Source organism: Bidens hawaiensis, unplaced genomic scaffold (assembly GCF_021521415.1).
Source record: "Bidens hawaiensis isolate Kalapana, Puna unplaced genomic scaffold, B.hawaiensis_p1.1 tig00005935_1, whole genome shotgun sequence".
NCBI lineage: Eukaryota > Viridiplantae > Streptophyta > Magnoliopsida > Asterales > Asteraceae > Bidens > Bidens hawaiensis.
Genome location: NW_027491390.1, coordinates 97,899 through 162,704, shown reverse-complemented (window position 1 = coordinate 162,704; position 64,806 = coordinate 97,899). Strand labels below are relative to the sequence as shown.

At 38.3% G+C, this 64,806-nt stretch overlaps 3 protein-coding genes and 2 pseudogenes across 6 annotated transcripts; 3 read left to right on the top strand and 2 right to left on the bottom strand.

Moving 5' to 3' along the window:
* Positions 1-18,231: 18,231 nt before the first annotated feature.
* Positions 18,232-22,771, bottom strand: LOC143631063 (uncharacterized). 3 transcript variants are annotated; one of them, XM_077099919.1, is made up of 10 exons: positions 22,557-22,771; positions 21,898-21,973; positions 21,555-21,793; positions 21,131-21,248; positions 20,952-21,035; positions 20,738-20,864; positions 20,190-20,635; positions 19,592-19,731; positions 18,527-18,619; positions 18,232-18,414 (listed from the first exon to the last, which is right to left on the bottom strand). In XM_077099919.1, the coding sequence occupies exons 2-10, from the start codon at positions 21,922-21,924 to the stop codon at positions 18,306-18,308; spliced, it is 1,383 nt and encodes a 460-aa protein (XP_076956034.1). In that variant the 5' UTR covers positions 21,925-21,973; positions 22,557-22,771; the 3' UTR covers positions 18,232-18,305. The 3 variants fall into 3 exon arrangements, with proteins under 3 accessions (XP_076956034.1, XP_076956036.1, XP_076956035.1); XM_077099921.1 differs by having other exon boundaries at positions 20,190-20,632; XM_077099920.1 differs by having other exon boundaries at positions 21,134-21,248.
* A 4,341-nt stretch (positions 22,772-27,112) lies between these two features.
* On the top strand, positions 27,113-31,038 carry LOC143631062 (RNA demethylase ALKBH10B-like). The gene is made up of 8 exons (XM_077099918.1): positions 27,113-27,792; positions 28,361-28,481; positions 28,592-28,664; positions 28,728-28,845; positions 28,921-29,040; positions 29,114-29,226; positions 29,314-29,468; positions 30,332-31,038. Exons 1-8 carry the CDS (start codon positions 27,156-27,158, stop codon positions 30,831-30,833), a joined length of 1,839 nt encoding a protein of 612 aa, XP_076956033.1. The 5' UTR covers positions 27,113-27,155; the 3' UTR covers positions 30,834-31,038.
* Positions 31,039-32,482: 1,444 nt separating this feature from the next.
* On the top strand, positions 32,483-33,463 carry LOC143631044 (putative clathrin assembly protein At1g25240 pseudogene; annotated as a pseudogene).
* An 856-nt stretch (positions 33,464-34,319) lies between these two features.
* Positions 34,320-35,951, bottom strand: LOC143631061 (protein BASIC PENTACYSTEINE2 pseudogene; annotated as a pseudogene). Its single transcript, XR_013153281.1, has 2 exons — positions 35,864-35,951; positions 34,320-35,425 (listed from the first exon to the last, which is right to left on the bottom strand). The product of XR_013153281.1 is annotated as a protein BASIC PENTACYSTEINE2 pseudogene (transcript).
* Positions 35,952-55,965: 20,014 nt separating this feature from the next.
* Positions 55,966-57,901, top strand: LOC143631013 (zinc finger protein SHOOT GRAVITROPISM 5-like). Its single transcript, XM_077099880.1, has 2 exons — positions 55,966-56,327; positions 57,126-57,901. Exons 1-2 carry the CDS (start codon positions 56,035-56,037, stop codon positions 57,772-57,774), a joined length of 942 nt encoding a protein of 313 aa, XP_076955995.1. The 5' UTR covers positions 55,966-56,034; the 3' UTR covers positions 57,775-57,901.
* Positions 57,902-64,806: the final 6,905 nt, after the last annotated feature.

Below are 64,806 nucleotides of genomic sequence, written 5' to 3'. Positions count from 1 at the left end.
AGTTCTTTCCGCGACGCGTTAAGGTTGGTTCTGTCTGCCTTCGCGCTCGCGCTCTCTTGACCTTCTGTGTCTGCCTTCGCTCTCGCGCGTGCGCTCGAGCTTTCTCGCGCTGAACCCTTTGAGTTTTCTTCTGCTTAATCTAGCCGTTGCTTTTGTGTTGTCTTATCTTTTGAGCTGTTGACCTAATCTGCTTTATGTCTGAAAAGTTACTTTCGGCGCAGCATGCGCACCAACCCCATTGGTTGGCAGAAAAAGTGACTGACATTATCTTTTGAGATCTGCTTTTTCCATGCCTGACCAGTACCTTTATCTGACCCGCCCATGCCTTTTTACTGTTCCCTGTCAGCTTTTCTCTCTTTCCCTGCTGCCATATCTTTTGATATCTTTTGCTTTTGGAATCTTTTACTTTTTGGAGATCTTTTCCCCTTTTCTAGGGATTGGGTTCCCTAGGGTTTCTCTATAAATAATAATGATATTTTTCCTAACACTACACACACAAAGCACTTAATCTCTCCTGTTCTCTTTGCTCTCTCTGCCGCCTCCCTCTCTGCCTCCGTCTTCCTCCCTGTTCTGCCCTGCTTTTCCGGTAATATATATTATATATAATTTACTTATTAATTATGCTAACTTATAATCAAGACTTAAAACAAATCATTAAAACAATAATCTTTAATTATAGGTTAACTTGTGCTTGTTTAAAGTTGGTTCTTGCTTTATCTTACACCGCATCGTTTATCAAGTGAGTAATCTCGTACCTAATCCCTTTTTGCTTTTAATGTTTTGGGATGTTCATGTGTTCATACAAACTTAGAGTCTTAAACTTGTTTATGAGCTTTAGTCGCGCAGTATCCCATGTGTTGAGGACGTTTACTTGGCTGTTTATTTGTATGTGTGTATCATTAACCGCTTTGTTCGGCCTATTCCGCAGTTTTCATGGATCCATTAGATGAACACGGGAGACCTATCGTTTACGGTTTTCTTTGTTTACACTTGCACAGATGTTTTCTCGTTTTTGTGCTCAATTGGGAGCACGGATTGAACTATGAACTATGAGCTATGATCTATCTAGGCTTGATCACAATCTGATTGCACCCTTGTTAAACACCAGACATACACGTGTTGCGCGCAGATTTATTGTTATCTATGTATTGTATTAAACTTGATTTCTCACCAACACGCAAGTGTTTGACGTTTTATTTTAACACATGTTCAGGTTTGCAGTAGCTGTTTTGGAGCTTGTGGACACGTAGGAAGTTTTCTTTATTTTTGACCTAGATTAAAATGTATCAAGACAAGTTATTGCTGTTCGAATATTATGATTTATAATATATTGATTTATATTGATTTATGTTATCTTGTGTTTACCTTGCGCGTGCGCGAATGAATGTATTTATTAAATATTGACACCCAATAGTGTCACGAGTAATGAAACAATATGTGGCGCCCCGATGTATAATCCGCCTTTGGTCGGGGTGTTACAGATTGGTATCAGAGCTCGTTGACTTTAGGATAGGTGGTTAGACGTAACGGCCTAGAATACCTAAGAGTCCCTTCTCGCGCATGAGAGAAATCTCATGTTTGCGCGCTTATTGTTAATTACTCGTTGTTTATACATATGCTCGCGCTTGCGCAGTATATGATTTATGTTTTATTTCGCGATATTTCGATTTTTGTTGAATTTCGATTTTTATTGATTTTACTTACATATTCGTTTGTTGGATTTGAAAATCCGAAAAGTCATGGTGATACATGAATAGTTGATTTTCAATTTCCATTTACGATTATGTTCTGAGGTTGGAGACTTGAAAAGTCATGGTGATACATGAATTGTCAACCTCCAATACTCATTTTCTTGTATATTTTATATTGAAGATTGAAAAGTCATGGTGATACATGAATCGTCAATCTCCAATACTCGTTTGCTCGTATATTTTAAATTGGGAATTCGGAAAGTCATGGTGATACATGAATTGTCGATTCTTGATTCGAATTTGTTACCTTTATTAAGTCTGCTTTTAGGGTCATTTATTTTACTTTAACTTTTGACAGTAACTGACTCCGCGAAACCAAGCTTTTCGAGGTTATACTTTGCGATAAAACTAAGATATTAACTAAAATTAAAATTTTTATAGAATGCCTCCGCTATCTCGCCGATTTCAGAGAAGAGAAGCCTCGCGCATGCGTAGACAGCAACGTTCCCAGGAAATGGCCGCCGCGATAGCCCAAGCCTTGAGCCAAAATAATACCTCCAGTTATAACATTAAGTCCTTTAACGCGGGTAACCCTCCAAAGTTCACAGGTCTTGAAGGAGCCACCGTGATGCTCCAATGGCTCGAAAAGATTGAAAACACTTTCCTCCATACCCAATGCCCTCATGACAGACGAACCCTGTATGCTTCCAGTGTCCTGGAATCTAGAGCGCTTACATGGTGGAATGGAGTAGCTCATGCGCGTGGCGCAGAAGCTGCTTCCAGCATGCTTTGGGAGGAATTTAAGGAAATTCTGACGCGAGAATTCTGCCCTCCCAACGAAGTTAAGCGCTTGGAGGAAGAATTCTGGAACTTGAAGCAATACAGTGGCGAAGCGCGCGAGTACGCGACGCGCTTCCACGAGCTAAGCTTACTGGTCCCTCACCTTGTTACCCCTTCACGCCGAGCAATCGAGAAATTCCTTGGGGGTCTCCCCATGGAAATTCAAGATTCTGTATGGGCCAGAAACCCAGTAACCCTCTCTGACGCCATCGAGTTGGCCGCTGTGCTCAGCGACAACCATGTCAGAGCAGGAACCCTGTTCCTGCGGGGAGCTGAGAAGACCAAACCCACCAAAACTGCCCCTGAACCAACAGAAACCAAACCAGAACCCTCAAACCGTAACCACCTCAAGCGCAGGCGCAAGGCCTATGCGCTTACCAACCCGCCCATTGCCCAGCAACCCATTTATCAACCTCCAGTTTACGCGCCTAACCCACTGACAGCCTACCCAACCCCTCCTGTAGTCCATAACTATGCCTTAACCAATCCCGCACTCCCTGCCCCGCCACCTAAGAAACCTTACACAGGAAATCAACCCTTTTGCCCAACCTGTAGACTTCACCACCCAACCCAAACCCCGTGTCGACAATGTAACCAATGTGGCCGTGTTGGTCACTCTGCTGAGTTCTGTAGAGTCCTTCCCGCCAATCCGATTGCGCCAACACCACCAGCCTACCCGCAGAACCCACAACCAACATACCAAAACCCACGACCCAGGTCGTGCTATAACTGCGGTGATCCCAGTCATTTCCGGAACGCGTGCCCGAGACTACAAGTGCAAATCACACAAGCGAATCCGGTGAACCAGATTTCAAACCAAGTGACGCGTGGACGAGCTTTTAACATAACCGCGCACCAAGCGCAAGCGAATAATGACGTAGTTAATGGTACATTTTTGCTTAACGGATTTTATGCTTCTGTACTTTTTGATACTGGCGCCGATCGAAGTTTTATCTCTCGCGCCTTCGAGCAGAAGCTTGCGCGACCGCGCAGCGATTTAAAAGAAGATTTTTCAGTTGAATTGGCTAATGGCGAAACTGTTTTAATTAACTCAGTGATTAAAGATTGCACGCTTAACCTTAACGAAAACGATTTTCTGATCGACCTCGTCCTCATGCCTCTTGGAAGCTTTGATGTTATCATTGGTATGGACTGGCTTACGCATAATCGCGCCGAAGTTATTTGCGCCAAGAAGATGATTCGCATCCCTCGAGAAAATGGTGATCTTCATATCTACGGCGAAAAACCCTCCCGCGGTCTTAAGCTTATGTCTTGCGCCGAAGCCCGAAGACTCATGCGAAAAAGGTGTATTGCATTCTTAGCTCATGTGGTTAAACCTGCTGAAGAGAAGAAGCTTCGCGATATCCCCGTTGTGCGTGACTTCCCTGAAGTTTTTCCTGATGATCTTCCTGGTATCCCTCCCGCTCGTGAAGTTGAGTTTCGTATTGATCTTGTCCCTGGTGCTTCCCCCGTAGCTAAATCTCCTTACCGTCTTGCGCCCGCTGAGATGCAAGAATTGGCAAGCCAACTTCAAGAGTTGACTGCTAAAGGATTCATTCGCCCTAGCTCTTCGCCCTGGGGTGCTCCGGTGTTGTTCGTTAAAAAGAAAGATGGATCGTTTCGCATGTGTATCGATTACCGCGAGTTGAACAAACTCACCATTAAAAACCGGTATCCCTTACCGCGTATTGACGACCTCTTTGATCAACTCCAAGGTGCCTCTTGTTTCTCCAAGATTGATCTCCGCTCTGGTTATCACCAGTTGCGCATCCGCGATGAAGATGTTCCGAAGACTGCTTTTCGAACTCGTTATGGCCATTTTGAATTCTTGGTCATGTCCTTCGGTCTAACCAACGCACCCGCCGTTTTCATGGATCTAATGAATCGGGTGTGTAGGCCTTTCTTGGATAAATTCGTGATTGTGTTTATCGATGATGTTCTGGTGTATTCTAAGACCAAGGCCGAGCATGAGCAACATCTTCGGTTGGTGTTGCAAAAGCTTAGAGCTGAGCAACTCTATGCTAAGCTTTCCAAGTGTGAATTCTGGTCTGATGAAGTACAGTTTCTTGGCCATGTTGTAAACAAGATGGGTATTCATGTCGACCCATCCAAGATTGAAGCAATCAAGAACTGGATTACGCCATCCTCTCCTTCCGAGATCCGTTCCTTTCTGGGCTTAGCTGGTTATTACCGGCGCTTTATTTCGAACTTCTCAAAGATCGCTTTGCCTTTAACAGCTCTAACGCACAAAGGTAAACCGTATATTTGGGGCTCGAAGCAAGAAGAAGCCTTTCTATCGCTCAAGCGTTTGTTGTGTGAAGCTCCTGTTCTTGCGCTACCTGAGGGTAATGATGATTTTGTCGTGTACTGCGATGCCTCCAACCAAGGTCTCGGTTGTGTTCTTATGCAACGAGGCAAGGTTATCGCTTACGCATCAAGGCAACTCAAGGTTCATGAAAAGAATTATACAACTCACGATCTCGAACTTGGTGCAGTTGTTTTTGCCTTGAAGATCTGGAGACACTACCTTTATGGTACTAAGTGTATCCTCTACACTGACCATAAAAGCCTTCAGCATATCTTTGATCAGAAGGAACTTAACATGAGGCAACGCCGATGGAACGAACTCATCAGCGATTACGATTGTGAGATCCGGTATCATCCTGGTAAGGCTAATGTGGTAGCCGATGCGCTCAGCCGAAAACCCTGCCAGCTTAACTGTATCTTGCCGCGCACCCAGCTTCACTTCGCGCCGATCCAAAGCAACCTTGAATCGCGCATTCGTGACGCGCAGCGCGCATCCATCAGTAATGGTAACCTTCGCGCCGAGTTAGCGTGTGGCGCGGAAGCGCTTTTTGTCCCTAATCTGAGTGGAATTCTCTGCTATCTTAATCGCATCTGGATTCCCTTTGATGAGAATCTTCGCGCTGATATCCTGTGTGAAGCACACAAATCTCGATATTCCGTTCATCCTGGCGCTGATAAGATGTACAAGGATTTGCGCATTACTTATTGGTGGCCCGGTATGAAAAAGGATATTGCTGTGTTCGTAGCTAAATGCCTGACTTGTTCTAAAGTAAAAGCTGAACACCAACGCCCATCTGGTTTGCTCGAACAACCAGAAATTCCTACGTGGAAATGGGAATGTGTAGCGATGGACTTTATTACCAAGTTACCTTTGACAGCAAGCAAACATGATAGCATTTGGGTAATAGTGGATCGTTTGACTAAGTCTGCTCACTTTCTGCCCATTCGTGAAAACTACCGTGTTGAGCAACTCGCGCAGCTTTATGTCAAGGAAATTGTCTGCCGCCATGGTACTCCTTTGAGCATCATATCCGATCGCGATGGCCGTTTTATATCTCGCTTTTGGAAATCTCTCCAATCTGCGTTAGGAACTCGCTTGGACATGAGTACGGCATATCATCCCCAGACTGACGGTCAGTCTGAGCGAACTATTCAAACTCTTGAGGATATGCTCCGATCTTGTGTTCTTGATTTTGGAGGTAATTGGGATTCGCACCTGCCTTTGATCGAGTTCTCTTATAATAACAGCTATCATTCCAGTATCGGTATGGCCCCATTTGAAGCACTTTACGGTCGTAAGTGCCGCTCCCCGATCTGTTGGAGCGAAGTGGGTGAAACTCAAATCACAGGACCCGAACTTGTTCAAGAGACAACCGATAAAATCGCCAAGATCCGTGATCATCTGCTGACTGCCAGAAGCCGACAGAAGAGTTACGCAGATCGTAGGCGGAAACCTCTCGAATCTCAAGTTGGTGATCTTGTTCTCCTCAAAGTGTCGCCTTGGAAAGGTGTTGTCCGCTTTGGGAAGAAAGGTAAGCTTGCTCCTCGTTATGTTGGTCCATTTAAGATTCTCGCGAGTGTAGGAAAAGTTGCCTACAGACTTGACCTGCCGCCCGCGCTTAGTAATGTGCATCCAACGTTCCATGTATCCAATCTCAAGAGGTGTTTAGCTGACGAGAACCTTCACATTCCACTTGATGAAGTTCAAGTTGATGAAACTATGCATTTCGTTGAGAAGCCTGTTGAGATTATGGATCGCGAGGTAAAGCAAACCAAGCGCAGTCGTATCCCTATCGTGAAAGTTCGCTGGGAGTCCAAGCGCGGAGCCGAGTTTACATGGGAAAGGGAAGATCAGATGGAGATCAAGTACCCGTACCTGTTCTCTGCGCAACCTACTTCGAGATAAATTTCGGGACGAAATTTCTTAAAGTAGGGGAGACTGTGACATCTGCCCCGATCCGACCCGACCCAGGTACCCGTTTCTCTGACCGATCTCTTCTTTTTGTGATTTAATATTTATTTATACTTATATTTTACTTTTAATAATAATATATATTTTCCTTCCCGCCTCTTTCTCTCTCTTTCTTTCCGCCGTCCCGTCCCTCTCCTTCTCTCTTTCCGCCTTCTTTTCCCTCTTGTCGCCGTCCCGCCCTTAAGCCTTGTTTCCCTCTTTCTTCTAACTCTTTCCTTGTCCTTTGTTTCTTCCCGCCTAAGGTTGTCTGCGCAGCTCCACGCGCCAGACCCCTTACAAGGAATCCGGCGTGAAGACCACCTGTTACAGCGATACGCGAGACGAACTCTTCTCGCAACGCGCTAAGAATTGTAAATCTTCTCGCAGCGCGCTAAGAACGGTAGTTCTTCCCGCGACGCGCTAAGGATTTGTAGTTCTTCTCGCAGCGCGCTAAGAATCGTAGTTCATCCCTCGACGCACGAAGAATTATAGTTCTTCCCGCGGCGCGCTAGGAATTTTAGTTCCTCCCGCGGCGCGCTAAGAAATGTGATTCTTCCCGCGGCGCGCTTAGAAATGTAGTTCTTTACGCGACGCGTTAAGGTTGGTTCTGTCTGCCTTCGCGCTCGCGCTCTCTTGACCTTCTGTGTCTGCCTTCGCTCTCGCGCGTGCGCTCGAGCTTTCTCGCGCTGAACCCTTTGAGTTTTCTTCTGCTTAATCTAGCCGTTGCTTTTGTGTTGTCTTATCTTTTGAGCTGTTGACCTAATCTGCTTTATGTCTGAAAAGTTACTTTCGGCGCAGCATGCGCACCAACCCCATTGGTTGGCAGAAAAAGTGACTGACATTATCTTTTGAGATCTGCTTTTTCCATGCCTGACCAGTACCTTTATCTGACCCGCCCATGCCTTTTTACTGTTCCCTGTCAGCTTTTCTCTTTTTCCCTGCTGCCATATCTTTTGATATCTTTTGCTTTTGGAATCTTTTACTTTTTGGAGATCTTTTCCCCTTTTCTAGGGATTGGGTTCCCTAGGGTTTCTCTATAAATAATAATGATATTTTTCCTAACACTACACACACAAAGCACTTAATCTCTCCTGTTCTCTTTGCTCTCTCTGCCGCCTCCCTCTCTGCCTCCGTCTTCCTCCCTGTTCTGCCCTGCTTTTCCGGTAATATATATTATATATAATTTACTTATTAATTATGCTAACTTATAATCAAGACTTAAAACAAATCATTAAAACAATAATCTTTAATTATAGGTTAACTTGTGCTTGTTTAAAGTTGGTTCTTGCTTTATCTTACACCGCATCGTTTATCAAGTGAGTAATCTCGTACCTAATCCCTTTTTGCTTTTAATGTTTTGGGATGTTCATGTGTTCATACAAACTTAGAGTCTTAAACTTGTTTATGAGCTTTAGTCGCGCAGTATCCCATGTGTTGAGGACGTTTACTTGGCTGTTTATTTGTATGTGTGTATCATTAACCGCTTTGTTCGGCCTATTCCGCAGTTTTCATGGATCCATTAGATGAACACGGGAGACCTATCGTTTACGGTTTTCTTTGTTTACACTTGCACAGATGTTTTCTCGTTTTTGTGCTCAATTGGGAGCACGGATTGAACTATGAACTATGAGCTATGATCTATCTAGGCTTGATCACAATCTGATTGCACCCTTGTTAAACACCAGACATACACGTGTTGCGCGCAGATTTATTGTTATCTATGTATTGTATTAAACTTGATTTCTCACCAACACGCAAGTGTTTGACGTTTTATTTTAACACATGTTCAGGTTTGCAGTAGCTGTTTTGGAGCTTGTGGACACGTAGGAAGTTTTCTTTATTTTTGACCTAGATTAAAATGTATCAAGACAAGTTATTGCTGTTCGAATATTATGATTTATAATATATTGATTTATATTGATTTATGTTATCTTGTGTTTACCTTGCGCGTGCGCGAATGAATGTATTTATTAAATATTGACACCCAATAGTGTCACGAGTAATGAAACAATATGTGGCGCCCCGATGTATAATCCGCCTTTGGTCGGGGTGTTACAGGTACCGAGCCCTAATAATACTCGAGGAATGTAGGGCGTAATGCTCTTTATAACATAAGATATGAAAGTAAGTTAATACAAAAGAAAGTAAGAAAGTATGAAAGTAAGAAAGTATGAATGTAAGAAAGTATGAAAGTATGAAAGTATAAAAGTATGAATGAAAGAATATAATGTTATGTGAATGGTATGATTATGTGATTATCTAGAACTCATTCAGCGTAGCTGACTTTTAGTATGCACGCAGGTGAGTAGGATGAGGAAGCTCGCTTGAGGAGACACATGGCACTGAACAAGAGTCTGGCATCTGAAGACTTATAATGTTTTAATTTAATGCTTTAATGTTGAAAGACAAAGGATGTTTTGAGACAAGTTATGAATTATGTAAAGTTTTATGAAAGTTTTATATTCCGCGTAAATGTTTTAATTAACTATGATATTTAGAACTGTGTTTATGAGTAAATCCAACACGAAAGTAGGGCTACCGGTAACGGGGCCTTACATTAGCGCCATCAAAACTCTCCGTCATCATCATCGGCGTCGACGACGAACTCGTCGAAAAAACGTAAAGCGTCGCTCCCTTTTGTTACAAGTTTATTTAGCTTTTGATAAGAATTGAAATTGATGAGCCTAATTGATCAATTAACCTTGAAATTTATCCCATTAATCATCAATTTGAAGCTTCAGTCGATCAATTTTGAGTTTTGAGTGATGAGTTTTGGGATTTGTAATCGATGAGTTTGAGCACAAACTGGTTTTGAGGTTATTTACGAAACTATCACCGCGTGTTTTGTAATCTAACCCTCTGGAAAGTCACGTATTATATATAAAATGCATCATTAGAAAGAAAATAAAAAATGTCTAAATCTATGTGTGGAGTCGTGGACTATGAAGTAAGATAAAAGGAGCGGGAGTCTTATTTTCCAAGTCTCCATGTGGACCATATATACGACAAGACAACCCAATTTTTCAACCCTTTTGACCACCGAACTCTTGTTTGACTGGCAAGACAACATCATTGTCTTCCACCAAAATTATTATTATTATTATTATGGTTGTAAAAATCCGGACTAAGCGTCAAGTACTCGCCGAGTAATTGTTACAAGCTATGGTGTAGAGGCTACTTTCTTTAACTCCGCATAGTTACTCGGAATCGATCAAAAGTGGTTAATCTCCGCCACAATTGGATCTAGTCGGTCAACTCGAACCGATTTTATATATATTATAAGACTGTTGCGACTGTTGTGATAGTTGAACAACAATGTGTTTATAAGGACAACATGAAAGTTGTTCAAAGAGGAAAATCTGGTGTATTTTTTGTCTATGGCCGGGTATGAAATATAAAACATTTTTGTGAAAAACTTTAGCTACATCTTTCACATCGAAAGTCCTCATCGTTTTAAATGTTGCTTCCAGTGACATTGTTTCATTATTGTATACCAATGGTAGAACAACTCATTCTCGATTTAAAAGTCAAATATATTTGATGATATAAAACAACTATACTTGTAATACATTTTTTACATAATATAAAGAGACTTAATTATCTTATTTTATTTGTATTAAATTATTCATTTTAATTTATACAATAATTTATCCCGTGTAATACACGGGTTTATATATATATATACATACATATATATATATATATATATATATATATATATATATATATAAATTGATTTTAAAATATATTTACATAATTACATTGAACTTATACATGTTATATAATCTTGGTATAATTTATTATCTTAGGATTATTTTCATAATATACCCGCATAGCTTGGAACTTGATTATTTAATAAAATTTAAACCCCGGAGATTCGTTATTTGAACGAAACTAACATAAAATAAACAAATAATAATTTTAAATAACCGTATATGATATTAAATGAAGAATGACAAATACGAATGCATTGAAACGACAAAACGATTCGATTTAACGAACACAAATACAAATAAAATTGACAAATGTCACAACTAATATTCACCAAATTCGTGTTGACTCTTCGCTACCACGCCCGGGTTTTACCAACCGATTTTGCCACACATCGTGCGGGTAACTTACTAGTTAGAACCAATTAACTACCTAATTTAACGGTATATTTATATATGGGAACATCTTAGCAAAATAATTATTTTGCTCCTTATTTTTGGCTTGCCAGTTATATTATTAATTAGGATTGATTTTTTTTGAGAACCACTTTGAGTATTAAGAACTCGAAAGAACTCAACGTAACAATTTTCTTTTTTGAATTTTTTTACAGATGTGTAATATGTAAGTGTAAGTAACGTAAACAAATCACAGTATTTTTTTTACATACCAGATCGACTTTTTACACATATATAACTGACATTTAAACTTGTGTAATCATCAAAAAACTTTATTTTCTCTCCAGATTAATTTTTTAACTAAATCTAATCTTAGCCACATATTCCTTACTCATTTAATTAAATGTGTGATTCATATTAAGTTCTTAAAGTTTTTTACAACTTATCAAGTTCTCAAATATATCTCTCCCCTTATTAATTATATATTTTGTGGTAAGTCAAGAACTCAAGATTAGTGATATCAATTGCCACTTGGTACATAGTAACAGTTAAGAATGTGAAATGATTTAATTAGATTTAACCATTAAAATATACTAAATATGAGATATTATAATGGAAAAAAGTTGGTTTAACAAAGTATTATCACGTGCTAGCATTTTTCTTAGGTTTTACCATTCATAAAGTTTGACAATATGTGTAAAAAAAACTGAAACACAATAAATATTCCAACATATAAAGTATAAATTAAAAATATTATTTATTTTATTTAACTCTGCTTAAAAATTGGGACATCCTATTCCTATGGAGCAACACACACAAATAGTACCACGACAAAATTTATTTTTCACGGATTGAATTCGCGGAACAATCTTAAAGCAATCATTTTTACAACGCTCTAGATCACAAGGTGTTGGTGCATAATTAAGAGCATAACCACAAAAATCTTCATCTGCTTGTCAACAAAAATAGTTTAAAAAATGTTATAATAAATAAAATAACATTGTTATTTGAAAAAAACAAGATGTTAACAAGAAAGTACCTATTGTCTTGCACTCTGCTTCTGGAAAGGAAGCAATACATGTCATAAGATTTGAACATAATCATCAAAGACATAATGTTTTTCTCCATTTCAAACTAGTGAGTATGACATGACAATAAATGAGGACATGTTTTTATAACTTTTTTTCATCACAATTGTTATATAAAATGACACATTGTAATTATATTTTGTAAATTCGAGCATTAAATAATATGATATTCTCTATATATGTTACATATTACATATATATATATATGTATGTATGTGTGTGTATATATATATATATTAAATTACAACTTCTTAACGCATTGACTATTGTACTGTATGATTAGTATGTTGTACATGTTTTCTTTGGCTTACATCGTACAATTTGTGAAGCTAGATGATTTTGTATACACTTGATATGACTCCATGTGTTATAGTTGCTTTAGACGTGTCCCTGATGTACAAATCAAGATTTTTAAGTTGTAGTTTTCATGACCGATTGCGATTTTAGTTCATTTAGAAGACAAATAAGTGAACAACTGTTAATTTATACTATGATACTTGCGGTTAAGAATAAAGAGAATAAATCTACATAAAACTAGATGTCTATGGCGTTGGTATTTGCCGGTGTCATTCTAGCTGTCTATGGCGGCGGAGGTGGCTGCTGCCTCATGTTAATGCCTAATTTTCTTTACCATTTACCAAATGCATTGACGTGGTTGGGTTATATGTGGCATGTGGTGTTCCGAGTAGTATTCGGAAAACCTTGGGAGGCGGTCGTTTGGCGATGACGATGCTTGGTATCTTGGTAATCTATGATGTTTTTGGTTTGTTGCTTAAGTTTTGGTTTAGGTTGTGATGAATCCATTTGCAAGTATGGTAGTAAACAATATAGATAACAAATCCAATGGCACCCGTTTCTTTAGTAGAGGCAAATAAAAAGATATATGTAGTAGCAAATGGGTTGGTATATGCATTCAAGTGCAGGTCTATCTTTTTTTTTTATTATTTTAGAACCTAAATACATTTGGTAAAGAAAAATAGACTGATATATGTAGATGCAAATGGGTTAATATATGTACTTAAGTGCAGGTCTACTTTATGTTTAAGTGTTCAACTATGAATACATGTATGATGTATCTCGGGATATCAATGTATGATGTATCTAATTCCATCATAGTTTGATTCTACCATTCGGTCATTTGATTAGTGTGTTTAGTTTTTCTTATATGATTGTCGGATGTTCACGGGTTATACGATTCTCAGATGTTCGTGGTTAGTTTTCCTTAACTCACAAAATTTGCTCCACGCGCTTTTTTGATAGAAGTAGTGAGGTAACATGTTCAGTCGTTTACGATTTTTTTCTTTCCTTCCGTCACATGCCCGGAAACATTTACGCTCTGAGCCTCAAGCTTCGGCTATGGTTTCACACCCCCCCGCAACACGGGTGGTCTTAACATTAGTTGAGCATTAAATAGCAATTAATATATCCAAAACTTATCATTAAATAAGCATATTTAATGTTAAGGTTTAGAGAAATTAATTTCATGTTTATCATTTATTATTTGGGTCCACATCTTCAACTTGTCATACTCCATCTCATAGACTTTTAATTTATTTAACAATTTTAATTGACATATTACTTCATTCTAACATTTTTTAATTTTGTAGTACAAAATTTGTAAAGTTTATTACATAAATTCACTATTTATTTGTTTTTTATTTATTAACAAACATTAAGAAATTTGCTTTAAAATGTGGTGTAGTGGTAGAGAGCATGAGTTTCTCAATGGAGACTCAAGTTCAAACCCCATTTACAACGCTTTGGGGAGGGGGGGATGAGTGGCTCAATGAAGGAAGATTGTGATATTTGAGATCTCCAATTTAATTCCGATGGCTGCCGGGTTTTACCACTACTGGGCCTTCGGGCGGTGGATTTTCCCTGAAACTGAATATAACTTGGAGGCGCTTAAAGGTTATGTACGCCTGGGTTAGGCCAGCTGGCGGTGGTCTTTTGCCATTGGGTCACTCCGTACGGAATATCTAAACATTCTATGTTTGTTGGCTGTTAAAAAAATCTCCAAAAACTAATAACAACACTCTTTAAACAATGAAAACAATTAGAGAAAAAAATGTATTTTTAAATTATAAAAATGTTTATTATAATTAATAAAAAATGTTTTTGTTATTTAAAAAAATAAAAAATTGTTTTAAATATAAAAAATACTAAAAATTATTCTTAAAAATGTGTTTGAAGACAATAATAATAAAAGATAATAAAATGACAAAAAAGGAAATCAAAAAAGTTTGAACTGTCTAAATGTGAAACTTGAAAGTAGAGGTATTTTTAGTAAAAATGGGATGAAGAGAGTATGATTAATAGCACTCTTATTATATATATGGTAAAACTTGAGCATTAAATAAAAATTAATTTCTTCATACCTTAGCATTAAATAAGTAGGTGTTGCTAAAAATATCTCTAGCGATGAGTGATGGTTGGATATTATGTACATATATTAGCACGTAATTGCTTAGTTTTTAATTGTTTATCATTTGAACTTCGGTCTTCGTACATGTTTATTATGTTACACAGTTACAGGTCACATGTGATTAATGCAGCTAATTTGGGACTGAAAGAGCATGGAATGAAGACCCATGATGACTAGCATGCGAAACGAGACAAGAAAACAAGTTGGCTGGTGAAAGGAGTCCGTTGCGCTACGCGACACGGATGGTAGGGGTGAGCAGAAAACCGAATTAGCCGAACCTAAACTGAATAACCGAAAACACCGAACCAAAGCATTAACCGGCGGTTAATTTTTAGCTTTTTAAAAAGACGATTTTTAGGTTTATGTTCGGTTATCCATTTTAAAAAACCGAACCGAACCGATTAATTAAACCTATGTTTTCTACGCGTTTTTTAAGATGTTATGATCGGAAACAAAACACTAAAAAAATCTACCATTGACGGTGATAAAGACTATGAAGATTGGGTCTAAACTTTGAATATGAATAAGATAATGAATGAAGATTCAGGTCAAACTTTTAGTGTTTTTTGATTAAAAACTTTGTTGAATTTTAAACTCTACTACTCAAACAACTTTGTATTTGTTTGGTTCCACGTAACACGTGTATATTTTTGTATTTTGAATTCAATATATATGAGGTACTCTATTATTTTGAATTTTTTTTGTAATGTCTACTCATAATAAAAAAACCGAAAACCGAATAACCAAAAACCGATCGGTTGGTATTCTAAATTAACCGATAGCTTCTGTTTCGGTTTGGGTTTCACCCAATAACCGAACCGAACCGTGCTCACCCCTAAAGGATGGAGCATGTCCATCGCGCTACGTGTTGGAACATTTTAATGGAACATTGACTTTTTGATCAATCGTGATACGCGATGAGTTGGAAAATAGGGAAAGTTAGGGTTTTTGATATAACATCACTATGACGACCCAAAAATAGTTATCACAACTCAGAGCAGTTTCCAGGAGAAACAAGACGATTTCCAATCATTCTTATCATCTCAAGATCAATCCAGATGGGTGTGTTCATAGTAGTTGAAGCTCAGTTCACTAAGATGAACGGCTGGTCTTCTCGAGTCATACTCGACATGTAGAGTATTGTATTTTTTACAGTTTTCTCATGTTTTTAAGAACGAATTAAATGTACTTGTTTATCATCGATCTATGAACATTGATGTTTAGTATTATTGTGCAATTAATGGTTTAGTTTATTTCAATCAGACGATTAGTTTGTCAGTTTTCTATGATACGTGTTCATAGGGTTGCATTGATTAGTTTTAATGTGATAAAACATATTATTGCCCTTAGTTGAGTCACATTAGGATAGACCATTTGATAACCAGTTGTAAGGCCCCGAACCCGGTAGCCCTACTTTAGCGTCGGATTTACTCATAAACACAGTTCTTACAAATCAGAGTTCATTAAAACTTTCGCGGAATATAAAAACTTTCATAAAACATTTCATAACAAAACACGTCTTGTCTTAAAACATCATTTTGTCTTTCAAAATTAACGAAATATTAAACTTAAACGTCTTGAGTCTTCCGATGCCAGCCTCTTATTCGGTGCCATGTGTCTCCTCAAGCGAGCTGCCTCATCCTACTCACCTGCGTGCATACTAAAAGTCAGCTACGCTGAGTGAGTTCTAGTTAATCACATAATCATACAATACCTTCTTACATTTCATACTTAACCTCTTAACTTTCTTTCATACACAGATAATTGCATATACTTTCATTCTTACCTTCATACTTTCTTTACATACATAATCATACGTTTTAAAGAGCCTTTCGCCCTATAACCTCACAGATATTATAAGGGTCTGGTCCCTAACATCACAGATATTATAAGGGTCTGGTCCCTAACATCACAGATATTATAAGGGTCTGGTCCCTCTTCGTTACCATACAACCATACATCATACCTCGAGTATTATTAGGGCTCGGTACCCTTTTCGTAACCATACAACCATACAACCATCATTTCCTTCTTTTATTAACTTTATCACGTTCATACATATAAGCATACATATCATACTTACCTTATACATAGCGTTACAACCTGACAGTACGTGCAATATTCGAAGATCGTTCACGTACTAACAAGCAATCATTCATACATTTCACATCATTCATATAAGGCATACACTTATCACTTAGGATAAGTGTATTAACAAACATATAGAGTATGCACACAGCCCCGAAAACATAACACAGAAGTGGGGCTAGAAACTCACCTGAACACGGTTACGTTCACCGTTAATCGTAATCCCTTTCCTCAGTTGTGTACGGCTGACTGTATAACAAGTATACATATCAATTAACTATCACTATTTATATCATCTTTCTAATCTTAATTACTACCCACAACGAACGGGGGTCCGGGGGCAGTCATCAGGCGAACTTAGCTTTAGGCGAAGTTAAACCTTAGGCGAACTTAGCATTAGGGGAAGTTAAACCTTAGGCGAACTTAGCTTTGCAGGCGAAGTTGTCATCAGGCGAACTTAGCTTTAGGCGAAGTTAAACCTTAGGCGAACTTAGCTTTAGGCGAAGTTGTCATCAGGCGAATTTAGCTTTGCATGCGAAGTTCATCAGGAGAACTTAGCTTGCAGGCGAAGTTGTCGGCTGCAGCTACTGTTCGTCCTTAATCATCTTCGTTTCTTAACCAAATAACTCGATTTAGGTATCCACGGAATCGTCTGACCAGCGCCTACAAACCCCAACCATCAAATCGACCTAACATCGATGTTTAAGGGGTGCGATTTAGGTATATAGGTTACGGGTTCTTTTATCAATCGATTAACCCATCAAATCTTAACCATTTTCAGTAAGTTTAGCTTTGTAGGATTCGTTTTTACCATACAAACACAGATCTATCATTTCTATACTAATCCAAACCTAAACGAACATGTTCTCGATATAAACGTACCGTAAATGAGTCGAACTACGAACACGAGCTGGTCTTGTTGCTTTGGTTCGTCACGACGATCTAGCACCAACGAGCTCGGGTCCTTGCCTTTGGATCTCGGTTCGGGTTGTGTGTTTTAGAGTGTGTATAGATTAGGATGGATAAATGGATGGAATGGAAATGATTGGGGTTTAAGGGGGTATTTATACTCCCTTAAGCCCATGGACCGAAGGCCCATATTTCCTTTTGGTCCATATCTAATCCCATCTAATTATCCTACTAAGTCTTCCTATTTTGCTATTATTATTATCGTTCCACTAACTCGTTTATTTCACCCGACAAATAATATATTAAATATTACTTTAGAAATTTCGGGATGTTACACCAGTGCCGTGTGTTAGCGATTGTTGATGTCTAAGTTTTAACTAGTTGATCAATCTAATTTGATTATTGATAATTAATGTTAAATGACATAATATTGTTGTTTGTTGCATGCTTGAACCCCGAGTGTGATTTGCTTTTGTTAATTGTTTAAACTATGATTAATTTCATGTAAATTCATATGTTCCTACTTGAGTATCTAGGTATAAGAGTCACACCTGCACAAGCTTCAACTATATGTAAATGCAAAACGCGAAAGCAGCCTAATTAATATTTACTTTGTACTGTGTACATACATTTGATTCCTTGCGTATTTGGATGCAGATTTAATAACATAAATTATACGATTTGAAAAAAAAAACAAGATCTCAAAAAAAACCATAATCTCAACTATTTGATGATTTGTAGCAAAAAAACTTCTGCCAAATTGCAAAGTGGTTGTTAAAAGAAATAGAAACCAGGTCCGATCTCTTATACACTAAAACTGTTAATGTCATGAAACTCCCAATAAACATAGGACCAGTTTTTGCCCCAAAAAAACCAAAAAGGGGCCCCACGTTATCATTATCATCGGCTAAGCTTACGTTTCTTAGCGGCCTTTCTCATCCGTTCCAGCCTTTCTTCCTCTTCAATTTTCTTACGCTCTTCTTCATCTTCCTGAGCAGCAATTTTTGAACTACACCACAAAGTAAACTATATTATATACAGTCCGAGTTGGGTTGACCAGAAAAGTCAACAAGCGTTCTAGACTTGTTCTTTTTTAAATAGTTATAAATACAATTATTGACCTGCGTCTCTCCTCCATCATGATGTGATTAAAATCAACCTCCATGCCACTAGTGTCGTCATCACTAACACCGCGGTATCTGTTGGGATTATATCTGCACATAAAACACAACTCAAAATTAAGTCATCAGCAACAAGGCTATGTGTAGTAGAGAAGCTACAAAATGGGGCGTTTTGCGCCATTGTGGCGCCCAGTCAACAAAGGGTGGGTTTTTATATTTGGGGTGTAATGGTGTTGTGGCCCATATATATATATATATATATATATATATATATATATATATATATATATAAAAAGAAAAGGGAAGCCGGCGACAAATAGTCCCCCCCCTATCGCCCCACATTTCGCCGGGGGTGGTGCTCGCCCAATATCGCTACAAATTGTAGCCCACTACGGGTTGCCTAACAATGTAATGCTTTTGTTTGAATGTTTAGTTTTGATATCGGAAAATCTTTAACTAATGGTGAAGTCAGATAAATTTATGCCCAAATATATATTGTATTGTATTTATTAATAAATTTTTTTTCTTGGCTAAACCAAACTTAATTAAATGAGTATATGACCCGTTTGGACCAATATCTTTTTGTGCCTAAATGTTTTCGTTAACTAGCAATTAATTGACTATTACACATCTAGACCAAAAATATTTGGGTTACACCCATAAATTTAATTAAACACATCAGTTATTTCGGGATTTATGGGTTTGGTTTCAACAGTTCAGTTAAATTCGGCTTTTTCGGTTTTCTATGCATGCAAACCAAAACCAAGCCGCAAATTCAATTTTTGAAAAAAAAAACGAAACTGTCAGCTTTGGGATGGGTTAGGCTATTCTGGTTTGGTTATGTCGGTTATATCAGTTGCAGTACAGATCAGATTTATTCGGCTATATAACTAACTAACTGAAAACCAATGCTAATCAAAAACTGATCGGTTATACAATTCTAATAACCGAAACATTCCGTTATGAGATAAACCCAGACCAGACCAAACCATGCACACCACTAATCAACTGATTAACTTTATTAAAAGAATTTTTATTTTGCAAAATTTAATGCCAAGTTTATACCCGAACATCTTTCTGATCATACTGATGGCTAAACCGTCGTCATCGTCATCAATTGGTCGAGCTGGCCTTTTCTGCAACCGTTCCATTTCCTGTGAACTGACTGGCGGTCTAGCTGGAGGTCTAGCTGACTGCTGCTTTATCTGTCGGGTTTAAAATCAAGTCAAAGTCAAACACAAAACATTTAAATCTCAATTTTCAAATATATCCTTACAGACATAGAAAATATCATATACATACCCCAACTATAACTAAAAGTATATATACACCCAATTTTATTAGATTGACCATTCTACCCCTTTCCATCATACGATTTGTTTATACCCTACTTTTCTCTTTTATTTCGGTACCTACGGGAAACTAATGAATATTTTCTATTTATAAAAGAAACAAGAAAAAAACATTATTTGGAGATGACTATTGTTTATGGGTTAAGAAAAATTAGTTATAAATGGGTAAAAAAGCACTTAAGCCAAAAATGGGTGATACAAGTTATAAATGGACATGACATTTTTAGGTTGTGTCAGATAAATTGAGTTTATATGGTATTTTAACTATTTTGTAAGCGAATATATAATATTTTTGGTCAAACGGGCCAAACCTGAGGCTTAGAAGAGACCACGGGCTTTCTGACAATGTTTCCATTTGCTGGCCTCCTTTCATCCTTTCTAAGATCCACAGGTCTCTTGTGAAGTGGTGGTGGTGGCGGTCTTGATGTTTGAGATTTGTGCCCGTTAGGTATGGAGCTTCTAGAAACTGGTGGAGGGATCACCTTTGACTTGTTGACCATTGTTGGTGTCTTTGAAGGGACAGGTTTCGGTAAAGGCCGGCCCGGTCCGCTTCCTTCGTTTCTACCAACTTGTTTTCTAAAATCTAATGACGTTGAAGCTAACTTAGTGGCAATACTTGGTCTTTGACTTTGTTGACCCAGTTTTGGTCTTGGTTGATTTGATGTAGGTAAGGGTTTCAGTTTCCTCTCTTCATGCTGACCATTAACTACCTTTCTGCCACTAGTTGTCGGTTGTCTTTGTGACGTATGGTATTCTTCTGCATATTAAAGATCATGCAATAACTATTTTTTATTTATATTCCATACAATATTAAAAAACAAAAAACAGTACAACATTAAAAAGTCGTGTATTAACGCACCAGGTTTTGGAGGGGAGATACTTTTGGGAGGATTCTTTCGAGGAACCGGAAGTTCGGCATCATCTGATAATAGAAACGAGTAATCCCGTGTATTCTTAAGCATTTGAATTTTTGCTTTTGGCTTTGCCTTTATAATTGAATGAAACAAAGTGAAAATGAGTACATGTGTGGATTGAAAACAAATATATCATATTTGAATAATACTAAATCTCACCATAACGTTTACTTTTTGTGGCTGTTGCTGACCGTTGGGTCGAGGTTTGGATACTACTGAATTTGAAGAACCACTCTTGTTCGGCTGCAGGAGCGGGTAATGAAATATTAATAATTACACATAGCGTGGTAATTACAAAACCAAACACTAGATCAACTAAAGATAAAGAAGACACATATAACATTCTTAGCTTTTGAAAACCGTTCAGCCAAATGTGGATTCTCCAAAAGAGACTTGCTTTCTTGAATCACTCTTTGAGCAATAACTGGTTGTGAAGGCCCAAAAAAGGATCCAAAACTGCAAAACATGTCACAATAAGTGAAACATTCAATTTTATGCAGATTAGCAAGTTAGATGCATTCATAAGAACATCTGCATCGAGGGACTTAATACAGGTCACACAATGTAGACTCGTGTATGCAAGAAACAAGCAATCCCAAATTACATGAAATAATTACCAATCACAATACATACCAACAAAAACAGACATTAACATTTACATCTTTATATGCGGTAAACATTGTAAATTGACATATGCTTTGAGTGTGTAATTCATTGAATACTATCCGCATAAACATTTAATAAAAAGGCAATAATACTAACTTGTCGTAGGGCATTTTAGTCTTTTTATCCCTTGAATTCCCAATGTCGGAGCTCGAATCCTCATTCATCTTCTTCCTAATAGACTCCTTCAACTTTTGCCTCAATTCAAGGTATTCTAACTCTTCCTGTGTAGGCACTCGCTCCTCTTCCTCTTCATATTCATATTCACCGCCTTCCTCCTCATATTCACCACCTTCCTCTTCATACTCTCCAACATCATCTTCATAATCTTCATACTCCTGCATAATTGTCACCGTAAACGACAAAGTAACCTTCAAAGATAAGCAACCAAAGTCCGAAACACCAGAAACAAAATAAAACTTGAACTCCAAGGTTTGCTTACATCTAAATCATATTCTGTCATTGTCATATTTATCTTCAATCTTCAAAGCTCTCCTAGCCCACAGTTAAGATACAAACTGCATAGAACAGCATAAGAATAAGAATGCGAAAGTGTCCTTAAATAGGGTTAAAATGCTAAATTAGGGAAAAATCAAATTGATAAATTAGGATTAAAGTGCTGAATTAAGGGAAAATCAATTTGTCAAATTAGGATTAAAATGCAAAATTAAAAAAAAAAATCAAATTAATATATTAGAATTAAAGAGCTAAAATTGGGGAAAATCAAATTGATAAAGATGTTAAAAAGAGCTAAATTAGGGGATAATCAAATTGATAAATTAGGGTACCATTGCTAAATTAAGGGAAAAATCAACTTGAAAAATTAGGTTAAAGTTCTAAATTAAGATTAAACTGCCAAATTAAGAGAAAATCAAATTGATAGCTGGCACATTGCAGTTCAATAAACAATAACACACGTAAAAAAATAAAATAAAATAAAAACTTTCGAACCTTCACGAACTCGCAACAAAAACCTAAAAAAATTCCTAATCAAACCACCAAAACTAAAGCATAATCATAAAATTAGACCTAATTTCATACCAAATCGAACAAAAATAGCAAAAAAACGAACAAAATAGTTCAATTGAAAGTGGAACTTACGGAAACCCTAATAACCGTCGAAATCGCTTGATAGAATCAATTGGCTGAGTTGTTGGTGCTTGTTTGATGATATTGAATGAAGCGAATAATAATATTATTATTATATATAAGCTGAGAGATTGAATGGCGGTTACGATTCCGGTGACGGTTGAAGAGTAACCTCCGGTTTAATGCTCCGGCTATAAGTTACGGACCCAGCGATTGGTTGGGTGTTTCGTTTTATGAACCATGGTTTGGAGTTAATTATATACCCGCACGGCCGCACCGTGTTGGTGCTTTGGGTGAGTTACAATATACGCATTTTATTACCTTATTATATTTTGAAAGCCCACTCGCATTATCAAAGATCCTTGGCCCATTGTAGAGGTTGCACAAAATAACCGGTTATGACCCGACCGTTGTATCTTACTCGCAGGGGCGGTTCTGAGAATTCATGTGCTCTGGCCTAGATGGAAAAATAATACAGTTTATTTTTATACGCCAATTAAAGTGGTTATAATAAACGTAACAATTAACAAAAATCATGATATTATAATGAGTTCATGACATGCTAAATAGGCTAATAGCTTACCAAAGATTTGTGAAACTCTTTTAACATTCTTGATAGCAAATTGTGAAATCAACTCTTTGCAATTTATGGCAACTGATATTCCATTCTCAAAATCTATCATCGCCAACTCACTAAGTCTTTCTTATTCTTAGGAATTGTGGATCGTACATAAGATTTCAATAACTACAATTTCGAAAAACTCCTTTACGTGGATGCTATCGTGACTGCTAGTGTTCGAATTCGACTTTGTTGTTATCTCGCCTATTCGTTTCTTTTTTTTATTTATTTAACTTTTATTAATTAATTAAAAGTAAAATGGAACTTTTTAAATTTTTAATGGGCCTATATATTTTTTAGTAATTAAAAAAAAGTGATCTAAAATGTGTGAGACTATTATAAGATGGTGGGATTATGAGCGTTCGGTTATTTTATGTATATAAAATCGAAAATTTTCAAAAAAAAATTGTGCCCAGACCGGCTGCCCACATGGCACACCCGTAGAGCCGCGGCTGCGGACTCGGAACCGGTTTCTACACGTATTTGACCTTGGCGGGTACAACCTGGTATTGGATCTCTCCTCGAACATGTTCCTGAAACCGGTTCCACCTTTACCTGGTCAAAACCGGGGCCGGCCCTAACGAAACCCGAAAAACTCGATAAAAACCAAGTCAAATACACGACTATACCCGAAAATGATTTTTACCCGGTCTTGTTTTAACTTTTGTTGACCATACATGGAACTGATTCCTACAAAATACTTGGTTTGTGCACCTCTAGCCCACCATGGTCGTCTTTAGGAACAACGAAACAAAACTAGTACTTTAGGCTCCCGCTTTCTAATACCTTCAATTTTCAAAACAAAAGTAATAATTATGAATTTGTAATTTGGCATTTGAATTAACGTGTGTAATTTGAGTCGCGTTTAAACTGATTAAGTCTGGAAATGTGTGATGAATTATAAATAATTACTTATGTATCTGTAAAACAAATGATGACGACATCTTAATTTATTTTGAGTAAAAGCAAGATATTCTTTTACAAAAAGGTCTTGTTTTAAATATTGTTTTAAGCCATCAAAGTGATTGAGCCGGTCCTAGTCCCCATTCATGCTACAAAAGTTTAGTTGGTAAGTGGTGAAGGAGTCTTCCTCGTTGTTAGGTTGTATGTTTGTTTACCTTTACTGCATTTCAGTTCATGGATTTTGCATTCCACGTTTACCACTTTCAATTTATTGTATTTATTATTTTAAGTTTTTTGCATTTGAGATGAACTAGAGAAGAAAAATTGTAATAATTATTCGGGAAAGAAATATAGATTGCTAATATCTCTATCACTGACTTATATTTTATACATATTTTTTTACGACACTTATAAGTTTAAACTCTCACCATTTTGATGAATGGTAGTTTTACTACTATTGTATAACCATTAGGACACCATCTTTGAGGGCTCGTTAATTTATTTAACAAATGGGATGACAAAGAAGTGTAAAATTTAATTGAATTGAAGACAATAATATGATAGCTATGGATTGATGGTATGCTTTATTTCATATTAACTACTTATTTAAAGCATTAATATGCATATAGAATATAGTTGTTAGCCTATTTGTTAAGGGGAAAAAAAGAGTTAAAACGACTTGTTTTAGATTTTTTGTGAAGCATCAAACAAAAATGAAACTTACATGGGCGGATCTAGAGTCTAAACGGGTGGTTCCCAGGAACCACCCGAGTTTCGAAATAATAGTGTATTGATATGTAGAAAATATTAGAGGAAACACCTTGTAAATTAGAAAGTAACCACTTTGTGTACAATACAAGGGTTGGACTAGATGGCAAGTTGTTGGTTTTGTAAGCGTAAGGTCATGGGTTCAATTCCCTGCAGCAAGCAATTTTTTAAATCTTTTTTTAAGTCAGCCTTATATCAATTTAGGATTTTATAAAACACACACCTATACAGTGACTGTCTCTGTCCCTTCCTCATACTCACCCTTGTTACTCTTCCTAGAATCCTCCTACTGTAAAGTTAAATTTAGATTCATTTGTTAAATATTTAATTGTTCTTGATGTTGTTAATTGTTAGGTTATTTGTTAAGTTTTAGTTTTTAATTTGTTAGTTTGGTAGTTTTTGTTAGTTTTAATTTGTTTGGCTGTTAGTTTTTAATTTGTTAGTTTGTAATGAACTCTGTCTAAACCATCGGACCGACCCGAACCTTGAACCAACTTGGAATTTTTTATATCCGATTATATGAAATTGAAGCATATAAAGTAGCGCACCACCTGAAAAAAATTCCTGGATCCGCCACTGGAAACTTATTAAGGAAATGAACATATTTGATTGGTCAAAGTTATCAAAATAATGATTGGCTTCTTACTCAAAGATAAACGACATTTAGTAAAACAAAGTTTATTCTTAAATATTTCAAGAGTCGAGTGAGGTTTTGGTATATGTAATTTATTTAAATTTGCTATTTCAATTCAAAAGTTTAAAATTTGTCTTTGTCGTCCTTAGCGTTTCATTTTTGTTGCAATTAAAACCAAAGCATCTCACTCTACTAACTTATTTTGTTAGTTTAGAGTGAAATTACTATAATTCCTTTAGACCCAACTTCTCCACAACACTTCATCTTAATCCTCATTCTAACCATGGCGCTCACCCACTCGAACTTCCGGTGAGTTCCAACAACCATGATATACACGCAACATCACTCATGATATGTTCAAATTTTGTTGAAAATTTTGTGAGCTTATCATAAATGATGTTGCCAATTTCTTCGTTGACAATTTATGTCGTAGTTTAAAAAGACATTATGTTTAATTTATATAATATCAAAATTTATTAACTACTATAATATTTCAACTTTGGTATGGTAAAGTTTTGAATTTTAAGTAATAGTAGTTTCTTCTAAGTATATAATATGTAGAACTTTTTAACAACTTTAGTCTTTAACGCAATTGATTGTCAGGGGACTTCGAAATAGCCGACTCAATTACGTGCGTTCGAATAATAGACCAACAATGCTCTCCTCATTAACATGTTGTGTAAATTTATCTTTATTTGACCAAAAATTTTTATACATAGTATAAATTTACCCGTTTCCGACCGAAATTTTAAGCACGGCCCCCTCCGTTTTTCGCTCGGTATTGTAATTTTATCATTTTTTGACCGAAAATTTTTATACATAGTGTAAATTTACTCGTTTCCGACCGAAATTTTGAGCCCGACCCCACCGTTTTTCTGCTCAGTAGTGTAAATTTATCATTTTTCGGCCGAAAATTTTTATGCATAATGTAAAATTATCTATTTCTGACTGGAATCTTGAGCCCGCCCACTCTAGTTTAAAAATTTTTATGTACATATTGAGTCCGTCTTCCTCGACTTGTATGTCTAAGCTTCGCCACTAACGTTTCTTTCTTACCACTCAACCGATCATGCTAGATTTGTTGTTGCTTTAATAAAATTGCCATTAAAAAAACAAAATGAAAAACAACATGTTTTTATTGTTTTACTTATTTACATCATACGAACCACTACAAAATTCCATTATTACCAGCCACCCCCTCTATATTCTACGTATATCCTCTCTCACACCACCCACCCCCACCCCCACACTCTCACTGTATCTATATCTATACATACATATACATACATACATACACACAGTTCACATATGCGCGTGTTCAATAAGCCATATACATTCCCCTAAACACGTTCTTCACGAACCCTAATTTCACACGCCATTAGATCTCAAGCTTAAACATATCATCATCATCATCATCATCACCTCAATCCATCAAATCACACCTCAATTTCACCTCACATTGCCTTATTACCTTCGATCCTTTCAATTCTCACCGATCTAATTATTATTTGCTAGGTTTTTTTAACTGTTTTAGTTATTTTTAGCTATTTATTATCGTAATTCTGTTAGATCTGGAAATGAGCTAGTGATTTTGTTTTATTATTATTATTATTATTATTATTATATTCTGTTTACATAAATTGCATACGTTAAATAGATTTATTTATTATTACTAGTTTAAATTTAAATGTATATGGCAATGCCATCTGGAAACAACGTGGTGGTTTCGGTTTCGGACAAGTCGCAGTATCCGACTAATGGTACGGTGGTGCTGGGAGGGGCCGGGGGAGGGGTGTGGTATCCGGATGAGCGGGACGGGTTTATTATGTGGTTGAGAGGGGAGTTTGCGGCGGCGAATGCGATTATTGATTCGTTGTGTTTTCATTTGAAGACGGTGGGTGAGCAAGGGGAGTATGATGGAGTGATCGGGTCCATACAGCAGAGGAGGTGTAATTGGAACCCGGTCTTGCATATGCAGCAGTACTATTCGGTTGCTGACGTGTTGAACACCGTGCAGCAGGTGACGTGGAGGCGGCAACAGCAGCAGCAGCAGGTGCAAGGGCAGGGGCAGGGGCAGCATCGCGGTGGCGGTGGGTTTTATGATCCGGCGAAGGTTGCGGGGTCGGGGAAGGAGTATAAGAGAGGTGGTGGTGGTGGTGGTAGTTATAGGCAGGGGCACCGGGCTGAAGTTGCGGTGAAAGATGGTAATGGTATTAATTCTACTGCGGAAATCAAGATTCCGCAGAAAGTTGCAAATGGTAACAGTTTGGTTGGGATTGAAGTTCCCAAATCTGATGATGTTAAAGTTTCCAAGTTTAGTGATAGTAAGAGACTTTGGAATTTATTATTTCTTATTTTGATTTGCTGATTGCTGATGATTTTATTACCAAAAGTGTCACTTCTTTTTACCTATATAAATTTAGTTAGTAAATAGTAATTAGTTTTCATACATATATAGTAATGTTATTCACAGAACATTGGATTGTGCCCTTGTGGGGCAATATAAAAAGAATTTGTGAAAAATGTTATTTGGATAATTTTTTTTATGTCAAGTTATCGCATTTTTCAGTTAAATAAATGAACTTTGTTTCTCTTTTGATACCATCTTGAACTTGAAATGCTTGAAGTAGTTTTATTAACTAAAATAAGCCCAACAAAATATATGTTCTATTGAAGCAAAGTGGTTTCCATATGTATATATTTTGTTACAACTGATAAAATTTCATTGCTTTTAACAAACTACATTTCTGCATTAACCTATATGTTGTAAGATTATGTACTTTTGTAGCATCAACTAGATTATTCGTTATGAACTCATGCTTACATACAATAACTTCAAGATTTTGAAAAGGAAATAACTAAATAACTACCATACCATTATATTTTTAGCAGGTGTAACCACAAAACCTCAAAAAGACAACAATGCTAAGAGTCTAGACCACTTGACTGAGAGTTTAGAACATGAGGCAATAGAGGTTAATGAAAATCCAAACTCAAAGGGTACTTCTACACTATCTTTTACTTAAATTAATGTTCTTTTATTATCGTTCTTTTTGGTTTCATTGTTATTGTTTATTTTCTTTAATGCACATATTCAGAGAACGATTCATCGTCAATTCGTACTTCACAGCAGAAGCCAGATACTTTGGCTACTGCAAAAACTTTTGTTGCTACTGAGATATTAGATGGAAAAACGGTAATTTTCTGCTAATCTTTATCTGTAATAATTATGCTGTAAATTTGAGTCTTCTGTTTACAGGTTAATGTGGTTGATGGACTGAAACTGTATGATGAGTTGTTTGATGATTCTGGAGTTAGGAAAATGGTTAACTTGGTTAATGATTTAAGGGCCGCAGGAAGACGTGGTCTATTTCCAGGCAAGTTTATACATTTTATAATGCTTAATTTCTATATTTATATATTTTAATCATTTCTGTAAATTTTATAAGCAGGAAATACATATACTGTCTCGAAAAGACCGGTGAAAGGTCATGGAAGAGAAATGATCCAGTTTGGCTTGCCTGTTGTGGATACACCTTTTGATGATGAAGCCATCAATGGAACCTCTAAAGGTATGTTTTTTAATTCAAATAATAACAAATATTATACTATTATATGTGACTGAAATAATATTAAAAATTTCAGATAGGAAAATAGAACCGATTCCAAGTTTATTTCAAGAATTCATTGAAAGATTAATGACAATGGAAATTCTGAAAGTGAAACCAGACTTTTGCGTTATTGATATCTATAATGAGGTTAGTAGTGATTCCTGATTAATGAAATTAATTTTATCATTTAACGATGTTATTGGGCTGGCCCAATTGGTGGATGTGTTTTTGCAGGGTGATCACTGCCTGCCCCACATGTGGCCCATTTGGTTTGGGCGGCCCGTTTGTGTTTTGTTCCTGACTGAGTGTGACATCACTTTTGGTAAAGCAATAAGCTCTGAACATCCCGGGGATCACCGAGGTTCTATCAAGCTTTCTCTCAAATCCGGGTACGCTCTGTCTCTTAAACTGTTATTGGTGGTTGTACAGCTGTGCTGTATAATCATGTCGATGCACAAAGGGTGTGCACGAAACCGAATTAACCGATTCCTAACCGGAATAACCGATGTAATGGAACCATAAAAACCGAACCCAATAAAAATGTGATGGTTTGGTTTTAGGACTCTTCAACAGCGGGATTTTTGTTTCTGTTTTGGTTTTGCGCTCAACTAAAACCAGAAAACCGGACTGAAACGAAAAAAACCAATTCTTGATTAATTTATATTATAAATATTCTATCAATACACCGAACCCAATATAAAATTGACGGTTTGATTTTATGTTTCTTCAAAATACTATCTTCGGTTCGGTTTTTGGTTTTGCTATTGACCAAAACCAAAAAAACCATTTATAATTAATCTATAAGAAATGAATCAGCTGAACTGAAATAACCGAACCCACTAAAACACTGACGGTTTGGTTTTATGATTCTTCAAAAACCGATCTTTCGGTTCAGTTCTGGTTTTACTAGTAACCAAAACCAAAAAAGGGAACTGAAAAAACAGTTTATAAGTAATTTATCAGAAATCAATAAATGGTGTAGGCTAAAAATTTTAGATCTAAACATATAATAATCAATTAATCATTCATTAACAAAAAAAAAAAAATATTCCGAAAATGACCCAATTTAATTATTTTGGCGCATTTCTTTTCCCGTCCAAAATTTTAAAGCCCAAATACTGAAACCAAACGGTTTTCAGAAACCCCAAAACTGAATTTTCTGTTTTTGGTTTGATTTGAGCCCAAAACCGACCCATGCACACTTTTATATGCACTTGCTGACATGGCAACATGATGGCTTTTGTGTTTGTAGATCAACACTTGTTATGGAAGGAAAATCCACTGATTATGCGAAACACGCACTTCCATCTATCCGGAAACAAAGAATCTTAGTGACCTTAACCAAGGCACAACCAAAAAGATCTACACTGGCTCCAGTAGTACCTCCAACCCACTGGGCTCCACCACCTATCAGGTCCCCAAACCCAATGGGGCCCAAACACTATGTCCAGGTTCCAACACCCGGGCTCCTCCCACCTCCAAACGGAATCCAACCCATTTTTGTCCCAGCTGCAGTTGCACCACCACCGATGTCCTTTCCAGCTGCTGTTCCTCCGCCCATGGGCGGTGGATGGGCGGCAGGTCCTACTCTGAGGCCGCACGTGCCACCTGGCACCGGGGTGTTTCTTCCTCCTGGTAGCAATTCTGTTGGAGAAAAGGAAAATGAGGCGGGAAAGCATGATAGTGAGGATAAGGATAATAACATGTCTCCTGAAGAGAAAGTGGAAGGTGGTTTGGATGCAACGGAAGGATGATGTAACCGCTAGCAGAGGATCGGTTCAGAGAGAGAAAGAGACACTTCAACTCGGTTGAAGCGAATATAAAGAGCGGGAAAAGTGAAATCCTTTCGGTTTTTTGTTGGTCTTATTACAAGAAAATGAACACGAACATGAACACAGACTTTAAATTTAGCTCACTTTACACGTTAGTTATGCATTAAGTCTGTTATCTTTTTGGTCATTACTGTTGATTTATCATTTATGATCAATGTTTAGGTCACAACCGGGCTTGACTTTTGATCTTTAAATTTGGGTTTAATATGGTTCTGGTCGAGCTTTCGATCTAGACGAGTACCAGTTTCAAAACTGTTTTGAGTTTGGTTATGAACTTATGATATAGGATTAATTTCATATATACTCTTACGAACATTGAAAATATTAAATTGATTTTGTCTAGTAAAATAAAAAATGCTGTGTTTGTGGATAACATAGAGTGGTTCAAAACAGCTTAGGTGGTTCAAATTTAATGATGGATGGTGAGATGTGACATGAAAATGAAATTGTTGGCCCTTGAAAAGCTACTTTCTGTCATGTATCAAAGATTCAAAGACATAAAACATGGGCACCTAACCTTTTTCAGTATATGCACGTCTTATGTCTATACTAGATAACATCAATGCAAGGTCTCAATCAAGTCGGCTGACGAATTTCGTGTTGAGTTATTTAACCTAAGCATGACTCGTAGTTTCACACGTGTAAAAAACATTAAGACTACCCGTGTTTCATGAACACGAATCATGTAAATCATTTGTATAGACCTGTCAAACGGGTAGACGGTTTGAAGGGTAGCGACGAAGTCGTAAAAATGTTAATCAGGTTGGTGGGCTGTAAAAAAATGGATTAAATGGGTTAGTAGGTCGATGTGTCTAAAACATGTTGGTTGGTCACCACCGATATAATTAAATGGGTTAAACATGTCAAATCAAACATGACCTGTTTAGTAAATTGAGTTACATATGGTAACCCAAAACCTGTCGTAAGTTGCCACCCCTAACATCCAACAACTAGTCATTGGTGAATTCTACTCAACCAAGTGGTTATATTTAAAACCCTGTTACGGGTACTTAGAAAGATATCAAGTAATGTAGAATTATGGAGTGTATGTTACATTTCTTTGAAAAAACGCAAAGGTAAAAACTAAAAGTACTCAAATCCAATAAAATATAAGAGGTAATAAGTAAGTAAATGATTACGTCACGTGATACAATTCTATGAGCCCAAATTTATTTTACACACTTATCTTGTTTCACCCCTTTATATTTATTATAATAAAAAATAATGTATTATCTCAAACTAAATATGCTAACTTATTCGAAATATTTGACTTTAAATATATTAATTTGTCGTAATTTGAATCATATTTTATTTTAATAATATGTTTTATAATTCCAAAATCTTCATTACTAATATTAAATATTTTTTCCAACTAATAAGAAAGATGTCTAAAAAGAGCCTGAGTGCCAATTAAGGAAATTACTATTAAGTATATACAAACTTTGCATCAGAAATACAAATGGATTAATGGAGTAAAATTTTTTCAAAAACTATTAAAGCGCAGAATCACAAAAAAATTAGGCAAGAAAATCATTCGATATATAAGACAAAAGAGCCTAATTGAGGGAACTAATTCAGGACAAATAAAACGGTAATCGAAGGGGGAGCGTCGGGAAGCGAATAAATGACTAAAAGGAATGGGTATGTTGGCAAGGGCTTCCGATGTGTTAAAAGACGCAAGCAGTCTTTTCCTAGTGAATTTGACTCCTTGTTCAACGTATCAGAATCCCGATATTGCGGCTGCTGTTATAAAAGCCACCAGCCACAATAACTCCCACATTGATTACCAAAGCGCTCAACGCATATTTGCATGGATTTGTGTTTCAGGACATAATGTTTGTCCAGTCATGTCAGCCCTTACCACAAGGATGGAAAGGACTCATAACTGGACGGTTGCATTAAAAGGCCTCATGCTTTTGCATGGGATCCTTAGCTGTAAAGTACCTGCGGTCCAAAAGATTGGCCATTTACCATTTGATCTCTCGAGTTTCAAAGACCGAAACCCTAATTTGCCTCATCATGAGGCATTCATTCGAGCTTATTACAAATATCTCTTAAGAAAGCGTCTTTTATGTTCCGACACACAAGAACAGAAAGTTGGGAGTCTCAGAAACGGGACAAAACCGAAGGCGAAGCGTTCTATGACAAAAGACCTTGTTTGGTTAGAAAACCTCCAAGAGTTGTTAGATATGTTGCTTGAGATCAAACCACAAAGAGAGAAGATGATGAATGTGTTGGTTCTTGGAGCAATGGATTGCATTGTTATCGAGATATTCGATATTTATACTCGGATTTGCAACGGGATTGCTGCGGTTATCGTGAGAATATACTCGATCGGGAAACCAAAAGCCCGAATGGCTTTCTTGATTCTACAAAAAGCAGCTGTTCAAGCCGACAATCTATCGCGGTACATAAGTTTTTGCACAGATTTCGGGGTCGCTAAAGCGTCTGAATGCCCCAAAATCGTGCACATCAATGAACACGATATTCGTGCACTCGAGCAGGTAATAAATAGGGATTCAAGTCAACAAAGCCCGATTCCTTCCGACTAGGCGCCACCTAATATGCTTAAAAATATTGTCGGGTAACACCGAAATGTTTAATCTTGATACTCACCTCGAACCGAAATGTTTGATCTTGATATTCAACACAAATTGATATGTTTGATCTTGATATTCAACACAAGCGGTTGCTAAATCTATGTTCTTATGTTATGAAATACCGAAAAGATCAATGTTAGGCCCGTTGATTTTATCTACATCGATTAACCCAGCCGATTTCATATATACTCGATTAAACCAAAAACCGTTACCCAAAAATTGTTTGTTATTAGGACAAAGTATTGTCCAGAACTGTAAACATCAAAAACCAGAATAACCGGATAAACCCAAACTAGGGGTGCAAACGAGCCAAACCGAGCCCGAGCTCGACCAGGCTCGAGCTCGGCTCGTTTAACTTATACGGAGCTCGGCTCATTTTGATCTTTATTTATAAAGCTCAAGCTCGGCTCGTTTCGTAGTTTTTCAATCTCAAGCTCAGCTCGGGCTCGACTCGTTTAATATTTAGTAATTAATTTTTTATATATTTATAATTATATTTGTATATTTATTTTCATAATAACTTTATATATAACATAATATGTTATTTAGTTATTTTTTTCATAAAATTATATATATCAATTAATAATTATTAAATACATATATATAGTTATAAAAAAATATATAAAATGACAGGCTCGTTTAGGCTCGCAAGCCCGCTCGAGCTCGATAAGTGAAGCCCGGGCTCGGGCTCGTTTATTAAACGAGCTTTCTTTTAGGCTCGAGCTCGGGCTCGTTTAAGCTCGGCTCAATCGAGCTTTTTCACGAGCCGATCTCAAGTAGCTCGCGAGCAGCTCGGCTTGTTTGCACCCCTAACCCAAAATATACCGGTTCAACTTTCGGTCTGTTTTCACGAATTCATGAATCATGAATAAACATTAACTTTCAAATAATATGTAAATAGCAAACTGAGCTCAAGATTAATATCAAGAATGTCATCTGGAAAACTACAAATCTTTTGAAAGAAAAAAAAACAGAGTTTATCATAACCTACGGTTAAATCGTTACATCGACCCGACACCAGAGCGAACATGGTACTTTCATTAACTTAAAACAGTTAAGTCTACCTGATGGTAACAAACTTATTGGTACCATGTTTAGCCCAATAACTTCTCAAATCAATAGCATTAGCAAAATTATACCCTTCGGAAGCTAGTTTCTCCAAAACCTTCTTGAAAGCCCCTTGACTCATCTTTCGGCCCGCAATCCTCGCCCCGCGTCGTTTAGTGCTCATCGGGAGCGGGTACATTGATATCGTGGTAGTGCAGCACGCCGACTGCCACCCACCGAACCCCCACCGGTAACACTGTTGAGGCGCCCCTGTACACGTGCAAACAGGTATCGGGATTCCCGATATGTCCATATCGATCCCGTTAATCACCACTTCGACACCCCGTTTGATCGTTTTCACTCGCTCTTTCGGCCCCGACGGACCCTTTTTCTGTTTCTTCGATCTCGACGGTTTAGCAGTACTAGCAGCGGATGCAGGGGTGGTAACGCCAACAGGCCCTCTTTTTTTCACGGACCCACCACCGTTCCCGCTACTGCTACCGCCAGCGTCTTTATTAACAGCCACATTATCGTCTACGTTCATATTAATAACAGGGTCTTTACACAAATCGAGCGGCGGGACCATGTGTATCGGGTGCGACACGTGGAGGAGTCGTTCTCGTTGTATCCATCCGTCGGTCATGTAGTTCATGGGCACAGGCGGGTCAGACACGACCCGCGTGTGCGGGTGGTGGTAAGTCGACACATTCGGGTTAACCATTAACGGGTTATCTCGGTTCGGAAGGAACGGTTTCTGGTCTCGATGGTCCACCATCGGCGACATCAGTTGCAGACCGAGATGTTCTTTAAACGACGGTTCGTAATACCCCCAATTTCGAATATTCAACCCATCATCATCCATTGAATCTAAACAGCAAACACCCACAAACCCATAAACAAGAAACCAACATAAAGATTAACAATTTACTATCTTTACACCATTTTCCCCCAAATTGATTACACAAAAACAATCTTTTTAAACCTAATTTCATCATGGCTGCAGAATCAAAACCTAACAGCTTGAAACAAAAAAAGCCCTAATTTTGTAATCAAGATTCAATTTTTAGGGTTTCTAAGCTAGATCTAAGCTGAAACTAACAAATACAAACAGATCCATGATGTATAATGAAAATTAGAAACAACCCACAAGTAATTACATGTAAAAAAGAGGTAAAGTTTAGATCTTGATACAAGAAACAGATAATAATGTGTAAAAATATAATCTTTTTGGAGGTGAGAGAGACAAGAGTTTGTATATGTATGTATATATGTAGAGAGAGAGAGAGAGAGAGAGAGAGAGATTACCTGTGGGTAAACAAGTCTTTTTAGGGTTTAGATCTGGAGAGAGGAGAGAGAAAGAGAAGGTTGAAATTGGAGTGAGTTTGTATCTATAAAAAATATATATATATCTACATTCAACATAAAAGGAAAAAATATGTCTGTGTTGCTTCAACTTGCAGCAAGGTGTCTATCAGAGTATATATTTTGGAGGGTATTTTCGTCTTAATAATAAGTGGAAAATTAAATAACTTTTTAGAAACTAAAAAGTTTTATGAGTTTTAAAAGTATGTAATGTTTATAGTCTGATAAAAAGTTTAATGTTCTCTCTTTTGTTAATTTGTTTAGTAATCAACTCCTGTTCATTTGGTTGTTTTTTTAAACTATGTGTGCCAGTTTACTGTACACTAGCGTGTGCAAACAGGTGATGTCCACTCCAGAAAACTCGCCTCAGACTCATTTAGTGCTATTCTTAAGACCCAAGGAGTTCGAGGGGTGACCATATTGTAAAATAAATAACCAGATTTGATTGGTTCGGGTTTTACCTGGTTTATGTAAAGAGAAAATACTCAGACACGCGAGACCCAAACCGGACCCATTGAATGGTATTCTTCAGACCCGGGAACCGACCCTATTGTAATAACTAGGTCGGATCTGGGTCTGGTAACACAGGTGTCGCGAATCTCACGGGTCTTATCTCATTTATACTGATTCGCGCTATAAACCCCTTGTTTATACGGCTGTTTACAAAGAATTCACTGTTTACGAATAATCCCCAAGTCTATATAGTCGTTTACGAAGAAACAATATACATGTAAAGCAACTGATTTGATAGGGGTAGAAAGTCATCCAATTCTGACGATATATGTAAGTTGGAGTGCTTTTTAGAAATTATATAAAAAATGTGTGCCATTATATTTCTACGTGCTAAAATCTTAACAAAAAATACATTTACTTTTATGAAAAAAATTCCCTTTTAAAATCAGCTTTAAGACTCAACACGAGCGAGACAACCCTGATGATATACTTTTCGTTTTGCGATCTTTAGGCAAATCGATAGATACTAGGTGCACTTTCATGCCTAAACTAATTATACATTTGAACAATAAAACTTATCGTTCGTATAGTTATACTTACGGTTATAGTTTCGTAATCATATTATTATCGAGTACATTTTCGTTCTAGTTTGTTTAACAACGCAAATAAACTTTCATTTTATGACGAGATTCATGTGGATTGGATGGAAGAATTATTATTAAATGGAGTAAATGCTGACGACAAAATTTTTGGAATGTTGTTATTGGGCTAATGTTTTTCTTAATGGGCTGGTTTAACAAGGTTTTATTGAGCCTCTGTTAAGTCAATCCGCTTACTTATTTTATCAGACTACAAGTCCACAAGTTCTTCAATGTACTTTCACGATGCTCAATTATTAAAAGTTGTGCACACTTTATTGTGGCAAGCGTTTAATGGGATTGATTTGTAGAACCAAGAAATTTAGCGACCATAAAATTTTCAATAGAAATAACGAATGTATCTATTCTTATAATCTTAAATAAGCTCGAGGTTGACTTATTTAACTTAAAAGAGCTCGAGCTTGAATCTGACTGGTTTCAAGCTCTATTTTTAAACACATCTTACAAGTGCAAAGAAAAATGTGTATAGACATCGTTAAGTATATCATACTTCAATATGGTATATACATAATTCAAATCAGGAGTCAAATAAGTTGATCCACACTCTGAACCGTACAAATATTTCACTAATTCCATGACACAAAAACAGGGTTTCAGAAGTCACTAGGCGGTGTCAAGTCGACCAACTGGGAATTACGAGTACTCGGACTAATTAGGGAGTACTCGGGAATTACTCATTGAGTACTCGGCGCCTAACCACGGTTTTTCAACCATGCATATAAGTTGGCCCCCACTTCTTATCCTATTAACATTTGCACCCACACATGCTTTTGATAACAAACAATTTACCCGACCAAGATTCATCATGATCTTCTGTCATCACATAAATCCTTTTATCATTTCATCTTGTTAATTACCAATTTATTTATTATTTTCATTTATTCCTTTACATAAATAACAGCCTCTACTCATAAGATTTCATCAATATAATTATTATACTTTTGGCTACCAAATAAATTATATATGTTCATTTAAATTGGTAGATCCCAACTTCTTCAAAGTAAGCTTTAATCTTTTAAGATGACCAAGCTTCAACTTATTTATAAACTAGTTTTATACCCGTTCTAGTTTGGGTTTTCAGATTAATAAAACTAAAACTTAACCAAAATCACAAACACATCTCAATGTATTATCCAAAGAAAAGTAAAAACCAATGTAAAACTTCAAAACAGAATGTGTGAACCGAAGTACAAAAAACTTAAAATGTTTATTAAATATATTTTATCGATTTGGTTCCTAATGTTGTATACCTTTTGGGCGATTTTGTGGCTTAAAACGATTGTAGAAGTTACGACGGAAACTCATTCCAAGTTGCATAGGGTCCACGCTAGTTTTCATTGGGACGGCTTTTAATGCTCAACTTTTGTGCTCAATGCTAGGTTTCATTTCGGGGTTTAACTAGTCGACCTAGGGGAATGTGCCTGATGTGTGAAACGTATATAAAACAAGTTTTTAACACGCCTTTTAAAAGGGTTTTCGCCACAAAAACTAAACTGCATACAAATAGGTAAGTTTAAGCATTGAAATACAATAACACTAGTAAGAACTGGATATTAATAAGTGGACATGTATGCAACTTTTGATACTAAATTAATATTATTATCTAGCCTAACAATCGATTAGAAAAATTTGTTAATTTGAACGACAAAGAAGCAAGCAAACAAACTAAAAGTATCAAATGGGGGCGAAAATTATCACCTATGTGTCGAATCTTCTTGACCTCAGAATGAATATCTTGATTGACTTAATTACAATTGTTGTTCCCAATATAGTTAGACTCTCGCTAACGATACTCTAGACGAGTAAATACCCAAGGCTCTAGATCCTGATGCGTGCGACCGTGTGTGGCTACCCTAAGATCCAACACAATGCATAATCAACAACTATTGGTGACACTAATTAGATGACACACAATGAAGATATGGAGAATGGTATCCACCTTGCCTGAAACAATAGACTAAAAATTGATTTAGGCTAGTTCGTCCAATGAATAAACATACTATTTTGATGGTGATGTAAATGAATTTGATTCAGTTTGCAGAATAAAGACACCTACAAATAATGAAGTATTTTCAACAACACCATGATGAAATTGCAGATGATACACCTAATTATTTGGATATATTTAAGAGGGATACATGACTTGCTTTTTGCAACTACGTACTAACCACTAATCAAATGAGTACTATCCATTTTTGTTATTATCATATTTGATGCGCAAGAGTTACATTTTGGTCAAAACCAGCATAATTGTTTTCTTAGTAAATCACAATTTGGTGATCGAATTTCATGTCGAGAAACTTATACTTAACCCGCTTCTTTATTAGTTAAACTATATTTCCTTCATATATGATTTTATATATAGATTTAAAAAAATATGATTGAATTTAGGTTTTATATCTCACCAACAATACATACGCATAGTGTATTTTAGCAAATTGAAGAAATCAAAAGTACTTAATTAGTAATCTGACAAAAAAAAATATTGTTGGACCCTATATATATAGTTTGGATAAATTACAACTGACTTTAATCGTGAGAATTATACAAATAATTAGAGCACCACCGTTGAATACCAAGGTACGCTCTACTCCCCCCCCCCCCCCCCCCAAAAAAAAATATATATATATATGAGAGCACTCAGTTTAGCCCTAATTTATTGTTTTAATTTAACCCTATATTGGGTGTTTTGTTAATTGTTGAACTCTAAATTAGATTTGTCGTTAACAATTATGTCTCCTAAACTAGCAATTATGTTTTATTAACAATTGACAATTGTTGAACCATCAATTAGGAATTGCTGTAAAGGATTATAGGAAAGCTTCAGGAATAATCGGTTAGCTATTACAATATGTCATTTTAATAATATTTTTTTTGCTATGTTTATTGTTATGAATTATGATGTCAATTTATTGTTATTTAAAAACTTAGTTTATTTAATTTAGTACTCGTTAGTGTCTTTTGGCTTGGTCAAGGCATTTTAAATTCTTAAGGTCGACCTTGGTCTAGTGGTATAGCGAGCTATATATATTTGTCTTCAAATAGGTCTTCTCTGGGTAGATCTTGGATGCACTTGCGAGATATATTTGCTATTATAACTGACCTCTATTTATTTGTTGTGGTGGTGAATAATTATATATCGTCCTTGAAATACTTTACATGCATGAATGATGAATCCTTTATGTTGACTTTAAACCACTGAAAAGCAAAATATAGAGTGGACCAAAAACATCATGGCCGGCCATGAGAGGAAGAAAAGGACTTCCTCTCTCATCCAAAAAGTAACCAAAAGGTTTAACATACATATATACATACATGCATACCTCTTGTATAAAACCATATATATGCATACAAATACTGATCACAAGGAATTAATTTTTCACTTTTTCATCTTTTGCATATGAATACACATGTATGCACATGCAAATTCCATGCAAAGATTTCATTATCAATATATAAGAATATATTAATATGACAATATCCATGTGAGATTAATGTTATTCTGTATAAATAAGAGTACTTACAATATAATATTATTTTTTAAACGACGAATTTATTTTAAACTTGGTTGTTTGTATGACTTAAACACTTCAAAACCTATAATTGTTTAAAGGCTTTGCCTTCACTAATAGACCATCACCCCATTGGTACTTGCATACAATATACATAGTTTTAACTAAACACTATTTCATTTTTAAGTTCTAAAACTTATATTTGTTTGCATTAACTATTAATATTATTAATATATATTATGTCTTCTAACTACTGATAATCCAAACAATTAATATTACTTGAATCATTATATAACACATGGATATTTAGATGAATTAACACCTGATTAATTTATGTAAGGTTATTTAATGTTTGCCTATATTGGATTACTCCCCACTTAAGTCTAGTGATAGGAGGCTTGGGCTCTTTAATAGAGACCCAAGTTCGAATCTCAATTGTGTCACATTTGGATGAATATTAACGGATTTGAGCTAAACCCTGTGCAAAGGTTATCAGTTCGAACCCAGAGCCCACCTGAGTTTTCGTCTCACGTGTGTTACGCCAGAGATTTAAGCTCTTATGGTGGCACAACGTCTGTCAAGTGCAAGTCGGCGGTATGGTTTCCCGGGGAAACGCCCAAGGCAAACTTTGAAGCCAACGTAAGCCTGGTTAAGGCAACATAATCTGGCCAGAACCGGGAATCTTCAAATTTGAAGAATGAGATAGTCTAAATACAAGAAAGTCGTCGTTCCAAAAAAATATAGGATATTACTAGCATATTCTATTTTGTACTCGATTAGAATCTCATTCATTACATGAGTGGAATAGATATAATGTAATATACTTAATAATAAAACAAAGTTATGTCTTTAAAAACTTAAAAATAACAATGTATAAGTTGAATAAAATATAATGTAATATATCAAACCTGCGCAGTTGTCAAAATACTTCTATAAAAATAAACTTTGACTTGACAATAATAAATTATAAATACTTCTATAAAAATAAACTTTGACTTGACAATAATAAATTATGTTAAGTTATTTTTTAATTCTTTGTATTGAACAATTTAATTAATGATATACACAAAATTTTGAATACAAAAACGATTAATTTCTTCTTAAAGTCAAATATATTCTATAATATCATTATTTAATTAGTAAAGAGGTGAGGTGAGAAAACACATTTGAGGAAACCTAAAATTGTGTCAAGTATTTCATGCGATTTTAATTTATTAGATATAAAAGATAAAATATAAAAGGTGTTAAAATATGTAAAAGTAGAACCAACAATGGCACATTTTGAAACCCTACCACAACAAGGATTCAAACCCACCCTCTAGTTGAAAGTGACCCCTTTGGAAACACCTTGTTGGTTTCACAACAACCTATGAAGCTATATAATGAAATTTTATCTCTTAAGGAACCTGTAACAAGATGACATTGCACATCTAGACCCTCTCTTTCCATCCTAAAAAAAATATTTACTCGGATTCCTTTGCTTCCTAAATATTAGTTGTCCACCATCTCAAACAAAAAAGAACTTGAAATCTTGAAAAATATATTGGTAGGATAAAACTTTTATAAGAATATCATTGGACTTTTTTTGCTAAAGAAACTCATTAAGGAAAAGAGTTGGGCTAGTGAAGAGGTAGGTCCCAGCAGAGCCCAGTTGAACCCGCAAGACTCACCTTGAAGAGGGACGTCTGCGCAAGGACCAACTGCTTCCGCAGGACCCACCATGCTCAGAGATAAAGACCTTACGCGCAGTACGCCAGCTGTTCCCGCAGGGAAAGCCTCCCAATGGTGAAGTACCCCGCCTGTTCCCGCAGCTGCGGGTACAAGCCATCAGGGAAGGCTACCCGCACTAATAGCAAGGCTACACGCACAGGGCACTATTGATACTTCAGTGTCACCTGAAGGAATGAGCAAGGCGGGAGTGAGTCAGTCCGTATGCTTATGGAAGATCTTTGGTACTATACCTGCCAAGGTATGGACAAAATAGACAAGATCTGACCAAAGCAGCCCATGAACCAATCACAGGGTGACAGCTCACCGACAACAGTACGAGGAGGAGCACCCTCTAGTACTGTTTCACTATTAGCCGCTGCCTACTCACCAACCCTCACTGTGGGACGTGCGTAGCCTACAGTTGGTGGAACAGTGCATAACCGGCAGTAAAGGAACAGTATACAGCCGTCCTTGTCACTATCAGCCGCAGCCTATCCACCAACCAGCATGGCTCGTGCATAGCCCACTGTTGGTAGAACAGGAATACTATTCAGCCGGCTGTACCTTCTTGGAAACCTACCTTCGGCTATAAATACTCCAACACGTTGGAATGGTAAGAACAGGATCGGATACCTCATTATCTTATCTTCTCTAGCAATCTCTTAATATACACTTATATTCAGAGCAATCTAGTCTGATTCTCACACCGGAGGGTGGTCACAAGGAGGAACCCCCCCCCCCCTTCTCAGTGACGAGCTTACGGTGTCTGTTTTGCAGGTCACCTGAAGAACAACTCTCTTAGCTGGACCTCATCCTCGTGGGAAACATCTATTTAACCCCCAGATTATCCGTAATCTGCCCGGGGTCGATTAGTGTTTCTTCATTGGCGCCATCCGTGCATAAAAGCTAGAACTAATTCTTAGTTTTTTTTCAAAATTTCTAAAGAAATGGTTAACGTTACTCCGGTCCCAAAGCCAGTAAGTGACCAAGAAACCCCGGTAACCACAACCCCAGCAACTGGGGGGAACACCGGTGGTTATACAAATCTTACGAACACTACCCGGTTACCCAAGCCGGGACAAGTGCAGTAAACAATATTTTACTAGGGTTCACTGATGCCCAGTTGGAGAAACGGACGAGGCCCCCTCGCCAAACACTCGATCAAGTTAAGGCGTGGGCCGAAGCACGTCAGAAAGAGTTCCAAGCTGAGTTGGATGAACGCTTGCGTTCACTTCAACAGGCTGATGAATTCGGCAGTACTCGCCAACATCTCAACATGAACAGTGAGTGCGAGTACTCGGACAATGAGCGGAAGAATCCGATACCGACGCAAACCCTTGCTATAAGGCGAAAGGGAAGCGTAAGGAAACGGACTTCCAACCGACAAGGAATTTTGGAGAAACCTTTAAACCAACGAACGCGGGGAGAAACCCACGTGACTTCTCCAAAACCTTTAGACCAACTGCTACAAATGCAGGAAAGTCCAAGTTTGCAAGGGACATTGCGGAAGCAATCGCCCCGAGAAGTGCCAAACAAATGTCCAATATCGGCACTTATGATGGTCTTTCCGACCCAGACGATCACCTGAACAGATTCATTGCGGGGGCAACCGTCAGCAATTGGACGGAACCCACGTGGTGTTATATGTTCCAGATGACACTGGTTGGAGCGGCCAGGGCATGGTTCGATCGTTTACCGGTCCACCACATCTATGATTGGGCGGACTTTCAGAACAAGTTCAGCCAACACTTCAGCCAACAGATGAAATATACTGAAGAACAGTGGACGATCCTCAACTGCGTTAGAGAGGAGGATGAATCTTTACTAGACTTCATCACTCGCTTCAACTCCAAAAAGCTGAGTCTGGGCAACATAAGTGAAGATCTTGTTCGCGCCGCTTTCATCCAGGGCGCCGAATACCCAGAGCTTATCCGCACGTTGACGGGTAAGGACGGCATGCCATCCACATGGGATGCCATCATGACGGCAGCCAAGCGCTTTGCCGAGACAGAGAAGCAACTGGGAAGGGATCTTCCCCAGAGTACACACCTCTACACGCAAAGGACCAGAGAAAACAATGTTCGGATCGCCCGGCAGAACAAAAAGAGGAAGCTAGGTATTTGGCAGTCAAGGGTAAACTTTGACACCTCATCCAGCTCTCGCCCTCTTGTTGGCGAAAGGGATAACACACACCTTCCAAGCCGGAAACACCGGTGGACGCCACTCACCAAAAGCGTCACGGAGATATTTGCCACTGAAAAACTACCATGGCCAAAGGCTCCAATGATCCGGCAGCGACCTAATGCGGATCAAAGCAAATCCTGTGACTTCCACGGGACAAAGGGTCATAGTACGGAGGAGTGTACATCCTTGAAGGATATTGTTGAAACATTTGTCAAGGATGGAAGACTTGCACACCTTGTGGCATCAATCAAGAAGGGAGGAAGGAATGATAACCGGTACAGAGGCAATGGACGAAAACCCGTTGACATCAGCATCAACATGGTTCATGGCAACATCAGAAGAAAAAGGCGAGCGACAGAACCATGCGCGTGGAAGGAAGCTGAGGTGCGCTTCCCGCGAGTGCCAGGAGGACCCAGCAAAGAAGGCCTTATTGTCATCAAAAGCCAGCTGGGGCACTACATCACTTCTCGCACTCTTGCTGACAACGGCGCCTCGTCAACGGTGATGTACAGGCAGTTCTTCGACAAGCTGGATGACGAAGACAAGGAACGCCTGGAAACGGTTTACGCCTCGATGGAAGGGTTCGACGGCAGCACAAACACCCCCCTGGGTATCCTATCTTTTCCCGTCACTCTTACGGACGGGAATCACTCACGCACAGAGGATGTGGACTTTGTCGTAATGAGGAAGCCACACCACACATACGACATTCTCTTCGGGAGAGACGGGATGGCAAGATTCAATGCCGTGGTATCTTCAGTCCACGGCATGATGGGATGGCCAACAGCTGAGGGCGTGGCGATGATCACCGGCATTCCCCAGGTATGCATCGCATCTGTCTCATCTAAACCCAAACCAAAGATGGCTAAACCAACCATCACCGAACCGGAAAAATGGGCCTTCAATGGCAAGTACCCTGACCAGGCCATTACCATTGGCCCAACAGTCGTTGATCCCACGCGCACCTTACTCAAACGCTTACTACTGAAAAACGCCGACATCTTCGCGTGGACACCAACTGACATGACTGGCGTACCCCGAAGTAAGGCAGAGCATAAGCTCAAGTGCGACCTGGCTGTTACGCCAGTCGTACAAAAGCGCAGAGTAATGGGGCCAGAACAAACTAATGCGTGTAGAACCCAAGTCAAGGAACTCCTTGACGCAGGCATCGTACGCATTAGCAGATATCAAACATGGGTTGCAAATCCCGTTATGGTACCGAAAAATAACAAACAATGGCGCATGTGCATAGATTTCAAGGACTTAAACAAAGCATGCCCCAAAGATTGTTATCCGTTACCCGAAATTGATCTTAAGGTGGATTCGTTGGCACCGTTTCGCCTTAAATGCTTCCTGGATGCGTATAAGGGGTACCATCAAATCCACATGGCCGTTGATGATCAGGACAAAACCGCTTTTCGGACGCCCGATGGCACATTTTGTTACCAAATGATGCCATTTGGACTTAAGAATGCCGGGTCCACATACCAACGCCTGATGGACAACCAGTTTCATGCCCAAATTGGGAGGAACTTGGAAGTCTACATGGATGACTTGGTCATCAAAAGCCCTGACGCAGAAGCGATGTTGAAAGACATCGGAGAAACTTTCAACACGCTCAGGAGGATAAACATGAAGCTCAACCCGAGCAAGTGTTCCTTTGGGATGGAAGAAGGGAAGTTCTTGGGGGTCATCGTCACTAAAGATGGCTTCAGAGCGAACCCTGAAAAGGTCGAAGCCATTATCAAAATGGAATCACCTACCACCATCAAACAGGCTCAGACACTGAATGGACGACTAGTCGCACTTAATCGCTTTTTGGCAAATCACGCGGATAAGTCGTTTCCTTTCGTGTCAACATTGAGAAACTGTTTAAAGAAAACGCACTTCCGCTGGACACCAGAAGCGGAAGCAGCTTTTCAGGAGATTCGGTCACGCTTGATCGAACTCCCAACACTCACAGCACCAGAAGCGGGGGAAGAGTTAATCCTATACCTTTCCGCAACAGATAGAGCAACCGGGGCGGTCCTGCTAGTTGAACGGAAAGGCATCCAAATGCCAATATATTATGTCAGCCGTATCCTAACAGACGTAGAAACCCGGTACTCTACCCTCAAAAAATTAGTCTTAGCACTTGTACACGCTTCACGCAGGTTAAGACGATATTTCCAGGGTCACCCAATCACCATTCTCACCAACTTCAAACTTTCAAACGTTCTACGCAAACCCGAGTTATCGGGACGCCTAGCCAAATGGGCAATTGAGTTGGGGGAATATGCGATAAAGTATAAGCCAAGACCAGCCATAAAAGGCCAGGTTTTGGCCGACTTTATTGCGGAAGTGCCTGCATCACGGGAAAAAGAGTGCCAGGAAGAGGCTCAACCCTCTCCAGCACAGGACATCAATGATGTCTGGCGACTCTACACTGATGGAGCAGCCAGTAACGAGGGTTCAGGCGCAGGGTTGAAACTAACCAACCCAGCAGGCCAAGAATACACTTACGCTATTCGTCTGGATTTTCCAAGTACGAATAACGAAGCCGAGTATGAAGCATTCTTGGCCGGGCTGAGAATTGCTCGTAAGATGGGAGTGAAATACTTGGAAGCACACGTGGATTCCATGTTAGTAGCCAACCAAATAAACGGGACGTACACGGCCGTGAACGACACAATGGCCCTGTACCTCGCACAAGCAAAAACCCTTATGCGCGATTTTAACGATTGCAAAGTCATACATGTCAAGCGTAGTGAAAACAAATCTGCGGATGCGTTAAGCAAGCTTGCATCATTAGCCTTCACCCACTTGGGAAAGGACATCCGCATTGAACTCCTCGAGGCACCTTCAGTCCCGCATAAGGAAATCTGTGTCATCCAAACCGGCATAGAAACGTGGATGACACCAATAATAAATTACCTTGCGGCAGGTATACTACCAGAGTCAAAAACACAGGCAAGAAAACTACGCTGTAAAGCACTGAATTATCAACTCATCGATGACATCCTTTAAAAATGTAACTTTCTTGGCCCACTCTTAAGATGTGTAGACAACCAAGATGCTGACTACCTCCTAAGGGAAGTACACGAAGGCATCTGTGGAGTACACGCAGGTCCACGCGCTGTTGTAGCTAAGCTAAACAACGCGGGATACTTTTGGCCGGGGATGCATATGGATGCGCTGGCATACATCAGAAAGTGTTGGTCTTGTCAGCTCTACGCACCCAACACGCATCGCCCGAAGAATGAACTTGTTCCAGTCACCTCTTCATGGCCATTTCAGAAGTGGGCCATCGATGTGACAGGCCCATTTCCTACAGCAGTAGGAAACGTTCAGTTCCTAGTGGTAGCCATCGACTACTTCACCAAGTGGATAGAAGCAAAACCCTTAGCCCAAACAACCGCGAAACATATCAAAAAATTTATTTGGGAATTTATTATTTGTCGTTTTGGACTTCCACAGAATTTGGTGAGCGATAACGGCACCAACTTTGCTGACAAGAAGCTACAAAAGTGGCTGGAAGAACTTCAAATCACCCACACATTTACCTCAGTGGCGCTTTCGCAGGGTAATGGTGAGGTAGAAAGAGCAAATAAGAGCATCGTAGAAGGTATAAAGAAAAGACTCTTGGAACACAGATCCGGCTGGGTGGACGAGCTTCCGCACGCCCTTTGGGAAAACAGAACGCTGAAAAAGGCCAGTACGGGAGAAACCCCGTTCAGCCTCACTTATGGCACTGAAGCCATGGTCCCGGTCGAAATTGGTTTACCCTCACCAAGGGTCTTGATTCAGCCAGAAGACAATGATGCGGAAAGACGGTTAGACCTTATGCTAACCGAAGAACGTAGAGACTTAGCCGCAGCGCGTGAAGAGAACTACAAGCGACAAATGCAAAAGTACTACAACACGCGGGTAAAACTCTGCAACTTCAATGTCAGAGACTACATACTGCGTAACAACGAGGCTTCGAACCAAGAGCGCCCAGGAAAGCTGGCCCCGGTCTGGGAAGGGCCATACATCATTAAAGAAGTTTTGGGAAAAGGCGCATACCGGCTCGAAAGGCTCGATGGCACTCCCATCCCAAGAACATGGAATGGAGCTCAATTACGCAAATGTTACATGTAGATCAATTCCAAACTTGTAAAGAAAAGGCCTAGAGCCACTTCTAATGGAAATGATTCTCCTTTCACATTGTGTTGATAGCCTTACCTTTATACTTATGAACTTCCCACACTGACATGCCGGTATTCACCGCATAAATATGGGAAGAAGTAAGTCGTTACGTGTGGAAGGCGGCAAAACCCGCATAAACACATAAAACGGTAAAGATTTCAAAAGAAAAAATAAGGGAAACCTTCACGCATGTCAGTTATAGGTAAAGTTTGGTCATCCCACTAAATGAAAGTGACGGTCCTACCCGCACAATCATGATAGAGGAAACTGAACATTAACCTATTAACAACCGCACGTACAAAGGCTAACTTATTCAAAATACTTAGAAAATTTCTAAGGAAAAGATGAGGAAAACTTCCACGCAGGACAGATATAAGTAAAGTTTAGCCATCCTACCAAGTGAAAGTGACGGTCATACCCGCACAATCACGAAAGAGGAAGCAAAACTTAAAACTTATAATCTGCCACGTTAAAAAGTTAACTTATCCAAGTACTCAAGAAATTCCTAAGTTAAATCAAAACATGCGTAAAATAAACAAGGCAAGGCGTTGGCAAATAATCTTTATTCCATCGAAATTCAAATATTACAAGGATTGCTGGGTACATACCCGCATACAAAAAAAGCTATACAAAAATAAAAATCTATAATGGTGGAAAGGGATCTTCAGGATCAGGCTTCAGGACCACTTCCACTTGGACCCGCACCATCAGTAGAACGTGGCGGTTCAAGGAAAGCTTTAAGGATAGCTAGCCCATCATCAGCAACAGCAACTTCGTTCACCTTCTCCACCACCGGATGCGGGAAGGCGGCATACTGATTCACTGCTTGGTCATATACAGCTTCAGTATCAACGTCATATAAAGGGAAGTTGGAAGGCGGGATGCCTTTCTCAACGAACCCTAGACCAAGCAGGAAGCCGGTCTTTTCCCCATCCTCATGAGAAGCGTTGAGGGCTGCGCTCATAGCATCGTCATAAGACGTATCCGTGAAGACCCGATGCACAACCTACAAAAAGAAAAAATACAAGTATCAAAACCTTTTCTATTTACAAAGAAAAGCGTAAAGATATAATGAAACTAAACATACCTGAGATAACGCTTCTCGAAGAAGCCATTCCTTGGCAACCAGAGCCTCCTGGAGGGCAGTTTGAGCTTGGTTACGGGCGCGTTCGGCTTCACTTTTGTTGAGGTTGGCAAGCAACACTTCTTTAGCCGTAGCCTCTTCAACGCCCTTTAGCTTCCGCTCAGTGTGGTCAAGCACCCCCCTCTGGTCCAAGATCTATTGGAGCTTCTTGGCGTCTTCCATCGCCAAGGTATCATGAGCCTGTTGGAGCGCCTCTTGTTTGGCTTTAAGTTCCTCATTCTCGAGGCGTAGAGGCTCAGCAACAGCTTCAGCCTTGGTGGCCCTCTCAGTTGCGTTCCGTGCAGTTTCCTTAGCCAGCCGAAGCTGTTCGTTAACAGCTTGGGCAGCCTTGGAACGGGCCTCGAGCCGGGCCTGAACTTCAACATCGAGGGCCTTGAAGGCCTTCTCCTTTTCCGCAGCCACTGCGGTAAGCCTTATGTTCTCCTCCCGGACAGCCCGCGCCTGAGCTACTTCTTGAATACGAGCTGCTTTTAACTTGTCGTTTTCACGACAAAGCAGCTCAACGCGCGGCTGCATCCGGGCCAGGAGAATCCGAAGCTCATTGGTTAGCCTACCCTCCTGGTAGCTAACCATAGCTTCCCCCAACGCACCGCTAGGAGCTGCGTGACGAGCCCACTCCACGCATTCCACAGGCGTGCGAAGGGTTGTTCCTCGGCGGATGTTCCATCGTGGAACATACACTTCATTGGAATCCGACACTGCAAAAAACAAAAAGCATTTAGGAAAAGATGATATATATATAAAAAGGCCAAAAGAACCCTACGCACCTGTAGGGTCGACAACAGGCCGATAGCCGCCAAACCCATCACCTGAACCCAAGGAAAATCCATCCAAGAGGTCAGGCAGATGGGAAGGAGGCAGAGGTTGGCGAGAAGCCCCAAGCATACCTGAAGGATCGGTCGTAGCTGCCGACGTCGGAGGAGGCATAGACGCCGTCGCGGTAGAAACCAACGGAGGTGAACTCACCGGAGGTGAACTCACAACCGTGGTCGCCGCTGCGGAAGTACCCGCAGAAATAGTCACCTCCGGCTCAGTGAAAGATTCAGTAAATATGGCACTGACAGCCGGCGGAGATGTCATCACAGTTGGAACAGTTGGCTCAACTGGGTGAGCAACTGAACCAACTGAAGCAGGCGCAGCCGCCTGGGTCATCGCCTCAGGAAGGTGGACCAAGCCTACCGTCATGGGTCCGGAGGTGCTCCTCCCCGCTCCACCCTGGAATGCGGCAGCATCCACGCCTGTACAAAGGAGATATAAGTATATTGGCGGAAAGATATGAAGTTAAGAAGTAAAGGAAGTTTGTACTTACGGGTTTTCTTGAGCCTAAAAGTGCGAACAGGCGGGGACGAACCCGATGGAGCCGGCCTCTTCACGCCGCTCACCTTTGTCCTGGGCTGCTCGGAGGTGACGATCATTTCAGCCTCCGGAGCAGTGGTCTTAGCACCACCAGGGTTCCCCGCCACCTCCTCGCTTTCGGTCTCCGAATCAGACCGAGGCACCGGATCGGCAGTGGAGGCAACCTTTGCCTTCCCCTTCCCGCCGGCAGCCTTCTTCTTCCGCACCAACGGAGGACCATCTGCGGATTCCTCATCAGAAGACAAGATTAGAGGAATTCCAGCAGAGGTTTCAGCATTGAGAGGTCGAGGGTTGAATAACGCCTTACCTGGCCGCGTGGCGCTCAGAATAGGGTGGCCTGGCTGGTAGGCCTCCACAAACCGATCCCGCGTTTGCTCCAAGATGGGCAACTCGTTCTCATCGAGAGCACGAGTACCCATCCGAGCGGGACCATCACTCTCCCGCGGCTGCAGGAGAGACTGCAAGTCGTTCCCCTCTGAAATAAACAGGAAAGAAGTTAGAAGAAATTCTAAATCAACAAAAAGAAATGAAGCATACCGTAAGGGACAGAGTTCAAACCGTATTCAAGGACGATCAGGATCTTTTGCGCCTCCGCATCCTTCCACACCCGGCTCATCCCGAGCATCACCATCCCGGACTCCGCAAGGCGGTAAACCGGAGATTGGACTCGGGAAATCTTTGAGAACCATTCCGCCTCCTGGTAGTTGGAGGCGTGAAGGCTGGGGAGTGCTTGCCCATTCTTGAACTTCATGGCAAGGGGGATGGCGCGAGCGGAGATATAAAAGAACTCCCGCTTCCACGAACGAAGACTGCGCTCGGTTGCGCAAATCTTCAAACCCTTGATCCGGGTTATCAGAGTATACCACCCCTGGATGCACCTCCAAGAGTAGAAGGTCATCAGGCGGTCGACGAAGGGCTCAACGCCCAGAATCCGGCACACCCACTCGAAGTGGCGAATCTTCGCGATCGCCATCGGGTGTACCTCGGTCAGGTGTACACCGTGCCTCTCCAGAACACGGTACACAAACTTCGTCAAGGGGAACCTAAGATTCCCAAAGACAAAGAATGCGGCATATACCCCGATCTTGCCTCTGGGGGCATCATACACCGTCTGGTGAGGTTCAGGAAACTCAGGCTCGAAAGACTCGAGCATGAACTTCCTGACGATGTACTGATATAGATCGACAGGCAGAGCACACTGGCACTCGCCAGCAGTACTCTTGTCATCCTTGTCGGACGTGGATAACGGGTTCTCGGCGTACACCACAGCCTCCTCGGCTGTAGCCTCAAGATCGTGAGCAGAAGACATCTTGCAGGTATGAAAGAAGAGAACGATTTCAAGAGAATGCTCGACTGAAAAGGTGAGTATTCGCCGGAAATCGTTTTGAAGATGAAGAGAAAAATGAGTGTGGATTGCAAAGGACCCTCTCCCCCTTTATATACTCATCGCAATTAATGCGATGAATTTAATGCGGAAGAGAGAGAAATCGCAGGTGCAATGAAACTATGACACGTGGCAAAGAGCAAGCTGGCAACAGCTGTTGAAAGGACGCGTGCCATTAATTTCGCGGCCACGCGCCCAAAATATCGCGCCCACGCGCCTGAAAAAGCGTCTGGAATGACCATGTACTGTCACGTCACCATAACTTCCTGCACGTCCTGACACAGTCAGAAGAAACCGTCGTACGACGTTTCAACAGTATGGACTGTTCTTATCCTTTCACCAACTCTTCGAATTTCAAAATTTCAAAAAAAATTCAAAAGTAAGCGGGAATACACCCCTTACCTTGGCAACCAACTATAAGACAGGTGCGAGTACAGTGTCAAGGCAAAACCCTTCACATACTGAGCACCCGCAGGGAATTGACGCCAGGAATACCTGGGAAGTAACCGTAAGACGAGTGCGGGTACAGTGTCAAGGAAAAACCCTTCGCATACCTAGCGCTCCGCAGGGAATTGAAACCAAGAAGGATCTTCTGGGCAATGCTTGAGGAAACGGGAATAACATCCCCGCATAGCGGGACCGTCGAGAACTACATTGTTTGAAGCTCCAAGATGGAGTTGGTGGTTTTAACATAATTGATCACTATGTTCAAAACTACCAAAACCTCATGGAGAATCTACACAAGTGGGACTCAACCCTCCTGACTTGCGAGGAGGTTACAGACCTACCCGCATCATACCCAATGATCAAGCAGAAAAGACGGGAATTTCTGCGTGACATTAGGAAAACCGCGGGAAGAATCCCCACGGAAAACCTTAAAACTAAAAACCCTTTTCAAAACCCCTTGCTAAAGTCCAAAAGTTCACCTCACTTATTAATAATTCATGAGAAGAACATTGGACTGGGGGGACTTGAAGAGGTAGGTCCCAACAGAGCCCAGTTGAACCCGCAAGACTCACCTTGAAGAGGGACGTCTGCGCAAGGACCAACTGCTTCCGCAGGACCCACCATGCTCAGAGATAAAGACCTTACGCGCAGTACGCCAGCTGTTCCCGCAAGGAAAGCCTCCCAATGGTGAAGTACCCCGCCTGTTCCCGCAGCTGCGGGTACAAGCCATCAGGGAAGGCTACCCGCACTAATAGCAAGGCTACACGCACAGGGCACTATTGATACTTCAGTGTCACCTGAAGGAATGAGCAAGGCGGGAGTGAGCCAGTCCTTATGCTTCTGGAAGATCTTTGGTACTATACCTGCCAAGGTATGGACAAAATAGACAAGATCTGACCAAAGCAGCCCATGAACCAATCACAGGGTGACAGCTCACCGACAACAGTACGAGGAGGAGCACCCTCTAGTACTGTTTCACTATTAGCCGCTGCCTACTCACCAACCCTCACTGTGGGACGTGCGTAGCCTACAGTTGGTGGAACAGTGCATAACCGGCAGTAAAGGAACAGTATACAGCCGTCCTTGTCACTATCAGCCGCAGCCTATCCACCAACCAACATGGCTCGTGCATAGCCCACTGTTGGTAGAACAGGAATACTATTCAGCCGGCTGTACCTTCTTGGAAACCTACCTTCGGCTATAAATACTCCAACACCTTAGAATGGTAAGGACAGGATCGGATACCTCATTATCTTATCTTCTCTAGCAATCTCTTAATATACACTTATATTCAGAGCAATCTAGTCTGATTCTCACACCGGAGGGTGGTCACAAGGAGGAACCCCCCCCCCCTTCTCAGTGACGAGCTTACGGTGTCTGTTTTGCAGGTCACCTGAAGAACAACTCTCTTAGCTGGACCTCATCCTCGTGGGAAACATCTATTTAACTCCCAGATTATCCGTAATCTGCCCGGGGTCGATTAGTGTTTCTTCAGCTAGATTATAGATACTTTTAGCTTTTTATCACACAATGTGGCTAGTTACATACATAATTAGCACCACTTTGACAAGGTGATCAAATGTTTTACACTTTTACCTTGAAAACCTGAGGTTTCTTCTGTTTGACGCTGCAGGCTTGAATCTCGTTCATGCACTACATTCTCGAGTTTAAGATTGAGTGAAACACCATTAGGTGGATTAGGCCGCACAACATCTAATAGGGGCTAGAGCTGCTACAATTGCTTCAGCGGGAGCTGCTATCGGTATTGGAAACGTCCTTAGTTATTGAACCCCCCCCCCCCCCCCAGAAGTATTTCATTGGTTTAACCGCTCAAAAAAAAGTTACATAATGATCCCAAGTTTAGCACATGAAACACTTGTTAATTAATTAAGGATTTTTATATATATATAGTAAAAGCTGGTGTTACATTACTTTACTTTCTTGACCATCTGCTATGAGTAGCACTAGCTAGTATATTAGCCTCAATCATGTTATTATTTTTTTTAACTTTGTAACAGTGATTTGAAGGCTACTTTTCGTCAAAGGAATCACCTTTCCTCAAGAAATTCTTGTTTTTACCTTTTTATATCAACTTTACAGTGAGGTGGCGTGAGTGAGAATGGAAGGTACTCACGTGTAAAGGTGTTTCTGTGTTAGCATTTATGCATTAATTCAGATATTACATTTTCTTCTTCTTCTTCATCATTATGATTAAAGATGATACATATATATAAAATAATGACTGGTTTTCTTTGTTTTTTCTCATGTGGTGGGGATGTTTTTTGGTTAATTTCCTCTGCCTGTTTGCTTTGTTGTGGGCTCCACTTCATGTCATGTGATTGGATTATGTCCCACTCCCTTCTATCCTTCTCCATCTAATCTTAAACCCCACATTCATGTACTGTGTATCCTCTATCTCACACACACACATAGTTACTTACAAGCTTTATATAGAAGACTTAGCTCAACCTTACCTGCTCAAGGTGAGGGGTCAGTGAGGAAAAAGCAAATTTGAAAAGCTAAAAAGTTTTAAAGCTCACAAAGCAAACTGCTTTTTAGGTTAATAATATATTGAAGCAACCAAGTATGGTGACTTCAACATCTTTTATGTACAGAAGAATAACAAAAGATTATTGATCAATGATCATAGATTATTAAGCACTTCTTCACCAAGACACTCACAAAATCCCACTACATAAATCTTCCCACATGTTAGACAACAACAGCAACAACCACCACCACCACCATCACTACACTACTATAGCTTCTTCTTCAGATAATAATGGTCTTCCTAGCAAAAGAAAAAGGCGCCCTGCTGGTACTCCAGGTAACCTAATTGACTAATTCATTTCATACTTGTTCAAACGGCCGTTCTGACCAATAACTGTGTGAATTAATTATTGGTCAGAACAGCCGTCCAGTATTGATGAAATAAGATTATTGATATCTTTGTTAATTATGTTTAAATCTTGAAATTGTTTAAACTTGTAGATCCAGAAGCTGAGGTGGTGTCTTTATCAGCAAAGACCTTGCTTGAATCAGATCAATATGTTTGTGAGATCTGTAACCAAGGGTTCCAAAGAGATCAAAACCTACAGATGCATAGGAGAAGACACAAGGTACCATGGAAGTTGCTTAAAAGGGATACACCAGAGATAAGAAAGAGGGTATTTGTGTGTCCAGAACCAACTTGCTTACACCATGACCCATGTCATGCTCTTGGTGATCTAGTTGGGATCAAGAAACACTTTAGAAGGAAACATAGCAACAATAAGCAGTGGGTTTGTGACAAGTGCTCCAAGGGTTATGCTGTTCAATCTGATTATAAAGCTCATCTTAAAACTTGTGGTACTAGAGGCCATTCTTGTGACTGTGGTAGAGTGTTTTCCAGGTTACTTACTTTCATGTTCTTGATTTGATATGATATTTTCTGGTTTCTCTCTCTATTTTCTTTCTTGATTAGACTAAAAGATGTGACCTTTCATCATGACCATTTATGTTTTCCTGCTCACACATAAATTTCAGCACCATTCAGTCAGAAACAAATAAAATTCCTTAATGGTTTTCTCTGAAACTATTCAATTATTCTGTCCATTTTATGTTATTTCATTATCTTTTCATGTTTCAAGTGTACTCCATTTGTGTACCAAGTATAAGCTAAGCACCTACAATTTCTGTAATTATATAATATATTTTGAAATTTTTCCAAATGATTAATATAAATGTAAGCAATTTAATACCATCACTAGAAGTACATCATAATACAGTTTCACCTCTAGGTATTTTATTGTTTGAATATTGTTAACACAACACAAGGAACCTTAATTAGGTTATTTCTTCATTTATATCATTAGCCAATCTTTCTGTTTCACGCTTCATTTTCTTTTGTAAACTTGAAAATTGAAATGATAATCTTATCACTATAAAAAAATGAAGCCTGAAAGACAAAGATTGGTTAAGATGAATTAACAAAAAATAAAGGTTATTTGTTATAGTGATAAGATTATCATTTCAAGTTTACAAAAGAAAATGAAGCATATGTATGGCTTTAGTTTTTTACTAGATATTCTTTTAGCATAAATATAAGAGTTTTTTTGTATACTTGTTCCATATACGTCTGTTTTGACTCGAATGAATGTTCTGAAGAAACCTAAATTTACACTTTTGATTTACTCATATGTCAATGTAGAGTTGAGAGTTTCATTGAGCACCAAGATGCATGTATGGTTCGACGAATTCATGCAGATCTGCCCGCATTCCAGCCGGCGTGTTCGTCTCGCACCGCATCGAGTACAAGTCCACCGAGTGACATGAATTTAAATTCCATCCAAACAATGCCAAGATTACCTCATCTCCAGCCTCCTTCACAGACTTTATATTCACAAACTCAATTAGACATGCAAAACACCTTGGAACTTCAGCTCTTACCATCACTATCACTATATGAACAAAGCAACAATCATCAGACACATTTGAATCTTTCTATTGGAAGTGCACATAACATGCAACAAGAAGAAGAAATGAAGATAGCTTTGGCAGAAAAAGCATTTGCAGAAGATGCTAGACAACAAGCAAAGAGGCAAATTGAGATGGCAGAGATGGAGTTTGAGAATGCAAAGAGGATTAGGCAACAAGCTCAGATGGAACTAGAAAGAGCTATGGTTATTCGAGAACAAGCCGCGAAAAAGATCGATTCCACCATGTTAGAGATCACTTGTTATTCGTGTAGACAACGGTTTGAAGCCGCTAGGGATAATGGTGCAGCAACTATAGCAGATGAAACATCTATTGCTCCAAGTTACATGTCTTCAGCTTTAACAGATGGTGAAGGATATTAGTAATATGTTCAAGAAAACCAGTCTTTCTGGTTCATCAATGTAAGAGTGTAAGTGATTTCATTCAAGTTTTTTTTTCTTTGCATTTACTTTGGAAATAAAATAAAATAAAGGATTGAATTGTTGGATCCTGACCATATTCTTCTTCTTTTGTTAATGTTAGTTTTCTACTCTTCATTGCGCACTACTAATTGGCTCAAAACGAAAGATCAACTTTTGAACCTATTACCTCACACTTTTATAGGGACACACTATATCACTAGACCAATAGGTTATGAGTATGAAACGATCAACTAATTTTCATAAATGTTGTTCGGTTGTAATAATTTAATGCATTTTAAAAAGCAAATGTCATATATAATTTGAATGTATTTAGGGTTGTAACTATATAGTAAGAGGCAAAGTTTTTATGGTAAAAGACCAGGTTCAAACCCGGGTAAGGTGAATTAACAATAATAAGGTGTGTTTTTATGTTTTTTTATATTTGTTTGAAGGGCTAACGAATCCTTTAAATTGGCTACTGACAAAATTCACCACATCGGGATACACTCATCTTTCGATCAGGGAAAAACTCACACCTAAGCCCAATGGCTGTGAACACTCGCTCGAAGGCACGACAATGCAATGAGGTAAAACTCGTTTCGTTCAAGGATATCCAACTAGTGAAAACTACCTACGCTCCTAGTCTTACATCATCACTCTGGTGTCATATGAAACTAAATGCTGAAGTAGGAATCAAACTTGAGTCATATGGAATATCAAGTCTCTTCCTTACCACTGCACCACTAGTTCATCGGCAAATGTGTATTTTGTTATTCAATCTTTTTATACATTCTTCAATTATACTCAACTTTATTAGCTTAATTTGAACCCTCATGATCGGTTTCTTGTTTTTAACTCTTTCCAAATCAACAAATGAACCAATTTAAAAATATATATAACTACCTAGGTAACCTATATTCTAGATAACTTGTCATGTCAAACTTGATAAACCAACAAACTTACACCAGTACATAATTTACCCACACATTATTAAGTATAATAAAGAATTACAGAAAAAGACCCCAATAACTTAACCATGTTACTTTTTGGACATTAACCATGTAACTTTTGATGAACATAATTAAAGAAATCTGATGCAATAATGTCAAAGCTTTGGCAACAAAAAATGCAAAAAATATAATTTCATATTCATCCTGAAAAGAAAAGGTGCCTGTAACTATATGCCTTTAGTAGCTGAGTAGAGTTCAGGACCACTGCCCATAGATGCTTCCTTGGTCAATAGTCAATGTACCATGAGTTATATATGACAGTGAAAGATGTGAGAAATAAACTACATATAATATTAGCTTGATAAAATAGACATGATTTTATGAGTAATTAGAAACCTAAATGGAGTATCGGTAAGACAGTATGTAAGTTAAATTTTCTCTCCTTGTAACATTATTTGGTTGTTCATATGTTGGAGAAAATATTCAAGAAATTAAAAACCACTCATGAGAGCTTAAGAAAGAAGACTACATAAGGTGTATTAATTGTCTAACATTTCCTTTCAAATTATTAATTATTTTCTAGCATGTGATCGACATGAATCATGATGATGAGAAGACCATCCTAAGACACAATATGATCATTACATGCTTTTAAGCATGGAATCTCTCCAATATCATTGGTATTATTTTTTACACATGTGACTACACAAAGCTTTTATTATTTGTACATATTTATGACAGTTTTGCAAAAAATAAAAAAATAAAACAAAAAACAAAAAGCAAAGACTTTGATCCTCTATATTCAAAGAACCCAAGGTTAAAATGTAGTCACCTCCTATATTAGATCCAAAGCTGAACGATGGATTGTGCGATTAATATGCTAAGAAGTGCATGAAAAGGCTAAAGAGATATCTGTTGTGGTCATGGAAGTAAATCGATCTCCAATGAAATTAAATAATTGTTCTTAACTTTAGTTGTATTTTTATTATCACTGGTACATATCTAGATTTTAGTTACGTAATATTGTGGTTCAAATATGCCGTATATCTAGATTTTAGTTGAATCTTGGGGCAATTAAATGTTTGGTGACTAACTTAAAAGTTAAATTATCCGACTTTAAATTTTGTTTTATGTGTTTTAGTATAGATTATAGAGATGGTCATGTACCATGAAAGTTTGTTCATTAATATGTGGTTGATTAATATTGTAAATTGAGAGAATTTGTGTGGCCAATTCATTTATGAATTGTAGGTTTTCACTTTTTAATTAGTTCAACATTTTAGGAATTCTGTATATGGTTTCAACTTATAGCGGTTTAGGAATTTTTTTTAGATTTTGTATAACCTAAATATCTTTTTGAATTGTTTGATCCCTAACTGATTCAAGTATATTGTGTATCACGAAATCAATAATTGAATAAGACAGAAAATAATTTCCAACGAATGAGAAGTACCCTATTGTGAAATTCAAAGTATGAAATTAGATCAATTGATTTCTTTATGCAGGTGTTGAATCAGCACAAAGGTAAGAGTAAACATGCGTCACAATGGTACGTTAACGGTTTTGGCGGTTGTGTGTAACCGTTGTAGTTACACATTTAGCATCAAGAACTGAATTAGGTGTCAAACTCAATTGTTACCACCAAACTTCAACCTCACTATCTACCTTTAGCTTCACTATCAAACTTTGGTGACCAAGTTTCCACCGAATAGGAGAAACCTACTACTTTAATTTAGCAACTCTTGAAGATTTTCTTATACAACTTTTCATCATCCATGACAAAATCTGATGAGCCTACTCTAGTTAGGAGTATTGTTCATTGAACTCCCTTATGGTATCAAAGCCATAGAGGTCCCTTACCACCAAAGCCATAATAACAATGTATTAGTGCGTACTCACATCTCCTATCTCATATCAATATCTATCGGTAATTCTAATTTGTTCTATATGTAAATCCTGGCTACCCAAATAACCTAATGATACTAAAATTAGTAACAAAAATCAGGTGAACATAAGTGAAGCTAACCAAAAAAAAAACTATTTCTGAACTCATGAATTGCGTATTTGAAACAACTATTCAGCATTGTTACTTATGTACTTTTAAAACTAGTGCACTTGTTTGTTCTTACTTTGGGTCTACCTTAATAATCGACATGGTGCTACATGCCTACATGTGCCACCTGGATTATTACACAGTAATAAATTAAATCTCTACAATATACCTCCAGATAAGTCCAAAGTATTTGGAAAATAATATTGTTGGACAAGATTACATTTTCAAGCGTCATAGTCATGTTTTGTGTAGACATTCATATGCCTATCTATTAGAGCCATTTCATTTAAACTGGAAACAAGTACCAAATGATAGCTTATTGAACACATGCACATTAGATTCCCATGACGCAAATTCCAATTGAGTATATATATCACTTTTCGTGTGTCTAGACCATTTTCATGTCGAGTGCTCGATCTTCCCAAATTAACACACTATCGGGATGGATTTTCATTCGGGCCCCGAAGAGAACTAGGTGGTGTTCCCACACAATATCCGAACTTTCACCATCCTTCCTGCTTCTCCAACCCATCACGAACAACTTATTATTTGTTCTTACAGGATTTCTAGTAATGTCGTTCTTTGTGTGAGACAAATAAACGAAGTTTATTGAAGTCCCATTGTGAGTAATAAAAGTACATGAAACAACCTAAATTTAAGTAGATTATTGGGTTAAATACATCTTGCTCCATATTGTTAACCGACAACCGAAGATGGAAGAAGATACATGCGAAGATGATTGCAGAGAGTCCAGAGTTGTAGAATTCGCTGAACGCTAGTCGGACGATGGAGTGTTGGCTAGCGATTAATTAATTGGGATTAACATGGATTAATTAGGGTTAAGAGGGATTAATTGAATTGGAATTTATATGTAATAATTTAAACTCTTTGAACAACATAAACATTTACAATTCAGAGATTTCAATTTTACAATAGTTGTATGCAATTTTTGGATATTTAAATTGTGAAATGTTTTTTTCTACAATTTACATTCTTTTAAAAGACCAAGAAAAACAATTAAATGTACGAGGCGCAGATGTACCGAAATTATTTACCCGAAAAATTCTCCAAAAGCCATAATAAGCCAGAAAAAACGGAGCATAATAAAAGAGTAGAAAAATTGTGGGCTCATTATGCTAACGTTCTCCCAATATATGTCTTGACAATCCCAAACAGTAGAACATGTTCTACGTTCTTCGAGTTTAATAAAGCATAGTAATTAACTTTTTTTAGGCTGTCAAGTGATCACCTGTTTAAAACACGATAAAACTTGTTAATAAAAGATCAGGCCCGGCTCATTGGCAAGTATAATCATGCGGCTGCTTTGGGCCACCAATTGTGAAGGGCCTCCAATATATTTAATTTATTTTATATACACATATTAGTTAGTTTAGGACTTGAGAACCAATAATATGTTATGTCTAGTTTGTCTATTGTTGAAAAGTTGAATACTTGAGGGTACACATTTTTCCTTAAGTTTATCCCACTTTTGTTCTATTAACCCTTTTACAATCCCTTTTCTTGCTTATTTTTCTTTTGCTAAACAACGATATGTAATACACTTAATAATTTTGTGTAAGTTTTTAGAAAGGCCTCAATATAAATTCTAGCTTGAGGCCTCCAAGCACGTTAAGACGGCCCTGTAAAAGACATGCGTTATGAGATTTGTTTAATTAATTGAAATTTGTGTGCTAGCTTCCTACCATTTCTTCTTATTGGTAAATGAAACTTAAAGATGTACGTCCTATAACCATGACATATAAAGTAGTTAAAAGTCGTATTCATGTTTGATACTTATGTTAAGCAGTTTGTTTCTAACATGTTAATCACGATAAGACCCGAATTGACAACCGTACTTTTTTTTAGCGGCTGACCATTTGAATCACTGACGGGCCACTAACCCACTAATTCCAGTAATTTACTAATTTGATATATAATCAATGGGGCAATTTCATAGAGATATTATATGAGATATTCCCATAATTAATGGGTATTACTGATACTTGATAGTTGATATTAGTTTTACGGTCTATACTCCTTTTAAACAGGACAATTTACTAATTTTTGTCTTAAGATAATTGAAAATTTATCAATTTTTTTAATCATCTCACATGAAAACCATGGATGAACGTGTCATTCTATCCCTTTTACTATTTAAAAATATAGTAAAGTTGAAAATTTCGTATTTTCAATAGCGTTCTAGATAACTTTTTAGATAGTGTTGTCTCTCTTTCTGATTAAGATATTTCGTATGTATCGAATCGAATAATAGGAAAAGATTAAAAGTTATATAAAAAATGAGAATGTATGTTCTATGAAAAAGATGTTGTGTATTCGTAAGTTAAACAGAACAAAAAGGTTCCATTATATAGTAGACAAACCAACGATGTCATCTTAGTCAAAGCGACAAATCGTTCTACTTTGACCTTTGAGAATCATGTTATGCAACATGACGCGCGTACACATTATATTCCTTATTTTTTTTTGTGACCATACTCGTGACGGGTTGTTCACTATGTGCCAACATTTTTGAGACACCAAATGTTCGTTCCACATTATTTCTTGACGATTCTTGTACCAATTTAAATTTCTTATGATTTTCATATTGTGTTCATGTGAACGATACAATGAGTAGCTAGTCGAGATATATTCTATCAACATTTCTTCTACTCATGAAACTTCAAACAAAAACTTAAGTGCACTTAATTTACGATATTGTTGAAAAACGTCAACCAACCAAGAACGTGGAATTGAAGAAATGTGTTTGGTTGGCTAAATTTGGAATTGAAGATATATAGTTTCCAATCAAATTTCAACAACAAAGGATTTCAACTTTTCTTCCATGTAATGAAGGATTTCTAAATTTTCAAATGAAAACTTAAAAAATTACAAAAAACCCCATTCAATCCTTTAAAACCATTCCGTAAACCAAACGATCCATAATGATTGCTCGACTGTACAAAAGTAACCTTAGGCTTGGGGACCAAATTTAAGGAGTCCTCATTTTTACGTTTTAATATGTTCAATTTTCAGGTTTCAACAACGAAAACAAATTAACAATGAATATAATTGAAAGAGTTTCTTTTTACTAAATACTCTTACTCTAATATGTGTGGACGTATATATACCTATTAGAAATCATATGAAAATATATAGTTGGTCACTTATTTTAACGTGCTAGAATGTTATATAAAAATTGTGTTAAAACAGTCTTTAGACCTCAAACAGGTTGAGTTGACTATGCTATAAACCACGTGAATTTGATTTTCTGCGTTGGAACGTGACTGAGGCGGTTATAATTAAAATATCAATAACCAACTTTATAAGGCTATGCGTAGTGAAGGGGCAACAAATTGGGCGAATTGCGACACGTGACGCCCAGTTAATAAAGGATATGAATTTGTTTTGGGGTGTAATGGTGTTTTAGGTTTATATATATATATATATATATATATATATATATATATATATATATACCACACACAAAACATATATAATAATAATATTTAATTATTATTTTCACAAACACACACAAATTTCACCGGACAAAAAGTTGCCCCCCATTTCGCCCGGGGGCGGTGTTGTAGCCCCTGTCGCCCACAATTCGTCCAAAGACTTTGCTCACTACGCACAACATAATGTCGGGTTTTTATTGCATTATGGTTATGAAACAAATACGGTAGGTAATTTTTTATAATGGCAATAGCATAAATGCATTAAAAAACAATTTCGTAAAAACGCTTTTACATATAGTGGTTGATGCCATTGTATGCCTAGTGGTATGAAACAAATTTTTTATTTTTATTTTTATTTTTATTGTTTTTAATGAAAACTCAGGTTAAAAGTGAATAAAGTGATATAATAAAAAGCTGTTAAAAAAACTTATGTACGTGCAGGTTGTTAATTTTATCCATAAATGAATATCGCCATAATTTATCAATAGTTTAATGTTTACTAATGCGGAGAATATATAACTTCTTATGGAATTTT

What these genes read in the sequence shown, in the direction of transcription:
- LOC143631062 (XM_077099918.1), top strand. Translation starts at nt 27,156, where the DNA reads ATGTATATGGCAATGCCATCTGGAAACAACGTGGTGGTTTCGGTTTCG. An exon ending in TCAAAGGGTACTTCTACACT is followed by an intron (nt 28,482 to 28,591) that starts ATCTTTTACTTA and finishes GTCAATTCGTAC; the next exon opens with TTCACAGCAGAAGCCAGATA. An exon ending in AAGCTTTCTCTCAAATCCGG is followed by an intron (nt 29,469 to 30,331) that starts GTACGCTCTGTC and finishes TTGTGTTTGTAG; the next exon opens with ATCAACACTTGTTATGGAAG.
- LOC143631063 (XM_077099919.1), bottom strand. Translation starts at nt 21,924, where the DNA reads ATGACAATGACAGAATATGATTTAGAT. An exon ending in TGACAGAATATGATTTAGAT is followed by an intron (nt 21,794 to 21,897) that starts GTAAGCAAACCT and finishes ACAATTATGCAG; the next exon opens with GAGTATGAAGATTATGAAGA. An exon ending in CACAAAAAGTAAACGTTATG is followed by an intron (nt 20,865 to 20,951) that starts GTGAGATTTAGT and finishes TCAATTATAAAG; the next exon opens with GCAAAGCCAAAAGCAAAAAT.
- LOC143631013 (XM_077099880.1), top strand. Translation starts at nt 56,035, where the DNA reads ATGCATAGGAGAAGACACAAGGTACCATGGAAGTTGCTTAAAAGGGAT. An exon ending in TGTGGTAGAGTGTTTTCCAG is followed by an intron (nt 56,328 to 57,125) that starts GTTACTTACTTT and finishes ATGTCAATGTAG; the next exon opens with AGTTGAGAGTTTCATTGAGC.